The sequence below is a fragment of the Haemorhous mexicanus genome, chromosome 23, assembly GCF_027477595.1.
Source record: "Haemorhous mexicanus isolate bHaeMex1 chromosome 23, bHaeMex1.pri, whole genome shotgun sequence".
Taxonomy (NCBI): domain Eukaryota; kingdom Metazoa; phylum Chordata; class Aves; order Passeriformes; family Fringillidae; genus Haemorhous; species Haemorhous mexicanus.
Genome location: NC_082363.1, coordinates 2,011,126 through 2,070,696, shown reverse-complemented (window position 1 = coordinate 2,070,696; position 59,571 = coordinate 2,011,126). Strand labels below are relative to the sequence as shown.

General features: G+C 55.2%; 3 protein-coding genes across 4 annotated transcripts; 2 read left to right on the top strand and 1 right to left on the bottom strand.

Annotated features, from left to right (window-relative positions):
• Positions 1 to 1,040: 1,040 nt before the first annotated feature.
• On the top strand, positions 1,041 to 17,618 carry LOC132337903 (protein-arginine deiminase type-1-like). The gene is made up of 16 exons (XM_059866909.1): positions 1,041 to 1,193; positions 3,712 to 3,886; positions 5,023 to 5,092; positions 6,486 to 6,553; positions 7,338 to 7,455; positions 7,535 to 7,660; positions 8,352 to 8,527; positions 8,607 to 8,710; positions 9,224 to 9,347; positions 10,246 to 10,353; positions 10,437 to 10,588; positions 15,352 to 15,496; positions 16,017 to 16,110; positions 16,524 to 16,603; positions 17,025 to 17,150; positions 17,231 to 17,618. Exons 1-16 carry the CDS (start codon positions 1,102 to 1,104, stop codon positions 17,462 to 17,464), a joined length of 1,992 nt encoding a protein of 663 aa, XP_059722892.1. The 5' UTR covers positions 1,041 to 1,101; the 3' UTR covers positions 17,465 to 17,618.
• A 963-nt stretch (positions 17,619 to 18,581) lies between these two features.
• Positions 18,582 to 29,447, top strand: LOC132337904 (protein-arginine deiminase type-3-like). Its single transcript, XM_059866911.1, has 16 exons — positions 18,582 to 18,943; positions 21,655 to 21,835; positions 22,758 to 22,830; positions 23,222 to 23,283; positions 24,125 to 24,242; positions 24,994 to 25,119; positions 25,518 to 25,696; positions 26,163 to 26,266; positions 26,345 to 26,456; positions 26,534 to 26,641; positions 27,000 to 27,148; positions 27,248 to 27,392; positions 27,472 to 27,565; positions 27,825 to 27,904; positions 28,352 to 28,480; positions 29,092 to 29,447. The coding sequence occupies exons 1-16, from the start codon at positions 18,852 to 18,854 to the stop codon at positions 29,323 to 29,325; spliced, it is 1,986 nt and encodes a 661-aa protein (XP_059722894.1). The 5' UTR covers positions 18,582 to 18,851; the 3' UTR covers positions 29,326 to 29,447.
• Positions 29,448 to 30,957: 1,510 nt separating this feature from the next.
• Positions 30,958 to 53,548, bottom strand: RCC2 (regulator of chromosome condensation 2). 2 transcript variants are annotated; one of them, XM_059866913.1, is made up of 14 exons: positions 53,441 to 53,548; positions 50,988 to 51,062; positions 48,878 to 49,185; positions 46,719 to 46,812; positions 43,757 to 43,900; positions 42,487 to 42,618; positions 41,487 to 41,575; positions 40,316 to 40,523; positions 38,641 to 38,807; positions 36,444 to 36,624; positions 34,240 to 34,345; positions 34,088 to 34,160; positions 33,177 to 33,254; positions 30,958 to 31,281 (listed from the first exon to the last, which is right to left on the bottom strand). In XM_059866913.1, exons 3-14 carry the CDS (start codon positions 49,181 to 49,183, stop codon positions 31,177 to 31,179), a joined length of 1,683 nt encoding a protein of 560 aa, XP_059722896.1. In that variant the 5' UTR covers positions 49,184 to 49,185; positions 50,988 to 51,062; positions 53,441 to 53,548; the 3' UTR covers positions 30,958 to 31,176. The 2 variants fall into 2 exon arrangements, with proteins under 2 accessions (XP_059722896.1, XP_059722895.1); XM_059866912.1 differs by lacking the exon at positions 53,441 to 53,548 and adding an exon at positions 51,229 to 51,385 and having other exon boundaries at positions 40,409 to 40,523.
• Between the last annotated feature and the right edge of the window lie 6,023 nt (positions 53,549 to 59,571).

Below are 59,571 nucleotides of genomic sequence, written 5' to 3'. Positions count from 1 at the left end.
CTAACTCAAGAAAACACTTGAGCATTTAACATAAAGCTGTAAAGAAAGCTTCCAAAATTGATTAATAACACAAAGATTATGAGGGTGTAGTTAATTAAAAGTGTATAACACCTTTAATTAACTACACCCTCATAATCTTTGTGAGTCGAAAGATTTCTACTCACAAAGATAAAGTTTTCTACTCTTTTTCACAGAGTAGAAACTTAAAATTTAAAGTTTTAAAATATAGTAATATATATCAAGTAAAATAAAAGGGACCCTCTGGAGCTGCTCCCTCCATCCCCAGCAGGCAGGGCTCCCTCCCTCCCACTCCAGCCGGGTTTCCCTGCTCCCAGGCAGGCAAATCCTCCGGGATGGGATGGCCCGGAGAGCGATGGATATCTGCAGTACAGCTTCCAGCAAAGGGGATCCTTCCTGCAGGATCTCGGCCTGGAAACCCTCCATTCCCCTGGAGCTCGAGGTCCAAGTGAGACACAGAGGAGGTTGAGTTTCCTTGGGAAGCCTCTGGTTGTTGGCTGTTGGTGTTTTCCCCTTCCCCGCCTGCCCCATAACCAGTTCTCCCTGCCCGTCCCTCCCGTCCTCGGGATGGTTGGGATGGGAAGGACCGGCCTGAGCAAACATTTCCTTTTGTTCAGCTGTACTCAGGCATGGCTCTGCTGCTGCAGCCTGGGCTGTGACTCACCCGGCCCAGAGAGGCCGGCTGGAAAATTTGGGGTGTTTTAAAGAAAATGCCCGGTTTTAATGACAGCATTGTAATAACCCCAAACAACCACCCTGCGCTGCTGGGGGAGTGGGAATGTTTAATGCATGAGCTGCGGGGCTTGAGATGGAGCTGGGGAGGAACAAAAAGAGGGGAATCAACCCAAACCCCCACTGAGGAGCATCCAGCAGGGCTGGCCGTCACCTGGTGTTCCCCCTGGAGCCGCCCCGGGGCTGCCCTATCAGCTCCATCTCGGGATGGAGGTGGAACCAGGGTCCCCCGGCCGAACCCCGTCATCCCGGGAAGGAGGAGTTACCTTCCCGAGCCTTTTAATCCAGTCCTGCTGGTTTCCCGGCACAGCCGGCGGAGCTCCCTGCCCATGCGGCCGTGCCCGGCTCACCATGGCCCCGCGTCACGTCGTGCCCATGTCCACCAGCCACGCCGCCCGCGGCGTCTGCGTGCTGGGCACCGAGGTCTTCCTGGACACGCGCCGGTGAGGCCGGGCATGGGGCAGCCCGGGGCGTCCCGTGGAGTTGCTGGGATTTGGGATGGGTTTGGGGCATCCTGGGCTGGGATTTGGGATGGGTTTGGGGCATCCTGGGCTGGGATTTGGGATGGGTTTGTTCAGGATTGGGGCATCCTGGGCTGGGATTTGGGATGAGTTTGATTGGGATTGGGGCATCCTGGGCTGGGATTTGGGATGGATTTGATCAGGACTGGGGCATCCTGGGCTGGGATTTGGGATGGATTTGATCAGGATTGGGGCATCCTGGACTGGGATTTGAGATGGGTTTGGGGTATCCAGGGCTGGGATTTGGGATGGGTTTGTTCAGGATTGGGGCATGCCAGCCAGGGATTTGGGATGGGTTTGCTCAGGATGGGGGCGTCCTGCAGTGTTCCATGGAGCCACCAGGGTTTGGGATGGGTTTGCCCAGCGTCACGGCATCCTGGCATGTTCCACAGAGCTGCAGGGCTTTGGGATGGGTTTGGAGGAGGAACGGGTGGTGAGGGACTTGGATCTCGTCAGGAGTTCACCCAAGGGCTTGGAGGGACAGGTCCCTCCAGAGCTGGGTGTGCGATGTCCATGGGGAGCTCATCCAAGGATTTTTTAGGGGATGCTGTCCCACTGTGTGTGTTTTAGAGGATGATGTCCCATGAGGACCTCACCCCAAAACTCTGGATTTGTGGATGATTTCCCACAGGGAGCTCACTTTTGGGGATGATGTCCCACAGGGAGCTCATTTTTAGGGACAATATCCTACAGAGAGCTCATCCAAAGGCGGAATGTTGGCTAGAGGCATTGCAGCGGAGCCGGGCCAGGATGGTTTGGAGGCAAAGCCTGAGAACACCGTGGCTAAGCCCAGGTCTATTTCTGGCTCTAAGAACATTGGGCAAGAGCAATTCAAGATGTGCAACTCGGAGCTAAAACGGGAGGAGGAATAAAATGCGTGGCTCAGGCAGAAAAAATTTAGCAGTGGCCATGCACGAGCAGCGTCAGGAAAAGGGATTTTTGCAGAATTAAATATGGGGTGGCTTTATTGGGCAGATAGGCAGCTGTCCCTGCCCTGCTGCCACGGTGTCATTATTTAATAAATCACATTTATAATGACAGAGAGCGCAGGCCTGGCCGGTCGGCATCGCATCCGGGCAATTACTGGGATGGAGCACTGGAGCCGGGCCAGGATGTGCCACCGTCCCCTCAGAGAGCTCTGGCTGCCCTAAAACAGCCTCGTTTCCCCCCTCATGCAGATGGGAATGTAGAAAACCCATTATCTGCAATTTTTTGTCCTGCTTTTGGACTCGGAGCCCTCTCAGTCCTATTTAAACCTATGGAGCTCAAATGGGATGATTTGGCTTCTTGGTAACAAATTTGAGCTGTGGTCCCAAACAGCAGATGATGGAGGCTCTTCCAGCTGAAATGTGGGATCATTTTATTCCTGGGGAGCACTTGCTGGGGGGAATTTAGTGATGGATGCATCAGTTTTGGGCTGTTTGGGGCAGAACGTGGAGTTCGTTGGGAATCGGGCAGCGGTGCTGAGGTGGGAGAGCCACAAACCCACAGCAAACAGCCCCAAATCTGCGGGATCCCAGCATCCCCGGGATCCATGGCTTTGTGGGGTGTTCTGGATGGGATCCAGCATTCCCCAGATCCACGGCTTTGTGGAGTGTTGGGATGGGGATGGGATCCAGCATCCCCCGGATCCACAGCTTTGGGGGGTGGTCTGGATGGGATCCAGCATCCCTCTGGATCCACGGCTTTGTGGGGTGTTGGGATGGATCTCTGGATGGGATCCAGCATTCTCTGGATCCACAGCTTCATGGGGTGCTCCAGATGGAGATGCCAAGCCCATGGAATGCCTCAATCTCCTCACAAGCTGCTGGAGGCACAGGGGATGCCGTGCCAAGAGCAACACCGGGGATAAATCCCTGCCGTGGCGGGGTTTTGATGTTGTGGTTTTTATGTTCTTGCTGCCGAAGTTCCCGCCTGGCTCCCCCTGGGACGCAGCCAGGGGAGCGGGAGCAGGTCAGGGCTGCCGGGATGGAGCGGCCGGGGCTGTAATGAGCAGGGAGCAGCACTTCAAAGGCTCCCGAGGATGTCACGGAGCCGGGCGCGGGCGCTGCGTGCCCGGATCCAGGCTCTGCTCCAGCCCCAGCATCCCTCAGGTCACGGGATGGTCTCACAACACCCAGCTCTCGGCTTGGCTGGCATGAAAATCATCCTGGCTCTTCCCCGGCTGGGGTTTTGTCATGGGATGCTGAAATTCAGGGAATTTCTCGTGGTTGCAGAGGGAGGTTGGATGTGGGATAAACCATGGCCGGACGTGCCGGAGCTGCAGCGGGAGCTGGGCTTGCCCAACACCGCCACAGAGGCCCCATGTGTGGAACTCCAGGGACCATTTCATCACCCAGGGATGGTCTCAGGGCCCCTCCCGCCCAGTGGTGGCTGGGTTTAATTCCAGGTTTGGGGACTTGGCTCCTGTGTTCTCTGAGCCGAGGTTGCTCCATTCCAGGTCCACCCCGAGAGGTGCCGTGTCCTTTGACGTGCACGCCACGCCGGCAGTGACGGTGCACATGATCCACAGCCCCACCACAAAGCCCAGCCTGGACGCCCGGTGGCCTCTGGACCCCGACATCGAGGTGGTGGTGACCATCGATGTCACCAGCAGGACTGTCGATGACAACCAGGTCGGGTGCTGTTCCTGTGGCCAAACTGGGGGAAATAAGTGACATTTCCTGGGAAAGCTCGAGAATTTCTGAGTTATGCTGACACCAGGGTGGTTTGTCATGGGGAAAGCTCGAGCAGAGTTGTGTAATTGGCACTGACGAGAAACGAAACCCAGAAGGAGAAGGTCCCACTTGGTGCCCTAATGACAACATCACAGCAGTTGCAAAAGCTGGTGCCAGGCAGCAAAAAATACCCCAAGTCTGACTTTTTCCATGCCTGATTTTATGCTGAAGATGGCACAGAGGGTTCCAATGAACTGTGATTAATGGAGAACAGCTGGGATGGACCTCCCAGGGCCTGGCTGGGTGGGCAGGCAGGGGTTGGAGCGGTGATCCTTGTGGGGCCCTTCCCAGCTCATTCCATGATCCCAGGAGGGCATGGAGATCCTGCCAGCCTGGTGGGATGGGGATGGAGATCCTGCCAGCCTGGTGGGGTGTGGGTCACGGTGAGGGGATGGAGATCCCACCAGCCTGGTGGGTGTGTGGGTCACAGTGAGGGGATGGAGATCCCACCAGCCTGGTGGGGTGAGGGTCACGGTGAGGGGATGGAGATCCCACCAGCCTGGTGGGGTGAGGGTCACAGTGAGGGGATGGAGATCCCACCAGCCTGGTGGGGTGTGGGTCACGGTGAGGGGATGGAGATCCTGCCAGCCTGGTGGGATGTGGGTCACAGTGAGGGGATGGAGATCCCACCAGCCTGGTGGGGTGTGGGTCATGGTGAGGGGATGGAGATCCCAACAGCCTGGTGGGGTGAGGGTCACGGTGAGGGGATGGAGATCCCACCAGCCTGGTGGGGTGAGGGTCACGGTGAGGGGATGGAGATCCCACCAGCCTGGTGGGGTGAGGGTCACAGTGAGGGGATGGAGATCCCACCAGCCTGGTGGGGTGTGGGTCATGGTGAGGGGATGGAGATCCCAACAGCCTGGTGGGGTGAGGGTCATGGTGAGGGGATGGAGATCCCACCAGCCTGGTGGGGTGTGGGTCACGGTGAGGGGATGGAGGTCCCAGCAGCCTGGTGGGGTGAGGGTCATGGTGAGGGGATGGAGATCCCACCAGCTTCGTGGGATGTGGGTCACAGTGAGGGGCTGTCTCTGCAGGTGAAGATCTCCTACTACGACCGTGAGGGCCACGAGCTGGCTGTGGCCTGGCTGTATCTCACCTGTGTCGGTAGGTGCCCACCAAGGCTCCAGGAATTCCTGGTCTCTTGGCATCTGGCTGGATCCATGAGGCTGGAATTCCTTGGGGGCCATAGGCAATAAAGGTTTGGGTGTTCACTGATGCTGACGAGCAAGAGGGAAATAATTAAACCATGATTAATTAAACATTACCTTATATGGTGTGGGAGAGACGGAGGCCGGGCCGTGTCCCCACCCAGGAGCATCCTCCTGTGCCTGCCGAGGTGGTTCCTCGGGAGAAGAGGATCCACGGGAGATCTCCTCACCCAGCTCCGGCTGGCACCTCCACAGCAGTGAGGGGAGAGGGATCAGCACCGAAGCGGTGCCTGACCTTTTTCAGGAGTTTGGGATGAGGTGAATCATCCCCTCCAAATGCCTGCTCTCCCCTGCTGACTACAAAGGGAGTCTAGACAACCGGTCTGGGTGCAGAAGTCTCCACTTGGATGGATTAATTACCCTAAATTTGGGATTTTCTGAAGCGTTCACATGACAGTCTGACCTGTGTCCTCAAGTCGTGCTGACGCCTCCCAGAATAGCCCCTGGAGAGGCTGAAGGTTTCCCACGTCCCGTGGCCGATGGGCTCTGCTGGAGCCAACTGGGGCCACCACTGGCCACAGGGATTTTGCCTTCCAAATGTTCTTCTCTTGGCTGGATTTAGAGTTTCCCTCCTGGCTTTTCCATGCTGTCCTCTCTGCCCCAAGGAGAACAATCTCTGACTCAATCCCTGTGTTTTCCACACTTTGTGTGTCCCATCTGGAGGAGTTTTTGGGTCAGAGTTGAGGTGGGGTTTGGATGAGGTCACCAGTAAATCTCTGCAGCAAAAGCAGAAATTTGGGGCAAGAAGAGTTCTGTGAGGAGAAGTCCTCAGATTTCCTAGAAATTATTTGGGTGTTTGCTCAACCACAGTGAAAACACAGTTTTGTGCCTCCACTGTGTTTTGGCTTCGTGGAAAACAGGACAGTCAATAGGAAAGGGGTGAAAATGTAAAAAATGCCATGGAAGCATAAAATCTGCCATGAAAACATAAAAAATGGCATGAAAACAAAATCTGCCATGAAAAAATGCTATGAAAACCTAAAATCTGCCATGAAAACATAAAATCTGACATGAAAACATAAAAAATGCCATGAAAACATAAAATCTGCCATGAAGTGAGGATGTCCTTGCTGGGGGGAACCAAAATGAGAGGAGACAGCCGGAGATCAAAGAGGGAAAGTCATGGCAAAGCCACTGGGTTGGATTTTCTTCTCCTGTTCTGTTGGGTCTGGAGCAGCTTCGGGGGGATGAGGTGGGGTTGGTGTGGAGACATGGTGCCAAGGAGGAGCCCAAAATGGCCCTGAGAGCCCATCCCCTGCCCATGGCTTCCTTCCCTCTCGCTGTTCCAGAGGTGTCCCTGGATGTGGACTGGAGCCGGAGTGGCCGAGTGAAGAGCAAGGGCAAGGACAAGGACAAGGTGGGGAGAGCGTCCTGGCAGGGCGGATCCATCGCCGGCCTCTTCCTGGAAAATCTCCAGGGGGGACAGGGACCTGGGGGCCATCCCCATGAGGGCAAACAGCCCGGCAGATCCTCAGCCTACTAATTGAGCAGGAAAAGGATTTATTTTCCTATTCTATGCCAAAATCACCTGCAGCTACAGCCTGGCCCTGAGGATCCTGTAGGAGAAAACTCTTGGCTTTTTCTTCCTTTCTCTTCCCTTTCTCTTCCCTTTTTTCTCCCTTTTTCCTCCCTTTTCCCTCCCTTTTTTCCTCCACTTCTCTTCCCTTTTTCCTCCCTTTCTTTTCTCTTCTCTTTCTCTTCCATCTCCTTTCTCTTTTTCTTTTCCTTTCTGGGCCCCAAAGGTGCCGCTGAATGAGTTGAGCAAACAGCAGCAGATTTCCCCCTTTGGCCATTCATCTGCCTGTGCCCAGGCCCTCAAGCTGGGCTAATTAGCCACAGATCAGCCGGGCTAATTAACCACAGCCTGATCGGCGGCGCAAATTGGTATCAAGATGGGCTGAGCTTCCAGAAGCGCTGCAGCCATGTCCAGGCGAGGCTGGAGGCACCTCCAGCTTGGCTGTGAGATAAAATCTCAGAGCAGTCCGTGCAGGCCCTGCTGGAGCTGCCCTTGGGATGGGGCGGTTTGAGCGGCGTTGGTGTTTCCTCGCGGCGCGGTCGGGTTCTCCTCCGAGCCTGCGGCTTTCCTCGGCCCAGGATGGGGGAAATCCTGCTCCTGTCCCCTCTCGGTGCTTCTCCTCCAGGCCAAGTGGACGTGGGGCCCGGACGGACAAGGGGCCGTGCTGTTGGTCAACTGTGACCGGGACAGCCCCGGCACGGGGGGCACGGACAGTGGCCAGGCAGACATACGGACCCCGGCAGGTGGGCTGTGACCCCGAGGGGCTCCCTTGGGGGCTTCCCCACTGCCATCCCCTCCCTCCGTGTCCCCTGTGTCCCCCAGACCTCCAGGACATGTCAGTGATGCTGCTGCGGACCGAGGGCCCCAGAGCCATCTTCGCCGAGTACCCGGTGGTGCTGCACGTCCCCGAGAGCGACGCGGACAAAGTGCGGGTGTTCCACGCCGTCGGTGAGTGCCTCTGCCTTCCCCTGCCCCCAGCAGCCCTGCGGGACCCCAAGGCCAGCCAACCCCACAGGTTTTGTACATTGGGGCACCCCTATTTGCTGTAATCACCCTTTAACCCCTGAAGCTCTTCTGCTGTTGCACGGGGTGGGGCTATAGGGGAAAAACCAAGGGGGAGAAGGCTCCAAAGAGGCTTTCCCCAATGAGGGCTGGAATTTTGACATTCCCATGGCGCGGGAACCCCCACGTGGCTCCCGGCACTGTTTTGGCTCGGGCAGGGAGCCAAGCAGCCAAGCAGCCCATCCCGTTGGGCAGCGCCCTTCGCCTTTGAACAGTTGGATCGCCGGCAGCTCTGCGCCGAAAATCAGGTCCGGGGAGCCAAGGGTGTCATTAGATCCTCAGCCGGAGCCACGCACCTGGAAAGGGCTGGACCCGAGGGGACGGAGCCCTCTTTGTCCTGGGAAGATCAAGCGTGTTCCCCAGGAAGGAGGAGGAGGAGTAGGAGGAGGAGGAGGAGGAGGAGGAGGAGGAGGAGGAGGAGGAGGAGGAGGCTCTTCTGCCACCCTTGGGCACCAGCCACCTCCTCCTCCTGCTGGTGTGTCCCCCTGTGGGCAGGCTGTGGGAATTTGGGGTTCTCCAGGCTGGGTTCGGGGTGGGAATCTGGGGTTCTCCAGGCTGCTGAGTTGGGGTTCTCCAGGTGGTGATGCCTACCCGCTCTACAAGCCCGTGCTGGGCCCGGACAAGCTCTCCTACGTGCTGGACCACGCTGGCCACGGGGACAGCACCTTCTACGTGGAGGGGCTGGCGTTCCCCGACAGGGGCTTCACCGGCCTCGTGTCCTTCAGCGCCAGCCTGCTGGAGGTGCCCCATAAGGTAGGGGGGGTCGGCCCCACCCCTCCCCTAGCAAACCCCCCTGTGGTGGAGGTCCCAGATTCCGTTTTGGCTCCACCAGGACTCGCCGGGCACGCCGATCTTCACGGACACCGTGGTGTTCCGCGTGGCGCCCTGGATCATGATGCCCAACACCCAGCAGCCCCTGGAGGTGTTTGTCTGCAGGTAGGAGGGGTGTCCCCACCGTGGACAGGGGTGTCCCCTGTCCTGGGGCACTCTCCAGGGAAGAGTTCCCGACCCTACCTGGCTGTGTGGAGCCCTATGTGAGCCAGGCTTAGGCATTCCTGACTGGGAATGTTTGGGAAGGGAGCCAGCTGCTGCTGCTGTGGGAGTAATTTCCATCCCAAGGAGAAGGGCTGGAGTTCCCTCTCCAGGTCCAATTCCATGCAGGAATGCTGCCCAGGGTGTTTAAATCCCAAAGAGAAATGCTGGAAGACCTTCTCCAGGTCCAATTCCATGCAGGAATGCTGCCCGGGGTGGGTGTTTAAATCCCAAGGAGAAATGCTGGAGCTCCCTCTCCAGCTCCAATCCCACAAAGGCTGCAGTTCCCTCTCCAGCTCCATTCCCATGCAGGAATGCTGCCCGGGGTGTTCAGGATTGAGGAACGAGCGGCAGGGTCGGGGTTTTGGGGGCTCCCCGAGATCCCCCTCGCAGCCCCGGCCCCTCGCTGTCCCCCAGCATCAAGCAGGGCCCGGATTCCAACGAGGCCTTCCTGGAGGGGCTGCGGGCGCTGCTGCGGAAAGCCAACTGCAAACTGACCGTGTGCTCGGAGCAGGACTCGCGCAGCGACCGCTGGATCCAGGTCAGCCCGCCCGGCCCCCCAGGGCCCCCCCCGTGGCTTGGACAGCTCTGGAATGCCAGGGGATGGGGCAGGGAGCGGGCACTGAGGCACAGGGAATGCTGCCGGGGCGGCACGGACAGGGACAATGGCCAGGGAGCCCGGCCTGGCACCAGGGACACAGAGGGGCACCGGGACAGGGACCCCGTGGGGCTGTCAGGAGGGGCCCCACTGCAGGGGGCACCCCAGTGAGGGAGGGGACCCTGTGGGGACATTGCAGAAGAGACCCCATGGGACATTGCAAAGGGGACCCCACTGCAAAAGGGCCCCCGTGGGACACTGCAAGTGGGACCCCATTGCAAGAAGGACCCCATGGGACATTGCAAGGGGTCCCTGCGGCAAAAGGGACTCCATGGGACATTGCAAGGGGTCCCTGCTGCAAAAGGGACTCCATGGGACATTGCAAGCGAGTCCCTTTTGCAGAAGGGTCCCCGTGGTGCTTTGAAAGAGGGACCCAAGGGACACCTTGAGAGTGGCCTCATTGTACAAGGGGGCCCCATAGAAAGGGGGGCCCTGTGGGGCTGTGCAGGAGAGTCCCAGTTCCAGGGGAACCCCAGGGGGACACTGTGGCTGTGGTGTCACCCTATGGGGCTGTGCAGGACAGTCCCAGTGCCAGGGGGACCCCAGGGGGACACCATGGCTGTGTTGTCACCTCATGGGGCTGCGCAGGAGGGTCCCACTGCCAGGGGACCCCAGGGGGACACTGGCTGTGGTGTCACCCCAGGAGGGCCGGGCAGGAGCCTCCCCGATGGTTTAGGCTTGGCTCACCCCATTTCCTGCCCCACCCTCCCCACATCCCTGGTGGAGATTCCTATCACCCCTGGGAGCCTTCCTCCTCCTCCTCCTCGTCTCCTTCCCACAGGATGAGCTGGAGTTCGGCTACGTGGAAGCTCCACACAAAACCTTCCCTGTGGTCTTCGACTCTCCCAGGAACAGAGGCCTGAAGGATTTCGCTTTTAAGAAGATCCTGGTGTGTCCTTGCATTGAAATCCCCCTTTTTCTCCCCAAAATCCCCTCACAGGAGGTCCTTGGCACCTCTTCTCTCTTTCCCAGGGCCCGGATTTTGGCTACGTGACCCGGGAGCCCCCCGGGAAGAGCGTGACCAGCCTGGATTCCTTCGGGAACCTGGACGTGAGCCCGCCGGTGACGGTGCGCGGCAAGGAGTACCCGCTGGGGCGGATCCTCATCGGCAGCCCCCTGCCCTGGTGAGCGCCCCGCCCGCCCTCGGGACACCCCAAAACTCTCCCTCGGGAACCTCTTGGAGAAAAAACCTGGCCCTGATGCCGGTCAAATCCCAGATTTTACAGGCAAACCCCACAGCTGCTCCTCCGACCCTCACAAAACCCGGCCGCCGTTTTCCTCTTTCCCCTTTTCCCTTTCCCCCTTTTCCCCTTTTTTTCCTCCTTTTTCCCCCTTTTCCCCCCTTTTCCCCCTTTTTTTCCCTTTTTCCCTTTCCCCCTTTCTCCCTTTCCCCCTTTCCCCCTTTCCCCCTTTCCCCCTTTCCCTCTTTTCCCCTTTTTCCTCTCTTCCTCTCTTCCTCTTTTCCTCTTTTCCCCTTTTCCCATTTTTCCCTTTCCCCCTTTTCCCCTTTTTCCTCTTTTCCCCTTTTCCCCTTTCCCATTTCCCATTTCCCTTTTCCCCGTTTTCCCCGTTTCCCCTTTTTCTCCGTTTTCACCCCTTTTTCCCCAGTCCCGCACACCCGGGCTGGGTTTGTTCTTTGGGAGCGGAGCGGGGGAGCCCAAGACAGGGTGAAATCCCGAATAACCGGGGGTTGTTGTTCCCGAGAAATCCCGAATAACCGGGGGTCGTTGTTCCCATGAAATCCCGAACAACCGGGGGTTGTTGTGCCCACGAAATCCCGAATAACCGGGGGTTGTTGTGCCCACGAAATCCCGAGTAACCGGGGGTTGTTGTTCCCATGAAATCCCGAATAACCGGGGGTTGTTGTCCCCATGAAATCCCGAATAACCGGGGGTTGTTTTTCCCGTGAAATCCCGAACCACCGGGGGTTGTTGTTCCCATGAAATCCCGAATAACCGGGGGTTGTTGTCCCCATGAAATCCCGAATAACCGGGGGTTGTTTTTCCCGTGAAATCCCGAATATCCGGGGGTTGTTGTTCCCATGAAATCCCGAGTAACCGGGGGTTGTTTTTCCCATGAAATCCCGAATGTCCGGGGGTTGTTGTGTCCAGGGCGGGCGCTGCTCGGCAGCGAACAAAGCTCCCTGCCGAGCCTCCACAAAGGAGGGCATTTTCCAGGAAAAACAACACCCGCTCCCGATCCCGCCTGCTCCATCCCTAAAAACCCACGGGACGCTCCCGTCCCAGCCCGGGGCTCGCGCTGCTTCCAGAGGAAAGGAGAGGCAGGGAAATGGGATTTTCCCAGCCCCACTGGGGCCCTAACTGTCCTTCATCACCAGGAATTTAATTAACATCTTCCCAGCCCGTTCTGTCTAAGAAAACTTGGCCCTCGCACCAAAGTGAGGCGGGATTCGGGAATTGCAGGGATGGGAAAAACTCATCCCAGAGGTGCCCGAGCAGAACCGGGCATGGAATGATCCCATCCCTACGGATAGATCCGGCCTGGAGAGGTGTTCATGGAAAATGAGGGGATATATCAATGTATTTATCCAAAACACAGGGACACACATTGATATATTTAAGTAATATTAGGGATCTAGTAATATGTATTTATATAAGATAGGGATTTAGTAACGTATATTTATATAATATATGGATTTAGCAGTATATGTTTCTATAACATCTATATATTAACACACTTTATATATAATATAGGGATATATCAATGCATTTATCTAAAACATAGGGAGAAATGCCGATATATTTACGTAATATTAGGGATCTAGTAATATATATTTATGTAAGATAGAGATTTAGTAATATGTATTTAAATAATACATTGATTAAACAATATATATATTTAAATAATATAGGGATTTAGCAGTATATATTTCTATGACATGCATATATAATATTGGGATATATGAATGTATTTATCTAAAATACAGGGAGACACACTGATATATTTATGGAATGATAGGGATTCAGTAATGTATATTTGTATAATATATGGATTTAGCAGTGTATGTTTATATAACATCTATATATTAACACACTTTATATATGATATAGGGATATATGACTGTATTTATCTAAAATACAGGGAGACTGGTATATTTAAGTTATATTAGGGATCAAGTAATATATATTTATGTAAGATAGGGATTTAGTAAGATATATTTACATATTATAGGAATTTAGCAATATATATTTATACAACATAGGGATTTAGCAGTACCTATTTCTATGACAGGCATACATTAACATGTATATATAATGTAGGGATATATCGATGTATTTATCTAAAATACAGGGACACACATTGATATATTTAAGTAATATTAGGGATTTAGTAATACATATTTATATATTATAGGAATTTAGCAATATATATTTATATAACATAGGGATTTAGCAGTACATATTTCTATGACAGGCATATATTAACATGTATATATAGTGTAGGGATATATCGATGTATTTATCTAAAATACAGGGAGACAGACTGGTATATTTAGGTAATATTAGGGATTTAGTAATATGTATTTATATAAGACAGGGATTCAGTAATGTATACTTATATAATATATGGATTTAGCAGTGTATGTTTATATAACACATATAAACACACTTTATATATAATATAGGGATATGTCAATGTATTTATCTAAAATACAGGGAGACACACTGATATATTTAAGTAATATTAGGGATTTAGTAATATATATTTATATATTAACACTCTATATAATATAGCGATATATTGATGTATTTATCTAAAATACAGGGAGGTATGTTCATATATTTATGTAATATTAGGGATCTAGTAATATATTTTTATATAAGATAGGGATTTAGTAATATATATTTATATATTATAGAAATTTCAAAATATATTTATTCCTATAATATAGGCATTTAGCAGTATATATTTATATAACAAGTATATATTAACACTCTATATAATATAGTGATATATTGATGTATTTATCTAAAACACAGGGAGTTATGTTGATATATTTATATAATGTAGGGATCTGGTAATGTATATTTATATAGGAGAGGGATTTAGTAATATATATTTATACAATATATGGATTTAACGATATATATATTGATATATTTATGTAATATAGTAATTTAGCAATGTGTATATTTATATAATATAGGGATCCAGTAATGTGTTTTTATATTGATGTATTTACATAAGAGAGAGATTTAGTAATATATATTTATACAATATATGGATTTAAGGATATATATATTGATATATTTATGTAATATAGGGATTTAGCAATGTGTATGTTTATATAATATAGGGATCTAGTAATATTTATATTGATGTATATTTATATTGATGTATTTACATAAGAGAGGGATTTAGTAATATATATTTATATAACAGATGGATTTAAGGATATATATTGATATATTTACGTAATATAGGGATTTAGCAATATGTATATTTCTATAATATAGGGATCTAGTAATGTGTATTTATATAAGATAGGGATTTAGTAATATATGTTTATATAATATATGAATTTAACAATATATATTTATACTGATATATTTATGTAATATAAGGTTTTAGCAATATGTATATTTATATAATATAGGGATCTAGTAATGTATATTTATATTGATGTGTTTATATAAGATAGGGACTTAGTAATATATGTTTATATAATATAGGGATCTAGTAATAAATATTGGTATATTTATATAACCTAGAGATTTAGCAATGTATATTTACATGTATTGTATATACTACCACACTTTATATATAGCACAGGACTATATTCATAGATAACAGAGATAATGATACATAATCGGGCCCTTAGGCAGATAAATCTTTATTAAAGCAGAACAATCTAGAATTTATATTATTACATGTATTTAAATACACGGATGTCTGTAGTGCAGCTTGGGCCATTTTCCCTGGAAAACAGGATAAAAATGGGCCTTGTGGTGATCGGGGGGGTCTGGGGAGGGGCTTTGGGGTGGGCAGCGGGTTTGGGGCAGGGGGGAGATTTTGGGGATTGGGTTTTGGGGCATGGAGTGGGTTTGGGGGAGGGGGTTTTGGGGAAAAGAGGGGGTTTTAGGGAGGGGAGCAGGTTTTGGGGTGGGGAGGGGATTTCGGGGAGCAAGTTTTAGGGAGAAAAGCGAGTTTTGGGGTGGGGAATGGGTCTTGGGGCAGGGAGAGGATTTTGGGGCGGGGGTTGTGGGGCAGGGAGCAGGTTTTGAGGAAGGAGCAGGTTTTGGGGTGAGGAGCAGGTTTTGGGGCAGGGGTTTTGTGGAGGGAGCAGGTTTTGGGGAGGGAGCAGGTTTTGAGGAAGGAGCAGGTTTTGGGGAGGGAGCAGGTTTTGGGGTGGGGGTTTTGAGGAAGGAGCAGGTTTTGGGGAGGGAGCAGGTTTTGGGGCAGGGGTTTTGGGGAGGGAGCAGGTTTTAGGGAGGGAGCAAGTTTTGGGGAGGGAGCAGGTTTTGGGGCAGAGGTTTTGGGGAGGGAGCAGGTTTTAGGGAGGGAGCAGGTTTTGGGGCAGGGGTTTTGGGGAGGGAGCAGGTTTTGGGGAGGGAGCAGGTTTTTGGGGCAGGGGTTTTGGGGAGGGAGCAGGTTTTGGGGAGGGAGCAGGTTTTGGGGCAGGGGTTTTGGGGAGGGAGCAGGTTTTGGGGAGGGAGCAGGTTTTGGGGAGGGAGCAGGTTTTGGGGAGGGAGCAGGTTTTGGGGCAGGGGTTTTGGGGAGGGAGCAGGTTTTGGGGAGGGAGCAGGTTTTGGGGCAGGGGTTTTGGGGAGGGAGCAGGTTTTGGGGCAGGGGTTTTGTGGAGGGAGCAGGTTTTGGGGCAGGGGTTTTGGGGCGGGAGCGGTGCCCACCCCAGGCTGTCCCGCAGGATGGCCGGGCGCAGGATGTGCCGCGCCGTGCGGGATTTCCTCTTCGCGCAGACGGTGCAGGCGCCGCTCGAGGTCTACTCGGAGTGGCTCAGCGTGGGCCACGTGGACGAGTTCCTCACCTTCGTCCCTGCCCTGGACAGGAAGGTGCCGACCCCAGAGCCTGCCCAGGGCTCTTCACAGCACCCCAAAAATCCCCTTAGCCATCTGTTTGTCCTTCTGGGGCTGTGGGGCATGCAGCCCCTTTGGGGTGACCCAGGGGGCTGAGTTTGGGATTGGCATCAGCATCTCATGGCCCAAGGATGGATTTGGGATCTCTGTGGGCATCTCATGGCCCTGGGACGGATTTGGGATTGGCATGGGCATCTCATGGCCCAGGGACGGATTTGGGATCTCTGTGGGCATCTCATGGCCCAGGGACGGATTTGGGATCTCTGTGGGCATCTCATGGCCCAGGGACAGATTTGGGATCTCTGTGGGCATCTCATGGCCCTGGGACGGATTTGGGATTGGCATGGGCATCTCATGGCCCCGGGGCTGGATTTGGGATCTCTGTGGGCATCCCATGGCCCCGGGGCTGGATTTGGGATGGCTGTGGTGCCTCCCAGGCAGACTCTGGGGTGTTTTATCCCCACACCAGGGGTGACCCCCAGGCTCTGTCCCTCAGGGATTCCGGCTGCTCCTGGCCAGTCCCAACGCCTGCTACAAACTCTTCAAGGAGAAGCAGCAGCAGGGCCACGGGGAGGCCACGCAGTTCATCGGTGAGGGTCAACTGAGGCCGTCCCTAGGGAACGGCATTCCTGCTGTCCCTTCTTGCTGTCCCTTCCAAGTATCCATTCCCAGTGTCCATCCCGCTGTCCCTTCCCACTGTTCTTCCTGCTGTCCATCCCACTGTCCATTCCCAGTGTCCATCCCAGTGTCCATCCTTCTATCCATCCCTCTGTCTGTCCTGCTATTCATCCCACTGTCCATTCCCAGTGTCCATTCCCAATGTCCATCCCTCTGTCTAGCCCTCTGTCCAGGACACTGTGCATCCCACTGTGCATCCCAGTGCCTATCCCTCTGTCCATCCCACTGCCCATCCCGGTGTCCGTCCTGCTGTCCATTCCCAGTGTCCATCCCTCTGTCCATCCCCCTGTCCATCCCTCTGTCCCTGACCTCTCCCACACCCCAGGGCTGAAGGGCAGCGAGCAGAAGAGCATCGACGAGATCCTGGCGGACGAGTCCCTGCGCAGTGACAACCGCCACGTGCAGGTGGGACCCGGGGGATCCCCCTCCTCATTCAGGGGGTTCCGGGGTGCAGGGACGGGATTTGGGGTCCTGGGGAATGGCCGGAGTGCCCGGAGGGGGCGAGGAGAGGGACACGACCCAAGGGACAGGGAGGTGGCAGCTGAAAGGAAAGAGAGGATGGGATGGGATGGGATGGGATGGGATGGGATGGGATGGGATGGGATGGGATGGGATGGGATGGGATGGGATGGGATGGGATGGGATGGGATGGGATGGGATGGGATGGGATGGGATGGGATGGGATGGGATGGGATGGGATGGGAGGTGTCCACAGGGATTTGGTGGGAGGTTGTGCACAGGAATAGGTGGGATCCAGGCAGGATCCAGCGGGGCCCGTGGGTGGGATGTGGAGGGCTGGGATGGCAGTTCCAGGTCCTTCCCACAGCGCTGCATTGACTGGAACCGCGACCTGCTGAAGCAGGAGCTGGGGCTGAGCGAGCAGGACATCGTGGACATCCCGCAGCTCTTCATCCTGACCAACTCCCGCGCCGACGCGCTGTTCCCAGACATGGTGAGACCCCGACCCCGCAACCCTGCCCCGATCCCAATCCCCCGGGATCCATCCCTGCTGCACTCCCCGTGCCGCTGCAGGTGAACATGCTGGTGCTGGGCCGGCACCTGGGCATTCCCAAGCCCTTCGGGCCCGTGGTGGGCGGGCGCTGCTGCCTGGAGCAGCGCGTGCGGGAGCTGCTGGAGCCGCTGGGCCTCTCCTGCACCTTCATCGACGACTTCTTCTCCTACCACCTCCTGTCGGGGGACGTGCACTGCGGCACCAACGTGCGCCGCAAGCCCTTCGCCTTCAAGTGGTGGCACGTGGTGCCCTGACCCCCCTGGGCCGGGTCCTGCAGGGGAAGGTGCATTTCCTGCAGCCCAGGGGAAGGTGCATTTCCTGCGCTGGAAAAGCACCGACAGCTCGGGTTTGGCCAATAAAGCTTCATGGACACTGAGGGGGCAGCGCTTCCCCGTTTCTCGTCCTTCCTTCCTCCGCTGCCGGCGTGAAGATGCTGTTTGAAGCCTGGTTTTGGGCACGGGACTTTGGATTGGGGCTGGTGGGGACAGCAGGGGTGGGGAGGCTGCGCTGGGGGTGCAGGCCCCATCCCACGGCCGTGGAGTCTGCGGCTGATGACACCCCCAAAATTCCCTGTTTTGGCCAAAAAGTCGCTTCCTGCTGGGGAACCTGGTTTTCAGGCTCCAGGAACCCCTCCTGCCCTCCTTGGGACCTTTTCACCCCTTCTCTAAGAGGGAATTTCCTTCGCTCTTCGTCTCCACCGGAGCGCAACACTTCCCCGTGCCCGCCTGGCACCGCCTGGCACCGCCCCGGGAACCAAAACCCGCCCAGTGCCCAGGGCGCGGCCCGGCCCTGCACAGCCCCGCTGCTGTTCTGGGGCCGGACTCGCTGCTTTTGGGCAATTTGCTCTCCTGGCAGCGTTTCTGAGGTGCAGCCGCACCTGCGGCTCGAACTCCTGCGGCGCTGGAGAACCGTACGTGATGCACCCACACATCCCGCTCCCCCGCCCTCCTTTTGCCCCAAAAGCGGATTTCTGACCCCATTCGCTGGGGCTGTGTCCCTGCTGATATTCCCGGCCCCCGAGGAGCGACATTAAATCCGGGCCGCGCGTGACCGCGGGGAGGGGGTTTGGGAACAGCTGCAGGGACAAAGGGCTCTCCGCTCCCACGCGCAGCCGAGGCTTTAATTAAAACAAAGGCGATTAAAGCCGCCGGGGGTCCGCTGTCCCCAGCGCAGGTGACAGCCCCGGCAGCGCCCCGCGGAGCCGGGCGAGCGCCCTCCCCGCCCCGCCGGCCCTCCCCGGAGGGAGAATTCCAGCGCTTTGTCCCGGCCGAACAAATGAAACCTTTCAGCAGAAGGAGAAATCGAACCCGGCCGGGCCCGGCGCTGGCGCGGGCCCAGCGCGGCTCGGGTGTCGCGGTGAATATTTCACGGCGTGGGCCGGACGGGGTCCGCTCCCCCCGCGTCCCTCGGTGCTGGCCGGAGCCCGGAGCCCCCCGGAGCCCCCCGGAGCCCCGAACATCCCGTGGGCGTCCCGGGCCGCTTCCCCCCGCTCCGATCGCCGGGAGCGCGGCCGGACCCGCGCACACCCAGCCCGGAGGTGGGATTAGGCCGGGCTTTGGCTGATCCCCTCCCAGCAGCCCGGCTTTATAAATCCCCCACGGCCGCCGGGCGCGGCACCCGAGGGTGCCCGGGGCGGCCGCGATGGCGCAGCAGCGCCGTGTCCAGCTGTCCACGCAGCGCCCCGGCAGCACCGTGTGCGTGCTGGGCACCGAGCTGGCTCTGGACGTGTGCGGGTGAGCGCGGGGCACAAATCCGCTTTTCCCCCTTGATCCCATTAACCAAAGCCCGAAATAGTGCGCGGTGGGGCGGGGGCGGTGCTGCTGCTCCGGGGGCTTTTCCCAGGGGATGCTGTCCCGGGAGGGGTGAGGGGTGGGATTCCCGGTGCCCCTTCCCAGTGTGCATTCCCGGTGTGCATCCCCATTGTCCCTTCCCGCTGTCCATCCCTGCTGTCCATCCCTACTGCTCCTTCCCAGTGTCTATTCCCTCTGTCCATCCCAGTGTCCATCCCTCTGTCCATCCCCACTGTCCATTTGTCCATCCCTCTGTCCATCCCTCTGTCCATCTGTCCATCCTGCTGTCCATCCCCACTGTCCATCCCCACTGTCCATCTGTCCATCCCTCTGTCCATCCCTGCTGTCCATCTGTCCATCCCTCTGTCCATCCCTCTGTCCCTCCCTGCTGTCCATCTGTCCATCCCTCTGTCCACCCCTCTGTCCATCCCCACTGTCCGTCTGTCCATCCCTCTGTCCATCCCTCTGTCCGTCCCTCTGTCCCTCACAGACACACCGAACATCTCCGCAGCAGCCCGGCCGCACCATTCCCAGGGGGATTTTCCCACTTTTGGGGTGCCACAAGCCCTCTTTGGGGTTTTAACGCTGCGCCCCACATCCCGACGGGATGAGATAAGAAATATTTCTTATTTCCCACGTTGGGGGCGGGCAGAGAGCAAACCCCCGGCCCGGCTCCGGCTCTCGCTCCGCAGCAGCTCCGGGGTTTTGCTCCCCGCTCCCTGCCCGTCCCCTCCGCTGCCCCGGCCGGGAATTTTCCCATTCCTCCGTTTCCTTCTCCCGGGTCCGCATCCGCTCCGGGCCCGCCGCCCGCGGCCTTCCGAGCGGGGCGGGGCGGGACGGGCTCCGGCCTGCCCAGCCGCGCTCGGAAATGCCGATTTTGGGGAGATCCGTGCCCAAACCAGCCCCGGGCAGCGCCGGCATCCATGTCATCGCGGCCGGGGCACGTCCCCGCTGCCCTCGGGAGGTTCGCGGGTTTTGCTGCAGGATTTGGGGCGTTTCGGAGCGATTCCTGCGGTTCTTTCCGTGCGATTCATTCCCGCCTATTCCCGTTTATTCCCAGGCGCGCTTTGCACCCGGAATATCCTTGGATTTGGGGTTTTTCAGGGATTCCTGCCGCGGGGTTGGCGCCGCCGCCTTGCCCCGGGTTCGCAGCCTCGGGCGGGATTTGCTTTAATCGCCTTTGGGGATTTGCGGGAATTGCCTCTTCCAGGAGCGGCTGCCCGCACGTTTCGGGGGATTTGTGCCTATCCAGGGAATCGATGCAATCCCAGGTTGCAGGATTTGTGCACATCCAGGGAATCGATGCAATCCCAGTTTGCAGGATTTGCTGCGGGATTTTTTCCGCTGTGAATGATCTATCCCCATTTCCTCTTGCAGCACTTGCAGCAGTTGCATTTTCCAGGAATAATTCCTTTTTCCAGGAACTGTTGCCGTTCTGAATTTCAGGGTTTGTTTGTATAAAGGATTTCTCAGAGATTCCCAGCTCAGCACTTGCTGCCTTCACGTTTACCAGGATTTTTTGCATTTTCAATGATTTTATGCTGTTCTAAATTGCAGGATTTTTTCCCCATTGAAGGATTTATCCCAATTTCATATCTCAGCCCTTGCTGAAATTGCATTTTCCGGGAATATTTGAATTTTCCATGACTCGTTGATATTCCAAACCCCAGGATTTGTTCCCTTTTGAAGATTTTATCTAAATTCCACATCCCAGCCCTTGCTGAGGTGGCATTTTCCAGGAATATTTGCACTTCCAGAACTCTTTGATATTCAGAATTCCAGGATTTTCCCCATATTGAAGGATTTACCAGAATTCCATATCTCAGCACTTGTTGAAATTGCATTTTTCCAGGAAATTGAATTTCCCAGGACTCATTGGCATTCCTAACCCCAGGGTTTGTTCCCGTTGAAGGTTTTACCCCAATTCCACATGACAGGATCTGTTGAAATCACATTTTTCAGGATTTGTTGCATTTTGCACCACCAGTTGCAATTCCAAATTGCAGGGATTTTTTCCCCATTGAAGGTTTTATCCTAATTCCACATCTCAGCCCTTGCTGAGGTCGCATTTTCTGGGAATATTTGAATTTCCATGACTCGCTGATATTCCAAACCCCAGGATTTGTTCCCTTTGGAAGATTTCATCTAAATTCCACATCCCAGCCCTTGCTGAGGTGCCATTTCCCGGGAATATTTGAATTTTCTGGAAAAATTTGATTTTCCCATGACTCGCTGATATTCCAAACCCCAGGATTTGTTCCCTTTGGAAGGCTTTACCCCAGTTCCACATCCCAGCCCTTGCTGAGGTGCCATTTCCCGGGAATATTTGAATTTTCTGGGAATATATGAATTTCCCATGACTCGCTGATATTCCAAACCCCAGGATTTGTTCATTTTTGAAAGTTTTACCCCAGTTCCACATCCCAGCCCTTGCTGAGGTGGCATTTTCCAGGAATATTTGAATTTTCCGGGAATATTTGAATTTCCCATGACTCGCTGATATTCCAGACCCTGGGATTTGTTCCCTTTGAGAGGTTTCAAACCCCCCAGTTCCACATCCCAGCCCTTGCTGAGGCGGCGTTTCCCGGGCACGTGTGAGCTCAGCCGCGCTCCCGGCGGGATTCCCGTGTCCCTGACCCCGCTCCCCGTTCCAGCTCGGCCCCGCGCGGCGCCGCTTCCTTCCAGGCGCAGGCCTCGCCCGGGGTGAAGCTCTGGGTGCTGCACGAGGCCCGGAGCGTGAAGCTGCCCTCGAGCGTCGGCCGCTGGCCCCTGGGCGCCCGGCCCGAGCTGCTGCTGGCCATGGAGCAGCCCAGCAAGGACGTGGGCGACGAGAAGGTGCGAGACGGATCCCCCTGGTGCCGGGAGGGGTGACGGCATTCCCGCTGGATCCCGGGATCCTGATGGGTGTTGGGATTCCTGCTGGATCCTGGGATTCCTGATGGGTGTTGGGATTCCTGCTGGATCCCGGGATCCTAATGGGTGTTGGGATTCCTGCTGGATCCCGGGATCCTGATGGGTGTTGGGATTCCTGCTGGATCCTGATGGGTGTTGGGATTCCCGCTGGATCCCGGGATCCTGCTGGGTGTTGGGATTCCTGCTGCATCCCATGATTCCTGATGAGTGTTGGGATTCCCGCTGGACCCTGATGGGTGTTGGGATTCCCGCTGGACCCTGATGGGTGTTGGGATTCCTGCTGGATCCTGTTGGGTGTTGGGATTCCTACTGGATCCTGGGATCCTGCTGGGTGTTGGGATTCCTACTGGGTTTGGGATCTCCTCTTGGTCCCAGGATCCCACCTGGTCCTGCAGCAGGTGCTGGGATCCTCACTAGGTGCTGGGATGGGTGACAGGATTCCCACTGGATCCCAGGATCCTCACTGGGTGCTGGGATGGGTGACAGGATTCCCACTGGATCCCAGGATCCTCACTGGGTGCTGGGATGGGTGATGGGATTCCCACTGGATCCCGGAATTTCCGCTGGGTGTTGGGAGTCCTGAGGATCCCAGGATTCCTGCTGGATCCCAGGATTCCCACTGGAGCCTTGGATGGGTGCCAGGATTCCTACTGGATCCTGGGATTCCCACTGCGTACCGGGATCCTCACTGAGTGCTGGGACGGGTGCTGGGATCCCCTCTGGGTGTTGGAATTCCCGCTGGATCCCGGGATTCCTGCTGGGTGCTGGGATGGGCACTGGCATTCCCAGGGGATCCCGGGATCCCGCCCGGCCGGATCGCTGCCAGCCCCGCTCCTCGCTGCAGGTCAGGATTTCCTATTTCCGCGAGGACGGCGGGGTTCCCGCGGGACGGGCCGTGCTCTACCTCACCTGCGTGGGTAAGGGGGCACGGCCCCAACCCCCGTTCCCAACCCCCGTTCCCCATTCCCCCATTCCCAATCCCCATTCCCCAATCTCCCATTCCCAACCCCCGTTCCCAACCCCCATTCCCAACCCCCGTTCCCAACCCCCATTCCCAATCCCCATTCCCAATTCCCCCATTCCCAATTCCCCCATTCCCAATCCCCATTCCCAATCCCCCATTCCCCAATCCCCCATTCCCAATCCCCCATTCCCCAATCCCCCATTCCCAAACCCCAATTCCCCAATCCCCAATTCCCCAATCCCCCATTCCCCAATCCCCCATTCCCCAATCCCATATTCCCCAACCCCCTTCCCAAACCCCCATTCCCAGGATTTCCCCTTTCCCATCTCATCCCTGTCCCACAGAGGTGTCACTGGACGCTGATGTCACCCGCAGCGGGGCCGTGAGCCGGACACTGCTGGACAAGGTATCCAGAGGGACTGGGAACACTGGGATTGGGAATTCCTGATTGAACCCTGGATCCCAATGGGATTGGGAATTCCTGGATGAGCCCCCAGGCCTTGACAGGATTGGGAATTCTTGGATGAGCCTCAAACCCCAATGGGATTGGGAATTCCTGGATGAGCCCCCAGGTGCTGATGGGATTGGGAATTCCCGGCCGACCCCCAAACCCCAATGGGATTGGGAATTCCTGGCTGACCCCCAGACCCCAGTGGGATTGGGAATTCCCGGCTGACCCCAGACCCCAGTGGCATTGGGAATTCCTGGCTGACCCCAGACCCCAGTGGCATTGGGAATTCCCAGCTGACCCCCAGACCCCAGTGGCATTGGGAATTCCCGGCTGACCCCCAGACCCCAGTGGCATTGGGAATTCCCGGCTGACCCCAGACCCCGGTGGCATTGGGAATTCCTGGCTGACCCCAGACCCTGGTGGCATTGGGCATTCCCGGCTGACCCCCAGACCCCGGTGGCATTGGGAATTCCCAGCTGACCCCCAGACCCCAGTGGGATTGGGAATTCCTGGCTGACCCCAGACCCCGGTGGCATTGGGAATTCCTGGCTGACCCCAGACCCCAGTGGCATTGGGAATTCCTGGCTGACCCCAGACCCCGGTGGCATTGGGCATTCCCGGCTGACCCCAGACCCCAGTGGGATTGGGAATTCCCGGCTGACCCCAGACCCCAGTGGCATTGGGAATTCCTGGCTGACCCCCAGACCCCGGTGGCATTGGGAATTCCCGGCTGACCCCCAGACCCCGGTGGCATTGGGCATTCCCGGCTGAGCCCGGCCCCGCTCCGTGTCCCCAGGCCAGCTGGACGTGGGGCCCCGAGGGCCACGGGGCCGTGCTCCTCGTCAACTGCGACCGCGATGACCCCGGCGCCGAGGGCCTGGACAACGAGGACAGCGCCGTGCGCTCCTACAACGGTCCCGACAGCCCCGAGCCCCCGTCTCCCGCTTCTCCCTCCCCTTCCCCACTTTTCCCTCCCTTTTCCCTTTATTTTCCCACTTTCTCCTCAATTTTCCATTCCTAACGCAGCCCAGAGCCCAAATTTTCCTGCTTTTCCCTCAATTTCCCCTTTCTTCCAAAGCCCAGAACCTGCCGTTTTCCCACTTTCCCCTCAATTTTTGCCTCCTACCACAGCCCAGGACCCCCATTCTCTCACTTTTCCCTCAATTTTCTCCCACTTCTCCCTCAGTTTTCCCTCCCTACCCCAGGCCAGAACCCCCAATTTTCCCATTTCTCCCCAATTTTCTCCCTTTCCCCCCGATTTTCCCCTTTTCCCTCAGTTTTCCACTTTTCCCTGGGTTTCCCCCTTTTCCTCAAGTTTCCCTCTTTTCCCCAGGTTTTCCCCTTTTCCCCCAATTTTCCCCTTTCCTCTCAGTTTCCCCCTTTTCCCCAAGTTTCCCTCTTTTCCCCAGGTTTTCCTCTTTTCCCCCAATTTTCCCCTTTTCCCTCAGTTTTCCACTTTTCCCTGGGTTTCCCCCTTTTCCCCTGGTTTTCCCCTTTCCCCCCAGTTTTCCCCTTTCCCCTCAGTTTCCCCCTTTTTCCCCTTTTCCCTCAGTTTCTCCCTTTTCCTTCAGTTTTCGCCTTTTCCCTCGGTTTCCCTCTTCTCCCTCAGTTTCCCCCAGGTTTTCCCCTTTTCCCCGTTTTCCCTGAGCCGTGCCCGTTCCCCAGACCTGCAGGACATGGCGCAGCTGGTGCTGAGGACGCGCGGGCCCCGCGCCACCTTCGCCGGGCACCGCCTGCTGCTGCACCTGGACTTCGCCGACGCCGACAAGATCAGGGTTTTCTACGGGGGCAGTGAGTGCCTGGATTTGGGGGATTTGGGGGGATTTTGGGGAATTTTGGGGGCACAGACCCCCTGGCTCACCGAGATCAACCCCAAATCCTTGTGCTGCTTCTCCAACGCCCCAGGAGAGCCCCAGACCCCAACGGGATTGCGAATTCCCAGTTGAGCCCCAGATCTCGATGGGATTGAGAATTCCTGTCTGATCCCCAGACCCCAATGGGACTGGTGATTCCTGGATGAGCCCGCAGGCCCTAATGGGATTAGGAATTCCCAGCTGACCCCCAGACCCTGATGGGAGCTGATCCAGGCGGGGTTCGCTCCCCGCGGGGTTCGGGGCGGCTTTAGGGACAAGGGGGAACGCTGCGGGAACGGGGCTGGGGTTTGGCTTTGAGGTGTCCCTGTCCCGCAGACGGCACGGAGCTGGAGATGTTCAAGCCCGTCCTGGGGGGTTCCAAGCTGAGCTACAGCGTGCGGCCGAGCCGGCACCACCACGAGAGCGTCTTCTACGTGGAGGGCCTGGCCTTCCCCGACGTGGGGTTCTCGGGCCTCGTGTCCCTGCATGTCACCCTGCTCGAGAGCCCTGAAAAGGTCCAGCCAGGGGGCACCAGGGGTGGGACAGTGGGGACAGATCCCAAACTCCATCCCCACCATACCAGGAGGGGTAGGACAATGGGGACAGAACCCAGACTCCATCCCCAACATCCCAGAACCCCCATTTTCCCCTCAGTTATCCCTTTCTATCACCACCCAGAACTCCCATTCTCCCACTTTTCCCTCAATTTTTCCTCCCCAGGGGGAGATGGCACTGCAGGGACAAAATCCAAAACTCCATCCCTGCCATCCCAGGGTGGGTTGGGACAGCGAGGACAGATCCCAAACTCCATCCCCACCGCTCCAGGGTGGGTTGGGACAGCGGGGACAGATCCCAAACTCCATCCCTGCCATCCCAGGGTGGGTTGGGACAGTGGGGACAGATCCCAAACTCCATCCCTGCCATCCCAGGGTGGGCTGGGACAATGGGGACAGATCCCAAACTCCATCCCCACCATCCCAGGGCCTCCTGGAGTCGCCGATCTTCACGGACTCGGTGGTGTTCCGTGTGGCTCCCTGGATCATGACGCCCAACACGGCGGCGCCGCTCGAGGTCTTTGTCTGCAGGTGGGTGCTGCTGGGCGCTCCCACCCCGCGGGCGCCGGATCCGCTCCCAAATCCTGATTTTCCCGTTTTCCCCCCCAGCGTGGCCAAGAACGAGGAGTTTGTGGCGGCCGTGGGCGCGTTGGCCGAGCGGGCGGGGTGCCCGCTGACCGTGTGCCCGGCGCCGCAGAACCGCCAGGACCGGTGGATCCAGGTGGGAGCAGGGCGCGCCCGGCCCCTCCTCGCCGCCGCAGCGCTGGGGGGTCCCAAAATTCTCCATCCCTCCTCCAGGATGAGATGGAGTTCGGCTACATCCAAGCCCCCCACAAGACCCTCCCCGTGGTCTTCGACTCGCCCCGGGACCTTGGCCTGAAGGATTTTCCCGTCAGGAGCATCCTGGTATCCAGCCCCTTCCTCCTGCCGGGCCCAGCTTGGCAACCCCCTAAAAACTGGGAAAAATCCCCTAAAAACTGGGATAAATCCCTTCAAAACTGGGATAAATCCCTTCAAAAACTGGGATAAATCCCTTTAAAACTGAGATAAATCCCTTTAAAAGCTGGGATAAATCCCCTAAAAACTGGGATAAACCCCTTTAAATACTGGGATAAATCCCCTAAAAGCTGGGATAAACCCCTTTAAATACTGGGATAAATCCCTTTATCTCCTGCATTTTTGGGGTGGGATGCTCCAGCACAGAGGATTTGGTGCTGACAGCTGCATTTTTTTAACCATTTTCTCCCATTTTCCCACCGCCCAGGGCCCCGATTTTGGCTACGTGGCCCGGCCGGCTCCAGAGGGCGTTTCCAGCCTGGATTCCTTCGGGAATTTGGAGGTGAGCCCGCCCGTGACGGTGCGGGGCAAGGAGTACCCCTTGGGGCGCATCCTGATCGGCAGCAGCTTCCCCAGGTGAGCCGGGAGCAGGGAAAGCCCAAACCCAGGATTTCCCGGGCCCGTTTGGGGTCGGCTCCGAGCGGAGCCTCCCGCCGACCCCCGGCGCTCCCGCAGGGTGGGCGGCCGCAGGATGGCCAAGGCCGTGCGGGATTTCCTGGTGGCCCAGAAGGTGCAGGCGCCCGTGGAGCTCTTCTCGGACTGGCTCAGCGTCGGGCACGTGGACGAGTTCCTGAGCTTCGTCCCTGCGCCCGACCGGAAGGTAACGGGTCCCGGGAGTGGAAAAAAGCGGGATGAGACCCTCAGAGCCTTCCCCACCTCCTCCTCCTCCTCCCCCGCAGGGATTCCGGCTGCTCCTGGCCAGCCCCAGCGCCTGCTACCAGCTCCTGAAGGAGAAGCAGGAGGAGGGGTTCGGCGAGGCCGCGATGTTCCAGGGTAGGGCAGGACGGACAATGGGGATCCATGGGTTTGTTTCCCCTCTTTCCTGCAAAATGTGGTGGGGGAGGTGGATGGACCCTGAAAGCCGGCTGGGAAGTGGGGGCAGAACAGAGGAGAATTGATTAATTAATTAATTAATTAATTAATAAAAGCTGCAGGGGTTGGGTTGCTGGGTTGGGATGGAGCTCCGGGGTCAGAGCTGGAGCTGAGCCCAGCTGAGCTGGGGCAGAATTCCAGCCTGGCTTCCCCTTGGCAGGGCTGGACAGGGTGCCCAAGCCAACCATAAACGAGATCCTGGCTAACGAGGAGCTCCGCAAGTTCAATGACTACGCCCAGGTGAGGATGGGGAGCAGGAGGCTCCGACCCATCCATGTCCTTTTGTCCCCCCATCCCTCCTTCCTCCCTTCCATCCCTCCACCCATCCTCCATCACCACCCTCCTCTCCATCCATCTCCCCACTGCTTCCATCCATCCCTCCCTCCATGGATCCATCCCTTCCTCCCTCCCTCCCTCATCCATCCATCCATCCATCCATCCATCCATCCATCCATCCATCCATCCATCCATCCATCCATCCCTCCCTCCAGCTGCCTGCCCATCCTGACGTCCATCCCTCTGTCCCTTTCCCTCCCTTTGTCCCTCCATCTCCCCATCCCCTTGTCCATCTCCTTGTTCCTCCATCCCTTTTCCCCCACTTTGTCCCATCATTTGTCCATCCTTTTGTCCCTCCATCCCCCCATCCCGCTGTCCCTCTCCTGTCCCTCCCTCCCTGGTGGCTCCCAGAGCTGCATCAGCTGGAACCGGGACATCCTGAAGCGCTCGCTGGGCCTGGCCGAGCCGGACATCCTGGACATCCCGCAGCTCTTCCGGAGCAACGCCACCTCGGAGGCCGAGGCTTTCTTCCCGGACATGGTAGCAGCACCTCCCCGGGGTGGGATCAGGGCTGGGATGTTCCCTGATGGGATTGGGGCTGGAATGTCCCCAAGCCAGGATTGGGGCTGGAGTGTTCCCTGATGGGATTGAGGTTTCCCCAGGGTTGGATCAGGGCTGGGATGTTCCCTGATGGGATTGAGCCGGGATGCTCCCTGGGGTGGGATCAGGCTGGGATCTCCCCAGGGCAGAATCGGGGCCAGGATGTTCCCTGATGGGACCAGGGCTGGGATGTCCCCTGATGGGATTTGAGCTGGGATGTCCCTGGGGTGGGATCGGGGCCGGGATATTCCTTGGGCTGGGATGTGCCCTGATGGGATTGGGGCTGGGAGTGCCCTGTTGGGATGGGGATGTGCCCTGATGGGATGGGGATGTCCCTGGGCTGGGATGTGCCCTGATGGGATCCGGGCCGGGAGTGCCCTGATGGGATGGGGCTGTCCCTGGGCCGGGATGTGCCCTGAAGGGATGGGGATGTGCCCTGAAGGGTTGGGGCTGTCCCTGGGCCGGGATGTGCCCTGATGGGATGGGGATGTGCCCTGAAGGGATGGGGCTGTCCCTGGCCGCTCCCTGCTGCACTCCCCGTGCCGCTGCAGGTGAACATGCTGGTGCTGGGCCGGCACCTGGGCATTCCCAAGCCCTTCGGGCCCGTGGTGGGCGGGCGCTGCTGCCTGGAGCAGCGCGTGCGGGAGCTGCTGGAGCCGCTGGGCCTCTCCTGCACCTTCATCGACGACTTCTTCTCCTACCACCTCCTGCTGGGCGAGGTGCACTGCGGCACCAACGTGCGCCGCAAGCCCTTCGCCTTCAAGTGGTGGCACGTGGTGCCCTGAGGTGGCCCCAGCCCCTCCGCGTCCCCTCCCGCCCCAGTCCCTGCCCTGTCCCTGCCAAGTGCCTTCGGGGCTGGAAATAAATCCGGGCTGCGGCCGCGGGGGCTCTCCCGGCACTGGGAGAACGCTGGACTGGTGAAACTGGTGGGGAATGGGGTGGGGGCGGGGCTCTGGAACCGCTGTCACGGTGCCAAAATTTCACGTGGGATCAGGGAATTATGGAATTGTGGAATCAGGGAAACATGGAATTATGGAATCTTGGGATGGAGGGACCTTCAAGCTCATCCATTCCCAGGGGCAGGGACACTTCACACTGTCCCAGGCTGCTCCAAGCCCCAGTGTCCAGCCTGGCCTTGGGCACCTCCAAGGATCCAGGGGCAGCCAGGGCTGCTCTGGGAATTCCATCCCAGCCCCTTCCCACCCTCTCAGGGAAGGATTTATCCCAAACATCCCAATACAAACTGTCCCTCTTTAGTCTGAAGCCATTCCCTGTGTCCTGTCCCTCCATCCCTTGTCCCCAGTCCCTCTCCAGCTCTCCGGGAGTCCCTTCAGGCCCTGGAAGGGCTCTGAGCTCTCCCTGGAGCTTCTCCCCTCCAGGTGAGCATTCCCAGCTCTCCCAGCCATTCCTCCCAGCAGAGCTGCTCCATCCCTCTGATCCCCCTGGAGCCTCCTCTGGCCTGGCTCCGGCAGCTCCCGCGGCCCCTCCTGGAGCCTTCCCGAGGTGGGAATTCCTTGGGAATGGCCCCATGGGAATGTGGGAATGGGACCCCTGGATCCTTCCTGAAACTCGGGAATTCCCCGGGAATGCAGGAATGGCCCCTCTGGAATATGGGAACAACCCCCCCCCCCCCCAGCTTTTGGGGCTCCAAGTGGGGTTTTGGCGATTCCCCACCCCAAATCCTACACACTGCTAAAAAAGCGGGATTTGGGATTTTCCTGCTGGCTGCTCCCCCCGGCTGGGATCTCCCCTCTCCAAACCTCCTGGAAAACAACCCCCGATCCCAAAAATTGACCAAAACCCATTTGTTTTTTACTGCAAACTCCCCGAGCGCTGCCCCGGGGGAGATGGGAAGGAGCAAAAATCCATGGAAAAATCCAGGAGAATCCCTAAAAACGGCCCGAAGGGAGCGGGAATGGCGGGGGGCAGAGCCGGGCTCTGCTCCTGAAGGCACCTCGAGATTCCAGCACAGTGACCTGGCACGGAGGGAACTGGGAATGCGGGAATTCCGGCTGATCCCGGGCCAAACCACCCGCCAGAAGGAAAAAACCCCGAATTCCCGGGAAAAAAATTCCTTTGGGACTCCCCTCGTGATCCCTGAGATGTCCCCGGGTGGGTGAGGGCGGGGAGCCCGGGAATGCTGCTGGGATGGGATCCGGGATCCCTGCGGATGCTGGAGGGGTGAGAGGGGGGAAATCCCAAAAACTGTAGCACCCAGAGTAGGGAAAACCAGCAAAAAATGGGAATATTGGGGAGGGGAAAAATGGGAATACAGGGGAAAAACCAGGTGTTGGCAGCTGCTCTTTAGGGATCCCAGATCCCTAAAGGGATCCCAAGCTGGGATCAGATCCCCAAATTGATCCCGAGCCGGCAGCTGAGGAGAGGGGCTGGAAAAACGGGAAACAGTAAAAAAAAGCTGCGGAAAAATACAAATAAAATAAAAAATAATTCAAGGCCAGACCCTACAAAACCCGGGGCGGGACATGCCGGAAGGCCCGGCTGCGGTCGGGAATTCCAAAAGCCAGGAATGGAGGTGGGAATGACCCCCCCGAGGGCTGGGAGTGCAGGAACGGGGAGGGAGCACGGCAGCCGGGATGGAGAAGCAGGATTGGGATCGGGATTGGGATCGGGGCCCCTCAGAGGGTGCGGGGGTTGTACTCCGGGAGCTTCCGCAGCTTCTCCTGCTCCGCCTCCGACTCGTCCCGGGCGATCACCAGCGAGTGGGAATAGCCCATGGCCACCTGGAATGAGAACGGGAACAGGAATGGGAGTGGGAATAGCCCATGGCCACCTGGAATGGGAAAGGGTCAGCTGGGAGTGGGAATAGCCCATGGAACTGGGAATGGATCTGGGAAGGGTCACCCAGGAGTAGACACTGCTTGTGGAAAAGGGAAAGGGGGAGCTGAGGGGATCCGGAGCCTTCCCAGGGATCCCTCCCGCCTGCTGGGATCCAGGCTGGTCGGGAGCATCCCAAGGGAGTTTTTGGGAGGGGCCCTGCACCCCCTGCACGGGTGTGACGAGCTGGGCACAGCCTCAGCCCCGGGACCTCCCGCATCGGCCACGGCTGTGACGGGCCGGGCACAGCCCAGTGCCCCTGCTGATTTTGGGGAATGGATCCTGGTGCCATGGGCTGGGCACAGCCCCAGTGCCCCTGCTGATTTTGGGGAATGGATCCTGGTGCCATGGGCTGGGCACAGCCCCAGTGTCCCTGTTTAGTTTAGGGAATGGATCCGGGTGCCATGGGCTGGGCACAGCCCCAGTGCCCCTGCTGATTTTGGGGAATGGATCCTGGTGCCATGGGCTGGGCACAGCCCCAGTGCCCCTGCTGATTTTGGGGAATGGATCCTGGTGCCATGGGCTGGGCACAGCCCCAGTGCCCCTGCTGATTTTGGGGAGTGGATCCTGGTGCCATGGGCTGGGCACAGCCCCAGTGTCCCTGCTGATTTTGGGGAATGGATCCTGGTGCCATGGGCTGGGCACAGCCCCAGTGTCCCTGGTTATTTTAGGGGAGGGCCCCATGGATGTGATGAGTTGTGCACAGCCTCAGTTTCCCTGTTTATTTTAGGGAAGAGCCCCTGTTGTCCTCGCTCCATCACCCCACAGGTGGGATGAGCTGTGCACAGCCTCAGTGTCCCTGTTTGTTTTAGGGGAGGGCCCCATGGGTGTCACGAGCTGGGCACGGCCTCAGTTTCCCTGTTTATTTTAGGGAATGGCCTCAGTTTCCCTGTTTATTTTAGGGAACAGTTCCATGTGCCCTCTCCACGACCCCATGGATGTGATGAGTTGTGCACAGCCTCAGCTTCCCTGTTTATTTTAGGGAACGTCCCCATGTGCCCTCTCCATGACCCCATGGATGTGATGAGCTGGGCACAGCCTCAGCTTCCCTGTTTATTTCAGGGAACAGCTCCACGTGCCCTCTCCATGACCCCATGGATGTGATGAGCTGGGCACAGCCTCAGTTTCCCAGTCCATTTTAGGGAACAGCTCCACGTGCCCTCTCTCCATCACCCCAGGGTGTCAGGAGCTGGGCACGGCCTCGGCCCCTGGGTTCACCTAAGGGGAGGGTCCCCCCTGTCCTCCCTCCCTCCCTCACCCCAGGGGTGTGACGAGCTGTGTGAAGTCTCAGCCACCCCAAATCATCTTAGGGCACGGCCCCTGGTGCCCTGCCTCCCTCACCCCACAGGTGTGATGAGCTCTGCACAGCCTCAGCCACCTCAAATTATTTAAGGGAATGGCCCCCTGTATCCTCTCTCCATCCCCCCATGGGTGCCATGAGCCCCCCCTGTTCAATTTAGGGGGATCCAGGTGCCCCTCCCTCACCCCACAGGTGTGATGAGCTGTGTAGGGTCTCAGTGTCCCTATTTATTCCATGGGATGGCCCCATACCGAGGACAGGGCCTCCCACCCCTGTTCATTTTAGGGAAGGGCCCCTGGTGTGCTCCCTGCATCACCCCACAGGTGGGAGGAGCTGTGTAGGGTCTCAGTGTCCCTGTTCATTTTAGGGGCAGGGCCCCACAGGTGGGATGAGCTCACACAGCCTCACCACCCCAAATGATTCCCTGTATGTCCCCCCCGTCACCCCACAGGTGGGATGAGCCCCACCCCGTGTACCCCCAGCCCTGCGGGGTCCCCTCACCTGCTCGGTGTAGATCCCGTCCAGGGTTTTCACCTCCTGCGCCGCCGTGGACGATTTGGGTTTGTGGTCCCCATATCCCTGTGGGAACAGCCCATGGACAGGGAACACTCAGTGGGGTTTGGGGGATTTGGGGTGTCCCTTTGGGGGATCTGGGTTTGTGTCTCCATAACCCTGTGGGAACAGCCCATGGACAGGGAACACTCAGTGGGGTTTGGGGGATTTGGGGTGTCCCTTTGGGGGATTTGGATTGTGTCCCCATATCCCTGTGGGAACAGCCCATGGACAGGGAACGCTCAGTGGGGCCAGAGAGGCCCTGCCCCAGAGTTTGAGGGGATTTGGGGTGTCCATCTGGGGTTCCCAGGGGTATTTAAGATGACTGATTAGGGTTTTTGGGGTATCATTTGGGGTTTTTGGGGTGTCATTTTGGGGTTTTTGGGGTGTTGGTACCAGCTCCCCAAAGGTGGGCGAGGGCCCCCAGCTGATGGTGGGTTTGGGGTGTCAGTTTGGGGTTTTGGGGTTTATTTGGGGTTTTGGGTTTTATTTGGGGTTTTCCTGGGGTGTCATTCAGTACCAGCTCCCCGAAGGTGGGCGAGGGCCCCCAGCTGATGGTGGGTTTGGGGTGTCAGTTTGGGGTTTTGGGGTTTATTTGGAGTTTTGGGGTTTATTTGGGGTTTTTTTGGGGTGTCATTCAGTACCAGCTCCCCGAAGGTGGGCGAGGGCCCCCAGCTGATGGTGGGTTTGGGGTGTCAGTTTGGGGTTTTATTTGGGGTTTTTTTGGGGTTTTTCTGGGGTGTCATTCAGTACCAGCTCCCCGAAGGTGGGCGAGGGCCCCCAGCTGACAGTGGGTTTGAGGTGCCAGTTTGGGGGATTTGGGGTTTTTTTGGGGGTTTTTCTGGGGTGTCATTCAGTACCAGCTCCCCGAAGGTGGGCGAGGGCCCCCAGCTGATGGTGCTCTCGTCGGCTGCCACGATGACGGAGCTCTTCCTGCAAGGGAGGCGATCCCTGATCCCCGAGTGTCCCAGACCCCGGGGCTGGGGCCGGGCATTCCCGGGGCCGCACTCACCCGCAGGCCAGGCTGCGGATCTTCCACCCGCACAGGTCCTGCACGGCCTTGGGGTACATGGTGGACTCGCGGGAGGTGTTGGTGGCGCCCCAGAAGAACAACCCACCTGCAAGGGAGCCTGTCAGGCACGGATCCCAGAATTCCCGGGAATCCCACCTGTCAGGCACGGATCCCAGAATTCCCGGGAACCCCACCTGTCAGGGCATGGATCCCAGAATTCCTGGGAATCCCACCTGTCAGGCACGGATCCCAGAATTCCCGGGAATCCCACCTGTCAGGGCATGGATCCCAGAATTCCTGGGAATCCCACTTGTCAGGCACGGATCCCAGAATTCCTGGGAATCCCACCTGTCAGGCACGGATCCCAGAATTCCCAATCCCAGGAATCCCACCTGTCAGGCATGGATCCCAGAATTCCCAATCCCAGGAATCCCACCTGTCAGGGCATGGATCCCAGAATTCCCAATCCCAGGAATGCCACCTGTCAGGCACAGATTACCCAGAATTCCCAGTCCCGGGAATCCCACCTGTCAGGGCATGGATCCCAGAATTCCCAATCCCGGGAATCCCACCTGTCAGGGCATGGATCCCAGAATTCCCAATCCCAGGAATCCCACCTGTCAGGGCATGGATCCCAGAATTCCCAGTCCCGGGAATCCCACCTGTCAGGGCATGGATCCCAGAATTCCCAATCCCGGGAATCCCACCTGTCAGGGCACAGATCCCAGAATTCCCAATCCCAGGAATGCCACCTGTCAGGGCATGGATCCCAGAATTCCCAGTCCTGGGAATCCCACCTGTCAGGGCATAGATCCCAGAATTCCCAGTCCCGGGAATCCCACCTGTCAGGCACAGATCCCAGAATTCCCAGTCCCGGGAATCCCACCTGTCAGGGCATGGATCCCAGAATTCCCAATCCCGGGAATCCCACCTGTCAGGGCATGGATCCCAGAATTCCCAGTCCTGGGAATCCCACCTGTCAGGGTATGGATCCCAGAATTCCCAGTCCTGGGAATCCCACCTGTCAGGGCACAGATTCCCCAGAATTCCCAATGATAGGAATCCCACCTGTCAGGTAACAGCTTCCCCCAGAGCTCCTACATCCCAGCATTTCCAGGGATCCCACCTGTCAGGGATCCCTGGGATCCCACCTGTCAGGCCACAGATCCCTGGAGTTCCCAAATCCTGGGAATCCCACCTGTCAGGAAATGGCTCCCCAGAATTCCCAAGTCCCTGGGAATCCCACCTGTCAGTCCACCTTTCCCCAGGCATTCCAAAATCCTGGGATCCCAGTATTCCCACCTGTCCCACTGCCATCTCCCCCAGTGTTCCCAAATCCCAGATCCCAGGATTCCCACCTGTCAGGCCATGGCTGGCCCAGAATTCCCAAATCCCAGGATCCCTGGGATCCCAGCTGTCAGGCCACAGCTCCCTGAGAGTTCCCAGATCCCAGGATTCCCACCTATCTCAGCACTCCTGCAGCATTCCCAAATCCCACCTGTCAGGCCACAGCTCCCCTAGCATTCCCAGGTCTCAGGATCCTGGGAATCGCACAGCCTACCCAGCATTCCCAAATCCTGGGACCCCTGGGATCCCACCTGTCTCACTGAGGGCTGGCCCCAGCATTCCTGAATCCTGCATCCCTGGAATCCCACCTGTCAGTCCACCTGTCTCCCAGCATTCCCAAATCCTGGGATCCCAGCATTCCTACCTGTCTCGCTACCATCCCTCCCAGCATTCCCAAATCCCAGATCCCCACCCATCTTGCTGCCAGCCCCCCCAGCATTCTCAAATCCCAAATCCTACATCCCTACCTGTCCAGCTTCCATCCCTCCCAGCATTCCCAGCATTCCCAATCCTGGATCCCCACCCGCCTTGCTGCCATCCCCCTCAGCATTCCCATATCCTGGGTCCTGAATTCCCACCCGTCTTGCTGCCATCCCCCCCAACATTCCCAAATCCCAAATCCCAGATCCTGGATCCCCATCCATCTTGCTGCCAGCCCCCCTGGCATTCCCAGCATTCCCGTATCCCAGGTCCCCACTGGTCTCACTGCGATCCCCCCAGCATTCCCATATCCCATAGCACAAATCCCACCTGTCCCGCCACCATCCCCCCCAGCATTCCTGGATCTGGGATCCCGTATCCCACCAGTCTCACTGCCATCCCCCCCGGCATTCCCGGATCCCGATCCCGTGTCCCACCGGTCTCGCTGACGGCGAAGGAGCAGGTGTATCCCGCGTAGATCTGGGCGGCGCCACGTCCCGGGAAGTCGAAGAGCTTCACCAGCCTGGGAACCATCTCGTCCTTCTGCTCCGCGTGGCCCAGGCGCCCGTAGCCCCCAAAGCCCCAGGAGAACACGCGCTTCTGGGAGTCCAGCACCAGCTGGGAGAGAGAGAGGGAAAACAGAGATCCCAGATCCCAAATCCCAGGAGAACACGCGCTTCTGGGAGTTCAGCACCAGCTGGGATGGAGAGAGGGAAAACAGAGATCCCAGATCCCAGATCCCAAATCCCAGAACACGCGCTTCTGGGAGTCCAGCACCAGCTGGGAGGGAGGGAAAACAGAGATCCCAGATCCCAAATCCCAGGAGAACACGCGCTTCTGGGAGTCCAGCACCAGCTGGGAGAGAGGGAAAACAGAGATCCCAGATCCCAAATCCCAAATCCCAGAACACGCGCTTCTGGGAGTCCAGCACCAGCTGGGAGAGAGGGAAAACAGCCTCAGAGATCCCAGATCCCAAATCCCAGAACACGCGCTTCTAGGGGTCCAGCACCAGCTGGGAGAGGGGGGAAAACAGCCTCAGAGATCCCAGATCCCACATCCCAGATCCCAAATCCCAGGAGAACACGCGCTTCTGGGAGTCCAGCACCAGCTGGGAGAGAGGGAAAACAGAGATCCCAGATCCCAAATCCCAGAACACGCGCTTCTGGGAGTCCAGCACCAGCTGGGAGAGATGGGGCAAAACAGCCTCAGAGATCCCAGATCCCAAATCCCAAATCCCAGGAGAACACGCGCTTCTGGGAGTCCAGCATCAGCTGGGAGAGAGGGAGCACAGTCTCAGAGATCCCAAATCCCATATCCCAAATCCCAGGAGAACACATGATTCTGGGAGTCCAGCACCAGCTGGGACAGAGGGCGCACAGCCTCAGAGATCCCAAATCCCAGATCCCAAACCTCAAATCCCAGAAAAAGACCATTCCTGGGAATCCAGCAGCAGCTGGGAGAGAGGGAGCAGGGCCTCAGAGATCCCAAATCCCAAACCCCTAATCCCAGGAGAAGACACACTTCTGGGAATCCAGCACCAGCTGGGATGGGGGAAAACAGACTCAGAGATCCCAAATCCCAAATTCCCAGATCCCAGGAAAAGACATTCTTCTGGGAATCCAGCACCAGCTGGGATGGAGGGAGGAAGCAGGGGCTCAGAGATCCCAAATCCCAAATCCCAGGAAAAGACTGCATTCCTGGGAATGCAGCCCCAGCTGGGATGGGGGGAGCAGGGGCTGAGAGCTGCCCTCTCCCATTCCTGTCCATTCTCCCTCTCCCATTCCCATTCCTGCTCTCCCAGTCCCATTCCCGATCCCACATTCCCATACTGTGTGGTTGGCCACGCAGGCCACGTCCCTGACCCATTCCCATTATCCCAGTCCCATTACCCCCATCCCGTATTCCTGATCCCATTATCCCCCACTCCCACATTCCCGTACCGTGTAGTTGGCCACGCAGGCCACATCCCTGACCCATTCCCACATTCCTGATCCCATTATCCCCCACTCCCACATTCCCATACCGTGTAGTTGGCCCCGCAGGCCACGTCCCTGACCCATTCCCATTATCCCGGTCCCACGTCCCCGTACCGTGTGGTTGCCCCGCAGGCCATGTCCCTGACCCATTCCCATATTCCCGATCCCATTATCCCGATCCCACGTTCCCGTACCGTGTGGTTGGCACCGCAGGCCACGTCCCTGACCCATTCCCATATTCCCGATCCCACATTCCCGTACCGTGTGGTTGGCCCCACAGGCCATGTCCCTGACCCATTCCCATATTCCCAATCCCATTATCCCACATTCCCACGTTCCTGTACCGTGTGGTTGGCCCCGCAGGCCACGTCCCTGACCCATTCCCATTATCCCAATCCCCTATTCCCATACCGTGTGGTTGGCCCCGCAGGCCATGTCCCTGACCCATTCCCATATTCCCAATCCCATTATCCCATTCCCACATTCCCGTACCGTGTGGTTGGCCCCGCAGGCCACGTCCCTGACCCATTCCCATATTCCCAATCCCATTATCCCACATTCCCACGTTCCCGTACCGTGTGGTTGGCCCCGCAGGCCACGTCCCTGACCCATTCCCATATTCCCAATCCCATTATCCCACATTCCCACGTTCCCGTACCGTGTGGTTGGCCCCGCAGGCCACGTCCCTGACCACGACGTTGGGCACGGGCAGCACCTGGCCGTCCTTGGTGCGCTCCACAAAGAGCGCCACGCGCCGCGGCAGCAGCTCGCAGTCGTACTCGATGCGCTGCGCCCGCGCGATGAACTTCCCGTCGGAATTGTGGCCTGGAACGGCAACGGGGCACAGCCAGCCTGAGCGTCTGCGGGGTCATCCCGAACTGCCCCGATCCCATGGGGTCATCCCGAACCGCCCCGATCCCATGGGGTCATCCCGAACCGCCCCAACCCCATGGGGTCATCCCGAACCGCCCCAACCCCATGGGGTCATCCCGAACCGCCCCGATCCCATGGGGCGATCCTGAATTGCCCCAATCCCATGGGGTCATCCCGAACCGCCCCGACCCCATGGGGTCATCCTGAACCGCCCCGATCCCATGGGGCGATCCTGAATTGCCCTGATCCCATGGGGTCATCCCAAACTGTCCTGATCCACAGGGTCATCCCAAACTGCCCCGATCCCACAGGGTGATCCCAAACTTCCCCGATCCCATGGGGTCATCCCGAACCGCCCCGATCCCATGGGGCGATCCTGAATTGCCCCATCCTGCAGGGTCATCCTGAACTGCCCTGATCCCACAGGGTGATCCCAAACTGCCCCAATCCCATGAGGTGATCCCAAACTGCCCCGATCTCATGGGATCATCCCGAACCGCCCCAGTCCAGGGGGATGATACTGACCAGCCCCATCCCTCGGGGTCATCCCAAACTGCCCCAATCCCATGGGGTTATCCTGAACCGCCCTGACCCCATGGGATAATCCTGAACTGCCCCGATCCTGCAGGGTCATCCTGAACCACCCCATCCCAAGGGGTCATCCCGAACCGCCCTGACCCCACAGGGTGATCCTGAACTGCCCCCATCCCATGGGATAATCCTGAACCATTCCGATCCCATGGGATGATCCCAAACTGCCCCCACTCCATGGCATGATCCTGAACCATCCTGATCCCATGGGATCATCCTGAACTACCCCCACTCCATGCGATGATCCCAAACCAGCCCTAATCCCACTGGATGATCCCACGGGATGATCCCAAACCCCGTACCCAGCTGGCCATACTCCAGACACCCGAAGGAGTACAGGTTCCCATGGGGTGATCCCAAATCCCATTCCCATGGGGTGATCCCAAACCCCACTCCCATGGGGTGATCCCATAGATCCCAGATCCCGTACCCAGCTGGCCGTACTCGGGACACCTGAAGGAGTACAGGTTCCCATGGGGTGATCCTATAGGATGATCCCATTCCCATGGGATGATCCCAAATCCCATTCCCATGGGGTGATCCCAAACCCCATACCCAGCTGGCCATACTCCAGACACCCAAAGGAGTACAGGTTCCCATGGGGTGATCCCAAATCCCATTCCCATGGGGTGATCCCAAACCCCACTCCCATGGGGTGATCCCACAGATCCCAGATCCCGTACCCAGCTGGCCGTACTTGGGACACCCAAAGGAGTACAGGTTCCCATGGGATGATCCCAGACCCCATTCCCATGGGATGATCCCAGATCCTGTACCCAGCTGGCCGTACTCGGGACACCCGAATGAGTACAGGTTCCCATGGGGTGATCCCAGACCCCATTCCCACGGGATGATCCCAGATCCTGTACCCAGCTGGCCGTACTCGGGACACCCGAAGGAGTACAGGTTCCCATGGGGTGATCCCAGACCCCATTCCCACGGGATGATCCCAGATCCCGTACCCAGCTGGCCGTACTCGGGACACCCGAAGGAGTACAGGTTCCCCTTGCAGTCCATGACCATGCTGAACTCGGCCCCGCAGCCCAGCTTGGAGATCGGCTGCCCGTTGTACAGGATCTGGGAAAAACCAGGAATGGGGTCAGGAAATCCGGGAAAAGGGGATCAGAAAAATCGGGAAAAAGGGAAAAGGGGATCAGAAAAACTGGAAAAATGGAGAAAAGGGGATCAGAAAAACCAGGACAATGGGATCAGAAACATGGGAGAAGGGGAAAAATGGGGTTCAGAAACACAGAAAAAGCTGGAAAAAGGAGAATCAGAAAAGCCAGGAAAAATGGGGATCAGAGACACAGGAAAAGCCAGAAAAATGCGATCAGAAAAACACAGAAAAAGGGGGATTAGAAACATGGGAAATGCTGGAAAAATGGCATCAGAAAAGCCAGGAAAAATGGGGATCAGAGACACAGGAAAATCCAGAAAAATGGGATCAGAGAAACTGAGAGAAATGGGGATCAGAAATGCAGGAAAAGCTGGAAAAATGGGATCAGAAAGGCCAGGAAAAAAGGAAAAAATGGGAATTTCCATGGGAAATTCCTGATCAGCAGGAAAAACAGGATGAAGGACATGGGAAGAGCAGGTAAAAAGGGATCAGAAAAACACGAGAAAAACAGGAAAAACAGGATCAGAGAAACATGGAAAAAGAGGGGAATTTCCATGGGAAATCCTTGATTTGCGGGAAAAGCAGGAAAAATGGGATCAGAAAATCCAGGAAAAAGGAACAAAAGGGGAATTTTCCATGGGAAATCCCCGACCTGCAGGAAAAGCTGGAAAAACAGGATCAAAAAATTGGGGAAACAGGGGAAAAAAAAAAAAAGGAACTTCCATCAGAAAATCCCTAAAATCCTCAAAAATTCCATTTCCAAATCCTGGTTTTTCCTCTCCCCACCGCAGCTGGGAACGGCTCCTGGTTGGGAGGGAATTGCGCACCGCGAGGGGTTTGTAGGGAATTTAAAAGTCACTAAAAGTCACTAAAAGCCCCCAAATCCCGGGATTTCCCCCAGCTCCGGGGTTCGGGGTCGGTACCTGGGTGGGGCTGGGCACGGCGTCCGTCTGGTTCCCCAGCCCCAGCTGGCCCAGCTTGTTCTCCCCGAAGGCAAACACTGAGCCACTCTCTGCCGGGAAAACGGGAATTTTGGGGGGAAAACCAGGATTTTGGGACTGCACTCCCAGAATTCGGGGGCAAAAGGGGGAGATTTGGGGGAAAAAGGACAGGATTTTGAAGGAAAAGGGCTGGACTTGGGGGCAAAAGGGGAGGATTTTGGGGCAGTTTTTCCAGAATTTGGGGCAGAAGGGGCAGATTTAGGGACAGTTTTCCCAGATTTTGGGGAAAAAGGGGTGGATTTGGGACTAAAGGGGTAGATGTGGGACAAAAAGGGTGGATTTTTTGGGGGTGAAAGGGATGGATTTGGTGCAGCTTTCCCAGGATAAGGGCAGTTTCCTGGGATGGGGCCGTTTCCCAGGATCCAGGGCCATTTCCCAGGATCCAGCCCGGTTTCCTGGGATCCAGCCCCACTTCTTGGGATCCAGAGCCATTTCCCGGGATCTGGCCCTGTTTCCCAGGATCCAGCCCCAAGTCCTGGCATTCAGCCCTGTTTCCTGGGATCCAGCCCTGTTTTCTGCGATCCAGCCCCGATTCCCAGGATCCAGCCCCGACTCCCGGGATCCAGCCCGATTCCCGGGATCCAGCCCCGATTCCCGGGATCCAGCCCCAATTCCCAGGACCCAGCCCCGTTCCCGGGATCCAGCCCCGATTCCTGGGATCCAGGGCCATTTCCTGGGATCCAGCCCCGATTCCCAGGACCCAGCCCCATTCCCGGGATCCAGCCCCGATTCCCGCGATCCAGCCCTATTCCTGGGATCCAGGCCCGTTCCCGGGATCCAGCCCCGATTCCTGGGATCCAGGGCCATTTCCTGCGATCCAGCCCTGATTCCCAGGATCCAGCCCTGTTCCCGGGATCCAGCCCCGATTCCTGGGATCCAGCCCCGATTCCCGGGACCCAGCCCGATTCCCGTCTCCCGGTACCGGTCAGTGCCAGGGTGTGGTTCCTCCCGCAGGCGGCCGCCACGATGGCCTCGCCGCCCAGCGCCTCGATCGGCCGCGGCGCCTCCACGCGCTTGGTGTCGCCGTGGCCCAGCTGCCCCTTCTCGTTCCGCCCTGCCCCAAACACCCGCCGTCACAGGGCCTTCTGGGATGGATCCCGCTATCCCAGGGGTTCCCTCTGATCCCATCATCCCAGGGGTTCCCTCTGATCCCATCATCCCAGGGGTTTCCAGCTGATCCCATCATCCCAGGGGTTTCCAGCTGATCCCGCTATCCCAGGAGTTCCCACTGATCCCGCTATCCCAGGAGTTTCTGGGATGGATCCCACTATCCCAGGGGTTCCCTCTAATCCCGGAATCCCAGGGGTTTCCGGCTGATCCCGCTATCCCAGGGGTTCCCAATGACCCCACTCTCCCAGTTTGGTTGCCAGGCTGATCCCGCTATCCCAGGGAGGTTCCCCAGCTGACCCCATAATCCCACGGGGAGTTCCCAGGATGGATCCTGCTCTCCTGGGGGGAGGGGGGTTGGTCCCAGGATGGATCCCATTATCCCAGCTGGGTTCCTGGGATGGATCCCATTATCCCAGCTGGGTTCCTGGGATGGATCCCATCATCCCAGCTGGGTTCCTGGGAGGGATCCCATTATCCCAGCTGGGTTCCCAGGATGGATTCTGCTCTCCTGGGGGGTTCCCCGGATGGATCCCACTATCCCAGCCGGGTTCCTAGGATGGATCCTGCTCTCTTCAGGGGGTTCCCTGGATGGATCCCATTATCCCAGCTGGGTTCCTGGGATGGATCCTGCTCTCCTCAGGGGGTTCCCTGGATAGATCCCATTATCCCAGCTGGGTTCCCGGGATGGATCCTGCTCTCCTGGGGGGGTTCCCCAGATGGATCCCACTATCCCAGCCGGGTTCCTGGGAGGGATCCTGCTCTCCTCGGGGGGGTCCCTGAATGGATCCCATTATCCCAGCTGGGTTCCCTGGATGGATCCCATTATCCCAGCCAGGTTCTCAGGATGGATCCTGCTCTCCTGGGGGGTTCCCGGGATGGATCCCGTTATCCCAGGCGGGTTCCCTGGATGGATCCTGCTCTCCTGGGGGGGTTCCCGGGATGGATCCCGTTATCCCAGCTGGGTTCCCTGGATGGATCCCATTATCCCAGCCAGGTTCTCAGGATGGATCCTGCTCTCCTGGGGGGGTTCCCGGGATGGATCCCGTTATCCCAGGCGGGTTCCCGGGATGGATCCTGCTCACCCCAGCTCCAGAGCTTGCCCTCGGCGGTGATCAGCAGGCTGTGGGCGGCGCAGGGCCCCGACACCACCGAGCGCACGCGCAGCCCGCCCAGGCTCCCGTAGCGGTGAGGCCCCCACAGGTTCTGGCCCAGGTTCCGGTACGCCGCTGGAAAACACCGGGAACGAGCGCGGGGTCAGCCCGGGAACACGGCCGGGAAGGGAACGGGCTGGGAAAATCAGCCGAGAAATGATACGGGAAAATCGTCCGAGAAAACCCGGGACACTTCAGGAAAATCATCGGGGAAAATCCAAGAAAATGATACAGGAAAATCTGGGAAAATCAGGCAGGAAAATCCAGGAAAATGATACAGGAAAATCTGGGAAAATCATCCTGGAAAATCCAGGAAAATGATCTGGGAAAATCCAGGACAATCATCCAGGAAAAAAACCCCAGGAAATTCTGGGAAAACAATCCAGGAAAATCTGGGAAAATCAGCCAGGAAAATCCAGGAAAATAATACAGGAAAATCCAGGACAATCATCCAGGAAAAAAAAACCAGGAAAACCCAGGAAATTCTGGGAAAACAATCCAGGAAAACCTGGGAAAATCAGCCAGGAAAATCCAGGAAAATGATCTGGAAAAATCCAGGACAATCATCCAGGAAAGAAACCCAGGAAAACCCAGGAAATTCTGGGAAAACAATCCAGGAAAATCTGAGAAAATCAACTAGGAAAATCATCTGGGAACATTGGGGAAAATCTAGGAAAATAAACCAGGAAAATCAACGAGGAAAATCATCTGGGAATACTGGGAAAATCCAGGAAAATCATTCTGGAAAATCACCTGGGAAATCTGGGAACACTGGGAAAATCATCCAGGAAAACAATGCAGGAAAATCTCCGGGACAATCCTCAGGATTCCCTCGAGGACTGAGGGTGGATTTGGGACAGAGGCAGGATCAGGGGAGGGGCCCAGCAGGGTCATTAATTAACGAGTTATTAATTAATGAACCCATCACATGGAGAGCAGAGGCGTTAACGAACTTGCCGTGCATCCCTCAGGGGCTCTGCCCCAGAGCGGGCACCCCCAAATTCTGGCCCAAATTAAAACCTACAACTGTGACTCCTCCCCCAGCTCGTTAATTTTAAACGTTAATTAACTTAAATACTCATTTTTAATATTAGTTAAAGAGATCCCCTAAAAAGAAGGATGTAATTAATGAACTAAAAATGAGGCAGAGGCTTAATTTGGCAGAGCTGGTGCCCCTCAAACCTGCCCCAGTCAAGGGGTGAAACTGTGGCTCCTCCCCAGTAATTAATGAAAGTAATTAATGAGAAATAGATAAAAATAATCAGGAAGAGGAATGGACTGTGAAAGCATTCCAACTAAACCGAGTCTTCGTTTTGCTTTGCCACAGGTCGGGTGCACCCCAAATTATTGCATCAAACTGCGTCTCCTCCCTAATTAACCCGCCTTAAAATTAATTAGATATTAATATTAATTTAATATAAACACAAGAAAAGAAGGAGATCAGTTGATGAACTATAAATGCATCCAAAATAAACAAAATTTGGCTTTGCAGCAGAGCTGGTGCCCCCTAAACCTGCTCCAATTAAGGGGTGAAACTGAGGCTCCTCCCCCAGCTAATTGATTGATTAACTAATTAGAACTACAAAAAACAATCAGTAAAATTAACCAACTACAAATGCATCAGAAACAAACAAAGCCCTAATTTGGCTCGGCTGGACACCCAGCGCACCCCAAACTGAGAGATAAAACTGTGACTCCCTCCCCAGTTAATTAATTGATTAATTAAGTAGAAGCATACACAGGAGATGAACAGGAATATTAACGAACTACAAACTCATTAAAGCTGAGCCAAGCCCTGCTCTGGCTCTGCTGGACACCCAGCCCACCCCGAACTCTGGCCCAAAGTACAAGATGCCACTTGAAGTCATTAATTACAAATTAACACCAATTAATCACACCACCACTAATGAGGGCCCCAATACTTAATTAATAACAATAATCTCGCCTTAATGAGGCCTTACTCAGCCCCAAAACATTCACTGATTACTAATTAGTACCAATTAGTCATGGCTATTAGTGAGCCCCATCCTGTCCCAAAATGTTCATTGATTACTAATTAATATCAATTAATTGATCAGCCATTAACAAGCCCTATCCTGTCCCAGAATGTTCATTGATTATTAATACCAATTAATTAATTGATCAGCCATTAACAAGCCCCTCTCCTGTCCCAAAATGTTCATTGATTACTAATTAATACCAATTAATCACAGCCATTAGTGAGCCCCTACCCTGCCCCAAACCTTTCATTGATTACTAATCGATACCAATTAATTAATCATCTATTAAGGACCTCTACCCTGCCCAAAAACATTTATTAATTACTAATTAACCTCAAATCAATACCAATTAATCCCAGCCAATAATGTGGCCATACCCTGCCCCAAACCATTCACTGATTACTAATTAACCCAAACTAATCAACTATTAATGAGCCCTTGCCCCAAATAATTCATTGATTACTAATTAATACCAATTAATTAATGAGCCATTAATGAGCCCCTACCCTGCCCCAAACCATTCATTAATTACTTATTAACAGCAGGTAATTAAGCAGCCCTATCCTGCCCCACATGGTTCATTAATGACTAATTAACAGCCATTAATTAACAGCCCTGCCCTGCCCCACATGGTTCATTAATGACTAATTAACAGTCATTAATTAACAGCCCTGCCCTGCCCCACATGGTTCATTAATGACTAATTAAGCAGCTAATGAACAGCCCTACCCTGCCCCACATGGTTCATTAATGACTAATTAACAGTCATTAATTAACAGCCCTGCCCTGCCCCACATGGTTCATTAATGACTAATTAAGCAGCTAATGAGCAGCCCTGCCCTGCCCCACATGGTTCATTAATGACTAATTAAGCAGTTAATGAGCAGCCCTACCCTGCTGCTTGGGCACCTCCTTGCGGCCAATCAGGTCCCAGTTGGTGGCACCGAAGATCAGGAGCTGCCCCCGGCTCTTGGAGCCCTCGAGCTTCTGTGGGGACACGGGGACATCAGGGACATGGGGACATGGGGACATCAGGGACATGGGGGACACTGGGGACATGGTGACATCAGGGACATGGGGGACACACTGGGGACATTGGGGACATGGTGACATCAGGGACATGGGGGACACACTGGGGACATTGGGGACATGGTGACATCAGGGACATGGGGGACACTGGGGACATCAGGGACATGGGGGACATCAGGGGACATGGGGACATCAGGGACATGGTGGACATGGGGACATGGGAGGACATGGAGAACTTCAGTGGTGAGGGGGATGCTGGGGACATTGGGGACATCAGGGCTGTGGGGGACACAGGGGACACTGTGGGACATCAGTGATGTGAGGAACATGAGGGGTACTGGGGACATTGTGGGGGATATTGGGGACATCAGGGATGTGGAGATCATCAGGGATGTGGGGGACATGGGGACATTGGGGACACTGGGGATGGGACACAGGACATCGGGGATTGGACACAGGACATTGGGGACACTGGGGATGGGACACAGGACATTGGGGACACTGCGGATAGGACACAGGACGTTGTGGACACGGGGGATGGGAGGGGACATGGGACATTGGGGACATCAGGAAGGGGAGAAGATGTGAGGAATGTGAGGGACCTTGGGGTCTTCTGGGACAGGAATGTGGGGACAGAAGGAGCAGTGGGGATGGGGAGGACATGGGGGACATTGGGGGTGTGGGGGACACAGGGGACACGGGATTGTGGGGTACACAGGGGACATTGGGGGTGCAGAGGGGATGGGGGGACACTGGGGACAGAGCCAGCAGGGACATGGGGACAGCAGGGACATGGGGGCAATGATAGGGTGCTGGAAGGGCTGCACTGGGGTGGGATGGGGGTCGGGGGTGCAGTGGGGTTTGGGGTGCAGTGGGGTGGGATGGGGGTTGGGGGTGCAGTGGGGTTTGGGGTGCAGTGGGGTGGGATGGGGGTCGGGGTGCAGTGGGGTTTGGGGTGCAGTGGGGTGGGATGGGGGTCGGGGTGCAGTGGGGTTTGGGGTGCAGTGGGGTGGGATGGGGGTCGGGGGTGCAGTGGGGTTTGGGGTGCAGTGGGGTGGGATGGGGGTCGGGGTGCAGTGGGGTTTGGGCTGTATTAGGGGTGGAACAGTAGGTACAAGGGGGTGCAGTGCGGACGTGTAATGAGGCACAGTGGGGGTCTCAGGGCACAACAGGAACACAACAGGGGCACACTGGGAGTGTGTAATGGGGCACAATGGGGGTGTATAAAGGGGCACAATAGGGGCACACTGGGTCCAAGGGGTGCAGTAGGGGTCTGTAATGGGGCACAATGGGGGCACAGTGGGGGGGTGTAATGGGGCACAACAGGAGGGGGTGGGTCATGAGGCACAATGGGGGCACACTGGGGCTGTCTCATGGGGCACAGTGGGGGTACAGTGGGGGTGTCTCATGGGGTACAATGAGGGCACACTGGGGGTGTCTCATGGGGTACAACGGGGACAGAGAGGGGCTGTCTCATGGGGCACAGTGGGGGCACACTGGGGCTGTCTCATGGGGCACAATGGGGGCACACTGGAGGTGTCTCATAGGGTACAATGAGAGCACACTGGGGCTGTCTCATGGGGCACACTAGGGGTACACGGGGGGTGTCTCATGGGGCACAATGGGGGCACACTGGGGGTGTCTCATGGGGCACAACAGGGACAGAGAGGGGATGTCTCATGGGGCACAATGGGGGCACACTGGGGGTGTCTCATGGGGCACAATGGGGGCACACTGGAGGTGTCTCATAGGGTACAATGAGAGCACACTGGGGGTGTCTCATGGGGTACAATGAGGGCACACTGGGGGTGTCTCATGGGGCACACTAGGGGTACACGGGGGGTGTCTCATGGGGCACAATGGGGGCACACTGGGGGTGTCTCATGGGGCACACTAGGGGTACAGTGGGGGTGTCTCATGGGGTACAACAGGGACAGAGAGGGGATGTCTCATAGGGAACAACGGGGCACGGGGGGTACACCAGGGTCCTGGGGGTGCTGCCGCCCTCCCCCCCCGAGCTCACGATGCGCTCCTTGCTGTGCTCGGGCTCGCAGATCACCACGCTCTGCCCGCGGGCCCCGGGGCCTCCGGGCCCCGCCGCCGCCGCCGCCGCCCCGCCGGGCCTGCCGGGCCTGCGGGCCCCGGGGCTGCCGTCCCGCGGCCGCCGCTCCCGGGGCGCCTCCTCCTCGCTGCTGCCGCCGCTGCTGCCGCCGCTGGGCCGGGGCCGCCGCCGCCCGCCGCCCTGAGGGCCCGGCCGCCGCCGCCCGCCGCCCTGAGGGCCCGGGCCCGCAGCGTCCCAGGGCGGCCCCGCCGCCTTCCTGCGGGGCATGGCTGCGGGACCGCGTCAGCCGCCGCACCGACAGCGACACACAGACAGACAGACACACAGACAGACACCGGGACACGCGGTGAGGGGAGATGGGGACACGACGTGAGGGGGGACAGTGAGGGGAAATGGGGACAGAGCGGGGAAATGGGGGATGTGGGGTGAGGGGACACAGTGAGGGGGAAATGGGGACAGAGCGGGGAAATGGGGGATGTGGGGTGAGGGGACACAGTGAGGGGGAAATGGGGACAGAGCGGGAGCCGCTGTGGGGGGAGCGCGGAGGGGGTGAGAGGGGACACGGCGTGAGAGGACACGGGGGCACATGGGGTGAGGGGACATGGGGGACGGGGGGGACAGGGGGTGAGGGGAGATGGGCAGGATATGAGGGGAGACGGGATGGGAGCAGAAAGAGGAGACCCCCGTTAGTGGGACATGGAGGGGATGCAGGGGGACAAGGGGTGAGGAGAGATGGGGGGGCAGGGGGACATGGTGTGGGGACAGAAGGGACCCCAGCTGGAGGGGAAAAGGGGGACCCACCGTGGTGACCGTGGGGGGATAAGAGGTGGGACCCCCAGTGAGGGGGACAGAGCAGGGACATGGGGGAGAAATGGGGACCCCCCTGTGGGGGTGATATGGGGGTCCTGGGATCAGGACAGAGAGGGGCACATGGGGGGACTCCCAGTGTAGGGAAACTGGGGGGATGTGGGGGACATGGGTGACCCCCAGCCAGGGGACATGGGGGGGGTTTTGGGGTGACATGGGGACAAGGGTGACCCCCAGCCAGGGGACATGGGGGATTTGGGGGGACATGGGGACAAGGGTGACCCCCAGCCAGGGGACATGGGGGGGGTTTTGGGGTGACATGGGGACAAGGGTGACTCCCAGCCAGGGCGTGTGGGGGATCTGGGGGGACATGGGGACAAGGGTGACTCCCAGGCAGGGGACATGGGGGCTTTGGGGGGACATGGGGACATGGGAGTGTTTGGAGGAATATGGGGACATGGGTGACCTGCAGCCAGGAGACATGGCGGAATTTGGGGTACACGGGGTGGGGAGAAGGAGGGGATCTGTGTGACATGGGACAAATTTGATTTGGGGACACGGGAGGTGGAAAATGAGATCTGGGGGACATGGGATGGGGGGGACACTGGGGGAGGGGTGAGAGGGGATCCCCGGGCTGGGGGGAGAGGAGGGGGATGGGAAGGGGGTCTGGAAAAGGGGGGACTGGAAAAGGGATTTGGAAGGTAAGGAAGAGGGGGAGCTGGAAAAGGGGGGTGCAAGGAGGGGGTGCAAAGGGGAGCACACGGGGGGTCGCGGGGAGATTTGGGGGTGCACAGGAGGGTCCCGGGGCTTTTGGGGTGCGGGGGGGGTTCCCAATGGGGATCCGGGGCAGGAAAAGGGCCCGGAGACAAAGGGGATGGCGGGGCAAGGGGAGCACCGGGGGGGTTTTGGGGTCCCCCCTCCTTGATCCCCACCCCAAACTGCCCGGAACCCCCAAAACCCCAAAGCCCCGGCGCTCTCGGGGCGCTGCCGCTGGATTCTGGGGTGGGGGCGATTTTGTGGATCGGGGAGGGGGCAGGGCCCCCCCGGGGGTCTCCCCCGTGTCCATCCCGCCGCCCCCCCGCCTTCCCATTCCCAGATTTCCCTGGAACAATGGGATCTCTGTCTGCCCCCCTCGCACCACGTGGATCCGCCTTTTTTTTTTTCTTTTTTTTTTTTTTAAACCATTTTCCGCCCCCCCCGTCCCTCCCCAAACCCCTCTCCCCCTCCCCCCAAATCCCACTTTTTGAGCCCCCCAATTCCAAACCTGATTTTAGGGCGAGAGGTGCAGCATAAAGAAAGCGGCGGCGCGGGGCCTTTGCACTATTTTTGGTGGCGGTTCCTGTTGCAGGAAAAGAAAAAAAAAAAAAGAAAAAAAAAAGGTAATTTTGGGTGGTTTTTTTTTTCCCCCTCGCTTTTTTCCCCCTCCTCCTCGGTTTGATTTTTTTTTTTTTTTCCCCTCTCCCCCTTTTTCTCTTTTCTCTTTTTCCTCCTCAAATCCCACCCACCGAATCCCCTGGAAGCGGGAGTGCGGGCGAGCGGGACAATACAAAACAGAACCACATGGATGGGCAGGAAAAGGGGAAAGGGAGAGGAGCCCGGATCCCGGCGGCCGCGAGGGAGCGGCCCCGAGCCGAGCAGCTCCATCTTTAGGGCTGGAAGACTCCGGGCCAGCCCCGAATCCCGCAATGCTTCCCGCCCTCCGCATCCCGCTGCGTTTTTTGGGAAGGGGGATCCGGGGATTTGGGGGTTTGGGGGAGGGAAATGGGATTTTTTGGGGTTTTTGTTTTTTTTCCCCTGAGGAGAAGTGGGTGTAGGGTGTTGGTGACAGGGGGTTGATGCACGGATTCCATGGGGATTGTTCCCAAAAAATAATAAATGCACGGATTCCGTGGGGCTTGTTCCTCAAAAATTGATAAATAATAAATGCACGGATTCCGTGGGGTTTGCTCCCCAAAATTAATAAATGCACAGATTCCACTGGGTTTGTTCCCCAAAAAATCATAAATAATAAATGCACGGATCCCATAGGGTTTGTTCCCAAAATTTAATAAATGTAAGGATTCCATGGGGTTTGTTCCCAAAATTTAATAAATATAAGGATTCAGTGGGGTTTGTTCTCCAAAAATAATAAATGCACAGATTCCATGGGGTTTGTTCCCCAAAAAATCATAAATAATAAATGCACGGATTCCATAGGGTTTGTTCCCAAAATATAATAAATGTAAGGATTCCCTGGGGTTTGTTCTCAAAAAAATGATAAATGCACAGATTCCATGGGGTTTCTACCCCAAAAAATGATAAATAATAAATGCAAGGATTCCATGGGGTTTGTTCCCCAAAATTAATAAATGTAAGGATTCTGTGGGGTTGTTCCCAAAAAATAATAAATGCACAGATTCCATGGGGTTTCTACCCCAAAAAATCATAAATAATAAATACAGGAATTCCATGGGGTTTGTTCCCCCCCAAAAATCATAAATGTAAGGATTCTGTGGTGTTTGTTCCCAAAAAATCATAAATAATAAATGCACAGATTCCATGGGGTTTGTTCCCAAAAAATAATAAATGTAAGGATTCCATAGGGTTTCTACCCCAAAAAATCATAAATAATAAATGAACGGATCCCATGGGGTTTGTTCCCCAAAAAAAAAATCATAAATAATAAATGCACAGACTCCATAGGGTTTGTTCCCAAAATTGATAAATGCATGGATTCTGTGGGGTTTGTTCCCCAAAAAATCATAAATGCACGGATTCTGTGGGGTTTCCTCCCAAAAAATAAATGTGTGTTTACCCAAGGATTTTTTCCCCCTCAGAATTAAATCTGCTTATTTCAATGGATTCCCCCCTAAAAAAAAAATTAAATTCACTTATTACAAATGGATTTTACCCCCCAAAAATAAATGCACATATTTCAAAGGGATTTCCCCCCACAATTAAATTCACTTATTCCAAGGACTTTTTTTTCCCAAAACTGTCATATTTAACGAGGATATTTCCCCCCACAACAAAAACAAATATTCCCCAATAAATCAATTTATTGCCCTATTCCAAAGGTTTTTCCCACTCCAAAAAGAAACGTACATGTCAAAAATGGATTTTTTCAGGAAATAAATGGAAATTTTCTCTTTATTCCAGCTGGGTTTGTTTTATTCCAGGTTTTTTTTTTTTTTTATAACCAGGAGAAAATTTCCTTGATAGCAAGGATGGGAATTTATTTGTGGTGCCTTGGGAATTTGGGACCAATTTGGAATATTTGGGATAAATTTGGGATATTTTACTGGGATGAATTTGGAATATTTTGATGGAATAAATTTAGGATATTTGGGATAAATTTGGGATATTTCACTGGGGCAAATTTGGAATATTTCGCTGGGGTAAATTTGGGATAGTTGGGACTAAATTTGGAAAATTTGGGATATTTCACTGGGATAAATTTGGAATATTTCACTGGGATAAATGTGGGATTTAATTTGGGATAATTGGGATTAAATTTGGGATATATTTGGGATATTTCACTGGGATAAATTTGGGATTAAATCTGGAATAAATTTGGGATGTTTCACTGGGATAAATTTGGGATATTCCTCAATTTATTGCAATTTTGGGATGGGCCCCGAGCCCGCGGAATTCCGATGGAAAAGCCCCAAAATCCCCCAAAAAGCCTTGGAAGAAAGGGAAAAGGGTTCAGCCCCCCCAGGTGAATTCCCTACTCACGGAATTATCCCGGGAGCGCTCCGAGGGAAGCGGGGCCGGCTCAGGGCTTTTCCAGCCTTTCCATGGGAACGGGATCCCTAAAAAGGGGATTTTCCCCCAAAAGGCCCGGCCGGAATTTATAGGGAGCCGGGAATGTCGGGGCAGGCCGGGACAGGCCGGCTGGAACCGGTTTTACTGGGAGACGGAAAAACTGGAATTGCCGCGGCTCCGAGGGAGCGGGAACGGGAACGGCTGACCCGGGATAACCCCGGAGCTTCCCGGGTGGGATCTGGGATAGCCATGGGGATGGGATCTGGGATAGCCGTGGGATTGGGATATCCACGGGATTGGGATCTCTGGGATTCAGGGATTTGTACGGTCACACCTGGGATAACCTCAGATCCGCTTCCCAGGGATCCCTGGATGGGATAGTCAAGAGATCCATGGGGTTGGGATCTGTGGGATTCAGGGACGAGATCCATGCCAGGCCCTTCCCAGGCTCCTTTTCCAGCCCAGCTGCAGCTCCAGAGGTTTTCCAGGAGCTGCGGAGGCTCTGGGTGACACAAACGGGATTTTCCCAGGATTTAGTTTGGGATGGAGCGGATCCAAGGCCTGGCTGGGAATTTGTAGGGTTTGGTGGGAACGTGCTGGGAATTTCTTTGGAAGGAGCAAGGGCTGAGTTGGAATTCTGGATCCACTCCACTTCCGAGCTGTGACGAGGGATTTGGGACCAGAAAAGTGGGATCAGGGATCAGGTCCGGCCCTGCCCCTCTCCTGCCTCCTGCAGATCCCAGGGATCCATCCCAGATTCCCTCCAGGCTGAGAATTCCAGGGGAGTAGATCCCAGGCATTCCATGGGAGCCATTCCCAAAAACCCCCTTGGGAAAGGGGCTCTGGGGATTTCCAGGGAATGATGGAGGAAACGGGGGCTCCATGGCCAAATTCCAGGTGTTCCATGTCCCAAAATCCTCTGGAAAAGTTGGGATATTCCTTGGGAAGGGTGGGAATGATGCAATTAAAGCCCCACAATTCCATGGATTTCTGCCCAAATCCTGGTGTTGAGTTAATAAACATTCCCAAAATCCTTTGGAAAGGTTGGGATATTCCTTGGGAAAGTTGTTCCAAAACTTTCCAGGGAATGATGGCAGGAAAGGGCATCCCTGGAGCAGCTCCAGCCCCTCAATTCCATGGATTTCTGTCCAAATCCAGGTGTTCAACTCAAAAACACTCCCAAAATCCTCTGGAAAAGTTGGGATATTCCTTGGGAAGGATGGGAACGATGCCATGAAAGCCCCTCAGTTCCATGGATTTCTGTGAAAATCCCGGTGTTTAAGTGGAGAATAATCCCAAAGCCCCTGGAAAAGCTGGGATATTCCTGGGAAAAGTGGGAATGATGCCAGAATTAATTCCATGGATTTCTGTGAAAATCCCGGTGTTTAACTCGAGAATAATCCCTGGAAAAGCTGGGATACTCCTGGGGGAGGGATCCAGCAGGGGCAGCCTCCCGTGGCGGGAATGCCAGGGAAATCCCGGAATTTCTGGGAATGGAGGCCATTCCCTGCCTCATTAACGCGGGTAATTAACAGTCCTGATTAGTGCTAATGGATGTGCGTGGAAAGCTCTGGATGGATTCATTAAATATGTATTCAAATGAGGAAATTTGAATATTGACATATTTAAATAGATGTAAATCTAGAAATGGAAATTTGAATGGAGATGTAAAGTTATAAACATAAACTTTAAAAGAAATAGAAAAGTGGATATGAACCTAAACAGGAATATAAATACAAATATAAATACAAACACAAATATAAATATAAATATAAATTACATATAAACACAAATACAAATATAAATTACATGTAAATACAAGTACAAATATAAATATAAATTACATATAAATATAAATATAAAGGTAAAGGTAAATAAAAACAAAATATAAGTGTGAATATAAATAAGAAAGTATAAATAGAAATATAAACCAGAAATATAACAAAATCATAGAAATAAAAATATAAACACAAACACAAACAGAAATCTTTAAGATAAATGTAAAGTTGTAAATATAAGTTTTAAAATAAATATAAACATGAATGCGGGTATGAATATAAGTTTAAATTAAAAATAAGAATACAAAGATAAATTTGAATACAAACACAAATACAAGTGTAAATATGAACATAAAATATAAATATAAATAAAAATCTTGTACGTGTAAGTATAAACATAAAAATCAAAATACAAAGGGGAATTTGAATATAAACACGAACACAAGTACAAATGTAAATATAACAGTAACTATAAATAGGAATATAAATACAGGACATAAAATATAAAGCATAAGTATCAATATAAATGTATAGATGTAAATATAAATATCAAATACAAAGCTAAATTTGAATCTAAACATGAATTCAAATACAAATACAAATATAAACACCACCAAAATACAAATATAAATTATAAATATAGCAGTATAACTAGGAATAGACAATATAAATTATAAATAATAAACATAAAGGTGTACTTGTAAATAGAAACTTTAAAATCAAAATGTGTAATTAAATATAAACATATTGGAAATATTGATATAAATATAACGGTAAGTATAGGAATATAAAAACGAAACTAAAATGAAAACTAAAACTAAATTAAGATAAATATAAATATAAATATAAATAATTTTATAAATATAAATATAAATAAAATTAATTTTATGAACATAATTATACATGTAAATCTAAATATATGAAATTAATTTTAATAAATATCCATGGGAAATATAAATATAAAATATAAGTATATAAATATAACTAAATTATAAATATAAATATATACAACTATAACTATAACTAAACTATAACTATAAATATATGCAAATATAACTAACTATAACTATAAATATAAATATATGCAAATACAACTATAACTATAACTAAACTACAACTATAACTAAAACTAAAACTAACCTATAAACTATGACTACAAATACAATTATAAATATAAATACAAATAGAATTATATACAACTATAACTATAACTATAAATATATACAACTATAACTGTAACTAAACTATAACTAGAAATAGAAATATATGCAAATATAACTATAAATATAAATATATGCAAATACAACTATAACTATAACTATGACTACAAACACAATTATAAATATAAATACAAATAGAAATATATACAACTATAACTATAAACATATACAAACATACCGATAACTATAAATGTACACAACTCCAACTCCAACTCTAACTCCAACTCCTACTCTAACTATAACTATAACTCTAACTAAACTCTAACTATAACTAAACTCCGACTCCAGCTCCAGCTCCAGCTCCAGCTCCGGGTGTGTGACTCAGGGCCCAGGACCCAAACCCGAGGCTGATGTCAGCGGCGATTGGGCACGGACCCGGAGCGGACCCGAACCGCGGGCCGAGCGGGGCAGGGCCGGGCTGATCCCGGGGCTGATCCCGGGGGTGATCCCGGCGGGGATCCCGGGGGTGTTCCCGGAGGTGATCCCGGGGTGATCCCGGGGTGATCCCGGGGCTGATCCCAGGGGTGTTCCCGGGGGTGATCCCGGAGGTGATCCCGGGGTGATCCCGGGGGTGATCCCGGCGGTGATCCCGGGGCTGTTCCCGGGGGTGATCCAGGGGGTGATCCAGGGGGTGATCCCGGCGGTGTTCCCGGGGTGATCCCGGGGGTGATCCCGGGGCAGCCGAGGCGGAGCTCAGGCCCGCCCGGTCCCGCCCGGATGTTTCCCATTCCCGGCTCCGCCCGGATCCCGCCCAGACCGGTTCGGGCGGTCCCCGCCCCTCATTTGCATACATTTGCATACATCTGCATGGGTTGGCGCCCAGCGGGAGGGGGAGGGCTGGGCAGGGCTGGGAACCCAAAATCCCGGGAGTTCTGGGATCCCAGCCCTGGGACCCCGTTCTCAACATCCTGGGAATTCCTCATTCCCAAAATCCTGGGGAATTCCAGGATCTCAGCCCTGGGACCCTGTTCCCAACATCCCCGGGAATTCCACATTCCCAACATTCCGGCAAATTCCACATCCCAACATCCCGGGGAAATTCCAGGATCCCAGCCCTGGGACCCCGTTCCCAGTGTCCCAGGGAATTTCATATCCCAACGTCCTAGGGAATTCTGGGATCCACCACTGGGATCCGGCCCCTGGGGCCCAGTTCCCAACAGGATCCCATTCCCAGTTTTCCCTGGATCCAGGATCCACGGCCGTGTCCATGGAGGCTGAGCCCATCCCCAGCTCTGCACCCCCCATTTCCCTGGATCCAATTCCTGTGGAATCACCCCATCTCCAGCTGTGCATCCCAAATTTTCCCTGGATCCAGGATCCATGAGTGGGATCTGACCCCTGTGACCCATCCTGGCCTGATAATTCCCAGTTTTCCCTGGATCTGGGGTCCATGGGCAGGATCCCACCCCTGTGACCTGACCTCATTCCAAGCTCTCCATCCCAATTTTTTCCAGGCTGATCCAACCCACCTTGCTGAACTTTTGGGATTTTTTTCCCCAAGCCAGGAGCCATCAAACCCCCCTGACCTGCCTGGAAAACCCCTGGAAAAGTCACTCCTGGGGTTTTTTGGGATCATTTCCTGGTTCTGCCCTGCCCCGGCCATGGAGCCGCTCTGGGGGGGATCCCACATCCAGAAATCCCAGCTGGACAATTCCCAGTGGATTCCCCATCCCAAAATCCCAGCTCGGATCACTTCCCAGTGGATTCCCCATCCCAAAATCCCAGGCTAGATAATTCCCCATGCAGAAATCCTGGCTATACAATTCCCATTAATTCCTCATCCCAAAATTCCAGATGGACAATTCCCAGTGAATTCCCCATCAGAAATCCCATCTTGGATCAATTCCTGGTGGACTCCCCATCAGAAATCCCAGCTTAGGTCATTCCCTGAATTCCTCATCCCAAAATCCCAGCTTGGATAATTCCCAGTGAATTCCCCATCCCAAAATCCCAGCTCAGATCACTTCCCGGTGGATTCCCAATCCCGAAATCCCAGCTCAGATCAATTCCCGGTGGATCCCCCCTCAGAAATCCCAGCTCGGATAATTCCCATGAATTCCCCATCCCAAAATCCCAGCTCGGATAATTCCCATGAATTCCCCATCAGAAATCCCAGCTTGGATCTCTTCCCGGTGGATTCCCCATCAGAAATCCCAGCTCAGATCTCTTCCCGGTGCATTCCCCATCCCAAAATCCCAGCTCGGATCACTTCCCGGTGCGGTCCCGGCTCCCCGCACGCCCGGCCGATCCCCTGGAATGATCCCCTGGAATTTCAGGCTCGGCTGGAGCCCGGCCCCGCTCCCGCCTGGCCCCGCCCGAGCCCGGCCCGGCCGCCGCTCCGCGCGGAAATTCCCGGCGCGCTCCCGCTTCTCCCAGCCCAGGTGAGCTTTTTTGGGATGGGGGAGGCCGGAAAACCGGGAATGGGTCGGGAATGCGCGCCCGGGGCGGGGGGCTCTGGAGGGGCGGATTTGGGGTGTGTTCATCCCCGATCCCAAAAAAACACCGGGAAAGGGTTGGATCAAAAAAAACCTGTGGGAAAGGGTTGGATCCCAAAAAAACTGTGGGAAAGGGTTGGATCCCCCCCAAAAAGCTGCAGGAAAGGGTTGGATCCCCCAAAAAAACTGTGGGAAAGGGTTGGAACCCCCAAAGAAACTGTGGGAAAGGGTTGGATCCCCCAAAAAAACTGTGGGAAAGGGTTGGAACCCCCCCCCCCCAAAAAAAAAAAAACAAACACCCACACCAAAACAAACCTGTGGGAAAGGGTTGGATCCTAAATTAAAAACACTGTGGGAAAGGGTTGGATCTCCCCCAAAAAGCTGCAGGAAAGGACTGGATCCCAAAAAAACTGTGAGAAAGGGTTGGATTCCAAGAAAAAACACCAGGAAAGGGTTGGATCCCCCCAAAATAAACACCCAAAAAACCATCAGGAAAGGGTTGGATTCCAAAAAAAACCTGTGGGAAAGGGTTCGATCAGCCCCAATAAAAACGTTGGGAAAGGGTTGGATCCCAAAAAAGCACCTGGCAAGGGTTGGATCCCAAGGCTGATCCCCTTGGGATGGAAGATCCAAGGTCTGGAATTCCAGGATTTTTCCAAGGGGTTGGA

Bases quoted from the DNA above. Each gene is read 5' to 3' on its own strand.
- LOC132337904 (XM_059866911.1), top strand. From the start codon at position 18,852: ATGGCGCAGCAGCGCCGTGTCCAGCTGTCCACGCAGCGCCCCGGCAGC. The intron at 25,120-25,517 runs GTGAGTGCCTGG...CCTGTCCCGCAG, and splicing joins CAGGGTTTTCTACGGGGGCA to ACGGCACGGAGCTGGAGATG. The intron at 26,457-26,533 runs GTGGGAGCAGGG...TCCCTCCTCCAG, and splicing joins GCCAGGACCGGTGGATCCAG to GATGAGATGGAGTTCGGCTA.
- LOC132337903 (XM_059866909.1), top strand. From the start codon at position 1,102: ATGGCCCCGCGTCACGTCGTGCCCATGTCCACCAGCCACGCCGCCCGC. The intron at 8,528-8,606 runs GTAGGGGGGGTC...TGGCTCCACCAG, and splicing joins TGCTGGAGGTGCCCCATAAG to GACTCGCCGGGCACGCCGAT. The intron at 16,604-17,024 runs GTGGGACCCGGG...TCCTTCCCACAG, and splicing joins GTGACAACCGCCACGTGCAG to CGCTGCATTGACTGGAACCG.
- RCC2 (XM_059866912.1), bottom strand. From the start codon at position 51,367: ATGGAGCTGCTCGGCTCGGGGCCGCTCCCTCGCGGCCGCCGGGATCCG. The intron at 34,346-36,443 runs GTGGGACACGGG...GCTCCCTTGCAG, and splicing joins CTTCGCCGTCAGCGAGACCG to GTGGGTTGTTCTTCTGGGGC. The intron at 33,255-34,087 runs GTACTGAATGAC...CTGTTCCCACAG, and splicing joins CGCCCACCTTCGGGGAGCTG to GGATATGGGGACCACAAACC.